At 36.8% G+C, this 72,089-nt stretch overlaps 1 long non-coding RNA gene across 1 annotated transcript; it reads right to left on the bottom strand.

Moving 5' to 3' along the window:
- Positions 1–24,061: 24,061 nt before the first annotated feature.
- LOC108487829 (uncharacterized) lies at positions 24,062–49,380 on the bottom strand. Its single transcript, XR_008271630.1, has 3 exons — positions 49,152–49,380; positions 48,888–48,959; positions 24,062–24,112 (listed from the first exon to the last, which is right to left on the bottom strand). It is a non-coding gene; the product is annotated as an uncharacterized LOC108487829 (long non-coding RNA).
- Between the last annotated feature and the right edge of the window lie 22,709 nt (positions 49,381–72,089).

A 72,089-nucleotide genomic window follows, 5' to 3' on the forward strand; every position in this document is an offset into this window, starting at 1 on the left:
TTTTGAGATTGATTCACAAATTTTGTAAGTAAAATTGAAAATTTTATCTCTTAGACTTCTTTTGAATAATCATTAATCAATTTTCTTTAATTTTAAATTTTATTCAAAACCCTTTAAGTTGTTATATCAAAATATATTTTCAAATAAAGCTTGGTCCAACAATCTCCCCTTTTTGACATGACAAAACATTTGACAAATTTGTTTTTGAATATATTGCTCCTCCATAATAAAATTTATTTTCAATTTAAGCTCAAAATAAAATTGACATATAGTATCAAAATTTGACATTAATTTTTACTTTAAGAAAAATGGTCACATAATTTGCATATGGTGAGCATAATATCGATCAATTTATCTTTTTTCTCCTATTTTTGTTATATAAAAATAAAAATAAAGCTTGAGGAGAAAAATGTGGTTAGTTCAAAAATATATGAATGTAAAGAGATAGAAAACTAACATAAAAATAACCAAAGTATCTTATAATACTTAATAAAAAAATAAGATGCAAAAAGAAGCCACAGACATATGAAATTAATAAAAAGTAATAGTGCAAATGTGATGAATAATTATATGAAAAGGAAAACTTAAAAATCTACTCTAAGCGTTATCATGGGGAGGAAAGGGAGGACTCTAGGGAACATAAGCGATGAGAGATAGCATTTGCATCTCTAAGGTCGATAGCCTAAAATTAACCATATCCCTATGAGATCGAACCTTATTTCTAAGTCCTTAATCAACATTACTCAAAGAATGCACAACATCAAGGATAGCACCATTAATCTCGGGTGAAGGTTTAGCAGCTAAAGAGGACGAAGCCGGAGGAGGAGCATGCTTGAGTGAAGGAACATGCTCGGGTGCGATAATGTCTTCAAAAGTGCCTTCCACATCTTCATCTTCATTTTCCATTAAGTGATCACTCTTAACCCATGTACTGGAGGTGGCATCAAAATGATATCCTGCATTATAAAAGTTTCCCATAACTAATAGGTTGGTTAGAAGTAACGAGGGTGTCTCCATGAGTGCTAATGCCTAACATCTCAAAGAGATATAACAAATAAGTTCCATGAGGAAGGCTGATATTTGTACTCATCCTCCTCCGGGTAACTTTAGTTATGTCACTAAACATGATCAGGGCTAGGTCGGGACACCTATTGGTATGGGAAGAATTGAGCCACCAATAATAAGTGTTCTAAAGCTTAACATGCTTCTTAATGGGGTGTAGTTTCCAAGTTATGTTCAAATGGAGAACACGATCATGAAGGTTAAGTTTGGATGCCAATGCAGATTGAATAAAAATAGTGGGCTTGAAAGGTTTTTCATAAGTTACCTTCGAAAGGCAAATGAAGATAATCTCCAAGCTCTTCTAAGGTAAGACGTATAGGAGTGTTCGTTAAAAATGAAGTGTTGGCTATGACTGTGTCATTGGACTTATCGTGTTCGAGTTTGGCATTAGAGAAAAATGCTTGAAAAAGATTATAGTATGTTAGTGATGAAATTTTAAGAAAATCCATCCAACCCCAATTTTGCAAAATAGAAATATAGAAAAAAATAATACCCTCTAACATGGCAATATCAACTTTTCGAGACTCCCAAACTCTTTTAGATGCAAAGTTTTTATCAAAACGTTCATGAAAAGCATCAGTACGAAAGCATTCGTTAAAGGATGAGCTAGGACCACTAGGTTGATAAGACGATGATGCACTAGTTCTTGGTATTTCCTTAGGAGCCATAATTAAAGAATTAAACACTAAAGTTTGACTAAAACACAAAAAGGAAATCGTTTGAGAATTTTGTCAAACACTTGGTGTGTAAGAGTTTTCGATAAAAATTTAAGAAAATGTCTAGGAATAGGAAACCCTTTGCAACAAAATAAAAAAAGTATATAATACAAATCAACCCAATAGTTCATCAAAAATCAATATTTCAACCTACATTGCATAAAATCAAAAGTTTGAAAATTTTATGTTTTACCTTAAAAGTTTTGAAATAATGAAAGGCTCCCAACAATGTTAAACAAATCTTGAGAAAATAGTGTTTGAGAGTGTCGCAAAGATCAGATTTGATGAAAAAATCAAGAAATTTGAAGAAAATTTGGATAAGGTATTAAGGATGTTCGGATAAGAGAAGAGAAAATGAGGTCTTTAGAAAAAACTAATTTTGAAATCACAGTGCAGGAGCCCTTAAACACCTAAGGGTATCAATAACTTTTCTCGAATATCGATATTCTTATAAAAGTATCGATATTTTTTAATTGGTATCGATACCAAATTGTAGTTATATTTTCCAAGTGCAGTAAAATTGTAAAAACGAAATTTTTAGGTCCTAAGGGCTTCTAAGGATCTTGTAATGCCTGTAATATCATTCTTAAAGGTTTCATATGCATGAAAATGCACAATGTAAACATGATACATATGATTCATGAAAGCTAAATTCAAAAAAAAATGACTAAGTCAACAAGATTTAGTACATTCTAGCAAGTTCAAGAGCATTAAAAGAGTAAGTCATGCTAGACAAGTAAGTTTAAAATAGATCAAATATCCATATGAAAAATCCCCTAAATGTTTTCATACAAGGGCCATATAAATCATGCATATATACTTTTGCAATCAATTTTAAGTCATAAAATAGTTTTAAAACAAGAAAGTGCTAATATTCATTTGAACACAAAATTAAGTGCTAATTGATTTATGGTGTCTACATATTCTAGAAATATTTCTCCTTTTTGGACATGATCTGTAATGAAATGATTTCTAATTTAGCATGTTGGATGAGATTTTTAGTGAGACAAGTAGCATTAGTATTGTAACACTTCATAAGAATGGTATCTACATCAATTCCATAGACCATTACTTTTTGTTTCATCCATAAAACTTGAGCACAATAACTACCGGTAGAAATATATTCCACTTCGATGATGGAAAAAGCAATCACTGTTTTGTTTTTTGAAAACCATGATATAATCAAGTTGCCTAGGAATTGACAAGTACTAGAGGTACTTTCTAATCTTATTCATAACCTCTAAAATCTGCATTCGATAATGCATGCAAGCTAAAGGATGAATCTCTAGGATAGCAAAGGGCTAAATTAGGAGTGTTTCTAAGGTACCTAAAGATTCTCTTAAGGGTTTATAAATTTAGGACAAGATTGATATCTAGCACAATAGCATACACTAAACATAATGTTGCTTGTGGTTTGAGAATGTCCATCCTAAACTTCTTGAGCATTTCCCTTGTATACTTAGCTTGATTGATGAAGATGTCATCTTTCATTTGCTTAATTTGGAGTCCCAAGAAGAAGTTTAGTTCTCCTATCATGCTCATCTTAAATTCACCTTGCATTAACTTAGAAAATTCTTGACAAAGAAGATCCTTAGTAGAACAAAAAGTAATATAATCAACATAAATTTGAACTACTAATAAATCTTTGTTTTTTTCTTTTAATAAAAAATGTTGTATTAACCTTCCCTTTACTAAAACCTTTTTTCATAAGAAAATTTGGTAACCTTTCATACCAAGCTCTAAGAGATTTATTCAAACCATATAAAGCTTTTGAAAGTTTGAAAACATGGTTTGGAAATTTTGGATCTTCAAAATAGGGTAGTTGTTCAACATACACTTCTTCATTTATAGAACCATTTAGAAGAATAATTTTTACATCCATTTGATAAACTTAAAAGCATTATAATGGCTTCCATTCTAGCTATAGGAGCATATGCTTTATCATAGTTTATTCCTTTCTCTTGAGTGTAACTTTGAGCAACTAGTCTAGCCATGCTCCTCACTATTTTATCACTCTTATCTAGCTTATTCCTAAAAACCCATTTAGCACTTATAGTATATTTTTCACTAGATTTTTCAACTAAAGTTTATACTCTACTTCTTCCAAATTGATTTAACTCTTCTTGTATATCCAACATCCAATATTCATCATTTAATGCTTCTTTGATATTTTTAGGCTCAATGCATAAGATAAGTGCAACATAATTACAAGTATTTTTAAGAGAAGATCTAGTAGTTACCCCTTTGGATGGATCTCCCAAGATTTTACCATCCTTCACATAGTTGAATTCTCTTGGATAAGTGACTTCCCTTTCCTCTATTGTAAGCTCCTTCAGAGCATATTGTGTTTGTTATTGTACATTGTCATTTAATGAAGGATCAACTTTATCATCATTCTGAAAACTTTCTGCATCATTATCAATACAAGAATCATTTCTAGGAGGAAAGTTAAAATCATAAAAAACAACATGCATATACTCTTCTACTACTAAAGTTCTTTTGTTAAATATTCTAAAAGCTTTAGAATTTAAAGAATAGCCAAAAAAATTCCTTCATCACTTTTTGCATCAAATTTACCAATATTATCTTTGACATTATTTAAAATAAAACACTTGCATCCAAGAGGATAAAAATAACTAATGTTAGTCTTTTTATTTTTGAAGAGTACATATCTAGCTTTAAAGTAAGCTCTTTTATGTTTACCCTTAACACATGCATCATAAACTTTATCTAATTCAAAATAAATTTTAGGCAATCCTTTTAGTAAGTCATTTTTAGCTAGTTTATGAAATATACTCATACTAGCATGTCTTAGTTTTCTATGTCATAATAAAGAATTATTTTCAATTTTAACAGTAAGGCATATGAGTGAATCATGCAACTAATATAAATGTACCATATATATATATATTTCCTATCCTATGTCCTACAAGCATAATCTTATTGGACACAATATCAACTATTTTTGTAACACCTCTTACTCGTGTCCTACGCTGACATAGGGTACGAGGCATTACCGGACTTAAATTGTAACACCCCAAACTCGACCCAAACGTTATGACTGGATCCAGTGTGTCACATTAAAGTGTTTTATTGAAAACCTTGTTTCTGTTGAAAGCCTTTCCTTCGAATGTAAAACCCTAATTACTTTGTAAAGTCTCTTTTCAGTTGCGAAAGCTTTATTTCAAACATATGATTTATGGAAACTTGTCATTTAAAAATTTAGTTGCGGAAACGTAGTATTTCAAAAACCCTAATTTGAATAATAACCAGAGGGACGGCCTTGTTACAATCCAGTCTGAAAAAACTTAATAAACTAGAAACTATATGTTTTTTTTTCAAAACAAAAATCAAGTCCAAGTCGTCTTGCTAGCTGGCCACCAGGGAGTCCCTCCAACCGTTGATCCTCCTACTGAGCAGCACCTGATAAAAATAAAAGAGGGGGTGAGTTTTCAAAAACTCAGTGTGTACAACCCTCAAAGAGTCCTAAGCAAACATCAATCACCAAAATGTCATACATGCAATGCGGTGCAACCAACCCCAATATTCCAACTGCTATACACTAACTCTGTCGCCCGGTACACATCATGTAGGGATATAAATATCAACCCACCCATCTGATACACATCAATGGTAGCCCGGTTGCGGTATTATCTTCATTGCAGCAAGCTACTGATCACATATTAGGCTTAATAGCCGTCGGTGGATCCACGGTTGTCAAGCAACCATGCGATCCTAATATAGTTCCTCCGTTCCATAATTCCCAACCCATATGCAATCTAAACAGAATATCATATGAATGCAACAGACATACATGTAACATTCATAAATCTTACCTTCAATACATAGAGGTATTTTGGTCATTTTTTGCCCTTAGGGGCATTTCGGTAATTTCTCTTTATTATGGGTTTATTTTTTACCTTGGCCCGTTAACAAGTCTCTGTTGGCTAAAGTGAACAGATACTATGCACCAGATAGGATTCTAGAGAAGAGGAGGTGAGTCATTAAGACCGCTTAAGTACCAAGCTCTCCCTAGATCCAATCCTAGACATGCATATACCTATTGCCACACCTTAACCTTAAGACTCGTCCATGGTCACAATAAATTAATTAAGTTTTATGTCTGTTTAAGCAGTTTTAGATACTAAGCCCAAACAAGTCTACATACATGTATATGGCCTACTAGGAAATCTCATTCATATAGCCCATTAGGCCCAAATCACATTCGTATGGCCCATTAGGCCCAAATCACATTCATAGTCTTGCTTTCATACAATTTCTCATCACTTAGTATCAAGTTGCCAATTTTTCCTATTATGGGCCCTACAGCCCATCGACCAATTTAGCCCATTTAGCCCACTCTAGCCCGATTGGCCAATACACGGCCCAAGTCCATGGTATCGCCCATGGGGCCTCTGATAACCTATCGGTTTCCCCTTACGAGTGTTCGCGCACTCGCAAGACTATTGTAGCCAAAATTTTGGCTTTTCGATATTTCGACTTTTAAGCATTTCAGGATTTGCCGATCTGCTGTGTGTGTGCAGTGTATGTACACACCTGGTAATAAAGCATGCTGCGATCTCCCTACCCACGAACCTACAATTGATCTCACTCAATGATTAATCACACATACATATTGAATACTTTTACCAAAAGATGAAATCTCACCTTAACCTTACCCGAAATGCCAAGCCTTAATAGCTTTTCTTTGATCACTAATCACGAGTACTTCATAGGTCTGCATTCACCTTTATTGTTAAAAAAACATAAGGGGTGACTTGTATCCAACATAAGTCACCCTTCCCTACCAAGACCCACTCGGCCAATCCTTACCAAAGTGAAGAACACTTACCAAAGTCCCAACACCCAATGAGCAAATCGGCAGAGATCCAAAAGACTGAGATTTGATACTAATTCCCTACCAAAACTGATTTAGCAAGAGTAAGGGACAGGAGTAATCAATGCTAACAAAAATTGATTGAAAGAGGAAGTACTTACATAAGAATCGAATGAAGTAGAGGGAGTAGTGGCAGCAAAGAAGGTGTTCGACTTTTGAGATTTGTATGGTGAAAAAGGTTATTCTGCACAAAGAACAAGAGAAGAAGGAATCGGCAAAACCAAATGTGAGTTAAAAGAGAATTGAGAAGAGAAAGGCAAGCAAAGAGCAAGGAATTCGGCTTCTGAGCACTTAGACTGAAAAGTGTTTTTACAACACAAAATGAAGAATTTGGCTAAACGAGAGGAAATAGTTTCGGCACCTACATATATAACAGCTGCATTTTCTATCCCTAACTTCCCAATTCGGCTCCACCTCTCATCACATCTCTCATCCCCTAATTTTTCTCCTTGAAAACTCCTTAATCCCTTCCTTAAATTTATCCTCTTATAACTCCCTATAGAGTTCATATCCAACGCCACTACTGACCATCTTTAGAGCAAAAATAAATCCTCCTTTAGAGCAAGGAGGAATTCGAACCCCAAACCTCCTTGTCATGCATGTGAAACCTCATGCCATTCCAACACAAGGCTTTTTGTGTCCAAATCCTCCTTCATTTATTTAAAAACCAAGCCACTAGCCAACAAGGTTCTTTTGGTTAATAAACTATAATTTCCTTCACCCCTAAGTTTGAACCCCAAAACTAACCCAAGCCTAGTAACACATGATTAGCACTTAAATAGGAATATTAAGCACACATTTTATTAAAATCGAAATAATAAGAAAGTTCAGGATTTTGGGGCATTACAACTCTACCCCCCTAAAAGAAAATTTCATCATCGAAATTACTTGATCCAAACAGTTGAGGGTATTGATCTAGCATTGCTTCCTTAAGTTCCCAAGTAGCCTCCTCAGACTTGTGATTATGCCAAAGCACTTTGACTAAAGGAATGGACTTCCTTCTCAGTACCTTAACGTCACGTCCAATTATTTGTATGGGTTCTTGCTCGAAAGTTAGGTCTGGCATAACCTCCATTTCCTTAACCGCTACAACATGTGAAGGATCCGAGTGATACCATCTTAGCATGGAAACAATGAATTCGGCTTAGTTTAGAAGGTAATTCCAGCTGATAAGCGACTAGCCCAATCTGCCTCACAATTCGATATGGTCTAATGAACCTTGGGCTTAGCTTTCCCTTCCGTTCAAACCTTAACACCTTCTTCCACGGAGAGACCTTAAGGAAAACTAAGTCCCCCACTGTATACTCTATCTCTCGACGCTTAAGGTCAGCATACGACTTCTGCCTTAGATCATCGTCCTTTGGTATACACATTCTCCCACGGAAACACAACACTCATTCACTATTTATCCCAAAGTCTGACGTCTCCCTATTCTCCACTTGTTCAAAACGACCACCTAAAGTCTCATCCACTAATGGCTTACAACTTATCTAGTCAACCCACACCGGCTTTACTTGAATCTTAGCTAACAAGCTACCATCATCCAACAAACTTAAACGGGTGAGCATAGCCCTCAAGTCTGACTTAACCTTACGACTAAATGCGTCAGCTACCACATTTACTTTACCAGGGTGGTATTCAATCGTACAATCATAATCCTTCAATAATTCCACCCACCTGCGCTGCCTAAGGTTTAGTTCATTCTGGGTGATGAGGTACTTCAAACTCTTATGGTCCAAATAAATTATGCACCTCTCTCCATATAAATAATGCCTTCATATTTTTAGCGCGAAGACCACCACGGTTAGTTCCAAGTCATGGGTTGGGTAATTCACCTCATGAGTCTTAAGTTGTCGTGATGCATACGCAACCACCTTTCCTTCTTGCATCAATACATAGCCCAAGCCCACATGCGACGCATCACTAAAAACCATAAACTCCTTCCCAGGCTCTGGCTGAATCAACACAGGGGCCTCAGTTAAGACCTTCTTAAGCTTTCGAAAACTCTCTTGCTTCTTGTTCGTTCATTCAAACGGTACCCCACTATATACTATATCTCTCGATGCTTAAGGTCAGCATACGACTTCTGCCTATCCGAGGCCTTTTTCAATCGATCCCGAATGAATTTTACCTTATCATCAGTATCTGCTACAAGCTTAGGGGCCAAAACTCTTCGTTCGCCCAATTCCGTCCAACATGTTGGAGTTCGACACCTTCGTCCATACAGTGCTTCATACGGAGCCATCCCAATACTCGCTTGATAACTATTATTGTTTGCAAATTCAGCTAACGGCAAATAGTCTTCCCAGCTACCTCGGAACTCAATTACACACCCTCTCAACATATCTTCCAAAACTTGGATCACCCTCTCCGATTGTCCATCAGTTTGAGGGTGGAATGCTGTACTGAAGTTCAACCTAGTACCCAACGCCTCATGCACCTTCTTCCAAAATCGCAAAGTCAAACGTGGGTCCCTATAAGATATTATGGAAACTGGCACTCCATGCAATCTTACAATCTCTGCCACAAACAACCTAGCTAGCTTTTGTAACGAGTAATTGGTGCGGACTGGTACAAAATGGGAGACTTGGTTAACCGATATCGAGTCTTTCTTAGTAGGCGCCAAGGGTAGCCCACTAACAAAGTCCATAGTAATCCTTTCCCACTTCCAGAGTGGAATCTTTAATGGCTGAAGCAATCTTAAAGGCAACTGATGCTCCACCTTCACCTTTTGACAAACCAAGCATTTAGTTACGAACTCCATAACCTCGCGCTTAAGTCTAGGTCACCAATAAAGCTCACGCAAATTCTGATACATCTTGTTTCCACTAGGATGCATAGCATAGAGACTGCTATGTGCTTCTCGTAGAATAGACTGCCTTAGATCATCGTCCTTTGGTATACACATTCTCCCACGGAAACACAACACTCATTCACTATTTATCCCAAATTCTGACGTCTCCCTATTCTCCACTTGTTCAAAACGACCACCTAAAGTCTCATCCACTAATGGCTTACAACTTATCTAGTCAACCCACATCGGCTTTACTTGAATCTTAGCTAACAAGCTACCATCATCCAACAAACTTAAACGGGTGAGCATAGCCCTCAAGTCCGACTTAACCTTACGACTAAATGCGTCAGCTACCACATTTACTTTACCAGGGTGGTATTCAATCGTACAATCACAATCCTTCAATAATTCCACCCACCTGCGCTGCCTAAGGTTTAGTTCATTCTGGGTGATGAGGTACTTCAAACTCTTATGGTCCAAATAAATTATGCACCTCTCTCCATATAAATAATGCCTTCATATTTTTAGCGCGAAGACCACCACGGTTAGTTCCAAGTCATGGGTTGGGTAATTCACCTCATGAGTCTTAAGTTGCCGTGATGCATACGCAACCACCTTTCCTTCTTGCAACAATACATAGCCCAAGCCCACATGCGACGCATCACTAAAAACCATAAACTTCTTCCTAGGCTCTGGCTGAATCAACACAGGGGCCTCAGTTAAGACCTTCTTAAGCTTTCAAAAACTCTCTTGCTTCTTGTTCGTTCATTCAAACGGTACCCCCTTCCTCAACAACTTAGTTAACGGTGCGGCAATTAATGAAAAGCTCTCAACAAACCGCTTATAGTACCCTACCAAGCCCAGAAAACTTTAGATTTCTAACACTGACTTGGGTGTTTTCCAGTCAACACTGCTTTAATTTTCCGGGGATCCACCTTAATCCCCTCAACTGACAACACATGCCCTAAAAAAGTAACCTCATTTAGCCAAAATTCACACTTACTGAATTTGGCATACACCTGCTTCTCCCTTAAAGTCTGCAACACAATCCTTAAGTGAGAATCATGCTCATCCTCATCTCTTGAATACACTAAAATATCATCTAGAAAAACTACCACGAACCGATCCAGGTAAGGTTGAAAGACCCGATTCATGAGATCCATAAAAGCAGCAGGTGCCTTCGTCAACCCAAATGGCATCACCAAGAATTCGTAGTGCCCATAACGAGTTCTGAAAGTCATCTTATAAACATCCCCCTCCTTAGCCCTCAATTGGTGATACCCTGAACGCAGATCAATCTTTAAGAAAATAGAAGCTCCCCTAAATTGATAAAAAAGGTCATCGATTCTCGACAGAGGGTATTTGTTTTTAATAGTTAACTTGTTCAACTGCCGGTAGTCGATGCACATTCGCAACGTCCTATCTTTCTTCTTTACGAATAACACTGGTGCTCCTCATGGAGACGCACTTGGTCGGATGAATCCTCGATCCAAAAATTCCTGAATCTGTGCCTTAAGTTCTAGCAACTCCTTTGGTGCCATCCGGTAAGGGGCGATGGACACCGGAGCCATGCCAGTTAATAACTCGATTCCAAATTCTACTTCTTTACTGGGTGGCAACCCTGGCAGCTTCTTGGGAAAATCATCAGGAAATTCCTTAACTGTCCTCAACTCCTTAATAGTAAGGCTCTCAACCTCCGTATCGCTAATATAAACCAAATGGGCTTCGCATCCCTTTTGTACTAACTTCTCAGCTCTTAATGTTGAAATCAAATTCAACAGATAATTTCAGCGTTCCCCAATCACCATCGCCTCCTTATCCTCCATCGTTCTTAACACCATTCGCTTTACAGTGCAATCTAAGGTGGCTCGGTGTTTCACCAGCCAATCCATACCCAAGATTAAATTAAACTCACTAAACAGAAGTTCCATCAAAGCCGCTAAAAAGGTAACCCCTTGGACTACTAAGGGTACCTCCCTAAACAACTTATTCATTCCCACTGACTAACCTAACGGAATTATCATAGTAATCTGATTCGCAGTAATTTCAAACATATCACCCAAAGGTTCGGTCATATTGCATGCAACATATGAATACATCGATCCAATATTAATCAATGAAATGTAAGGCAACTCACGTATAAAGAACATACCCATTATCACATCTAGGGCATCCCCATCTTCTTGATGACGAGCAGCATAAACCAAAGCTGGCTATCTCGCCTCAGCATGGCCTACATTTTTGACTGGTGCTCCACATCCACATCCATTACCGTTACCGCCCTCGGCCCCTTAGCGGTAGCTGACCACCCCTTGGTGGCTAAACACCACCTCGGCCCATGGCTGCCACCTGAACTGGCATTCTAAGGCAGTTCTTAATCCTATGCTCCATAGATCCACAAGCTAGACAAGCTCCTGTCCTCTTCCAACACTCACCTACATGACCTTTCCCAGAATCAGCAAAGGTGGCACCTCTAGATTAACAGCAGGGGGCCCGCTCTCACTGGCCCATTAACTCTGGCCATAGCCCTAGGCCTCTGTCCCACACCAGGAGTCTCAGCTTCCCTTTTATTCTTACCCCTTTCTTTTTCCTCATTTAAGCGCTCAGTCCGCTTCACCTCTTCCGTTATCTTTGCTTTATCGACCAACTCGGACAAAACTCACTCCCTTTGTGGAGCTATCAATACTCTAAGGCTATCCCTAAGACCATCCTCAAACCTAATGCAATGCTCATAGTCCGTTGCCACCATAGCTCTTGCATACCTATTAAGGCATAGAAATTCCGCCTCATACTCTGCCATAGATTTGTTTCCCTGGGTCAGGTTCAGGAACTCCTTCCTTTTAGCATCCACATAACTCGCACCCACATACTTTCCTTGAAACGCTTAAGTGACCTGCTCATGTTGGGTGCCCACTTTCACCGTCAGCCACCACTGGTAAGCTTCTTCCTTAAGTAGTGGCACTGCCCCTTTCAACTTTTGTTCAGGCGAATAGTCCAAGTCTTCCATTATCCTTTCAGTGGCCTCTAACCAGTATTTAGCCACGTTAGGAGCCATACCAGCCACGCCCTTAAAGATCTCAGCCTCATTTGATTGAAGTGGCTTCGGAATGGACCCCCAATTTCCCGTGCCATTATTGGGCCCTACAACCCTTTCCAAAATCCTTAGCATTGCCTGCGACAATGCAGCTTCCCCAGCAGCTGGATCATATGGTCCATTCTTAGCCACAGATGAGGCCGGAGCCTCTTCTACTCCAACATTGGGCATATGGCCCGATGTTGATGATCCGGTCCTAACACTTTCACGGCCTCGGCCATAGCCTCTTGCACCTCTTCTATCAATTATCGTTGATTCGCGTATTGTCTGGATTAGAGATTTTATGAAGTTTTAATTAGTTTCAATAATTAAACTGATGTTTTATCAAAGTATAAAAAGAAGGTTTTTTTCATAAATCTTTTACAATTTCAAGGTCTTACGGGCTTCAGTTTCAATCTAAAATCCTTAGTATAATCATTTAAAGTAGCCCACTAACTATCTACAGTATATCAAATTAAACAAGCTTAATAGTAAACGAACTTACTTGGCTCGACGTCAGAGGCTCGGTGTGCCGCACAGTAAGATTTTCCTTCTAAAACATTGTGATCATTATTTTTAAAGAAAAAAAAATCCAAATAATAAGGCCTACTTCACAGCCCGAGTTTTGCAACTTGGCTCTAATACTACTAAATGTAACACCCCAAACCCGGCCCGAACGTTATGACAGGATCCAACGTGTCACATTAAAGCGTTTTATCGAAAACCTTATTTTCATTGAAAACCCTTCCTTAGAATGTAAAACTCTAATTACTTTGTAAAGTCTCTTTTCAGTTGCGAAAGCTTTATTTAAAACATATGATTTATGGAAACTTGTCATTTAAAAATTTAGTTGTGAAAATGTAGTATTTCAAAAACCCTAATTTGAATAATAACCAGAGGGGAGCCTTATTACAATCCAGTCTGAAACAACTTAACAAACTAGAAACTATATGTTTTTTCCAAAAAAAAAATCAAGTCCAAGTCATCTTGCTAGCTGGCCACCACGAAGTCCCTCCAACCGTCAATCCTCCTACTGAGCATCACCTAAGAAAAATAAAAGAGCGGGAGAGTTTTCAAAAACTCAGTGTGTTCAACCCTTAAAGAGTCCTAAGCAAACAACAATCACCATAATGTCATACATCCAATGTTGTGCAACCCACCCCAACATTCCAACCATTATACACCAACTCTGTCCCCCGGTACACATCATGTAGGGATATAAATATCAACCCACCCATCTGATACACATCAATGATATCCCGATTGCGGTACTACCTTCATTGCAGCAAGTTGCTAATCACATATTGGGCTTAATAGTCATCGGTAGATCCACGGTTGTCAAGCAACCATGCGATCTTCATATACTTCCTTCGTTTCATAATTCCCAACCCATTTGCAACCTAAACAGAATATCATATGAATGTAGCAGAATACAGGTAACATTCGTAAATCTTACCTTCAACACATAAGGGTATTTTGATTTTTTTTTGCCCTTAGGGGCATTTTGGTAATTTCTCTTTATTATGGGTTTATTACTTACCTTGGCCCATTAACAAGTCCTTATTGGCTAAAGTGAACAGATACAATACACCAGGTAGGATTCTAGAGAAGAGGAGATGAGTCATTAAGACCGCTTAAGTACCAAGCTCTCCCTAGATCCAATCCTAAACATGCATACACCCATTGCCACACCTTCACCTTATGACTCATCCACGATCGAAAGAAATTAATTAAGTTTTATGTCTGTTTAAGCAGTTTTAGATACTAAGCCCAAAACACTTAGAAAGCCCAAACAAGTCTACATACATTCATATGGCCCACTAGGGCCAATCTCATTCATATGGCCCATTAGGCCCAAATCACATTTCTATGGCCCATTAGGCCCAAATCACATTCATAGTCTTGCTTTCATACAATTTCTCATCACGTAGTATCAAGTTGCCAATTTTACCTCTTGTGGGCCCTACAGCCCATTGGCCCATTCTGGCTCAGTTGGCCAATACACAGCCCAAGTCCATGGGATCGCCCATGGGGCCTCTGATACCCTATCGATTTCCCTTTACGAGTTTTCGCATACTTGCAAGACTATTGTAGCCAAAATTTCAACTTTTCGCATTTTGGCTTTTCAGAATTTCGGGATTTGCTGATCTACTATGTGTGTGCAGTGTATGTACACACTTGATAATAAAGCGTGCTGCGATCTCCCTAGTCACGAACCTACAATCGATGTCACTCAATGATTAATCACACATAATTATCAAATACTTTTACCAAAACCCGAAATCTCACCTTAACCTTACCGGAAACGCCAAGCCTTAATAGCTTTTCTTTTATCACTAATCACGAGTACTTCCCAGATCTGCATTCACCTTTATCGTTAAAAAAACATAATGGGTGACGTGTATCCAACATAAGTCACCCTTCCCTACCAAGGCCCACTCAGCCAATCTTTACCAAAGTGAAGAACACTTACCAAAGTCCCAACACCGAAGCAGAAAATCGACAGAGATCCAAAAGACTGAGATTTGATACTAATCCCCTTCCAAAACCGATTTAGCAAGAGTAAGGGACAGGAGTAATAGATGCTAGCAAAAACAGACTGAAAGAGCAAGTACTTACACGAGAATCGACCGAAGTATAGGGAGTAATGGCAGCACAGAAGGTATTTGGCTTTTGAGATTTGTATGGTGACAAAGGTTATTCTGCACAAAGAACAAGAAAAGAAGGAATCAGCTAAACCAAAGGTGAGTCAAAAGAGAATTGAGAAGAGAAAGGCAAGCAAAGAGCAAAGAATTCAGCTTCTGAGCACTTAGACTGAAATGTGTTTCGGCAACACAAAATGAAGAATTCAGCTAAAGTAGGGGAAATAGTTTTGGCACCTACATATATAATAGCCGAATTTCCCATCCCCAACTTCCCAAGTCGGCTCCACCTCTCTTTACATCTCTCATCCCCTAATTTTTCTCCCTGATAACTCCTTAATCCCTTCCTTAGATTTCTCCTTTTATCACTCTCTACAGAGTTCATATCCAACGCCACTACTGACCATCTATAGAGCAAAAAAAAATCCTCCTTTTGAGCAAGAAGGGATTCAAACCCCAAACCTCCTTGTCATGCATGTGACGCCACTTCCCACTCCAACACAAGGCTTTTTGTGTCCAAATCCTCCTTCATTTATTTAAAAACCAACCCACTAGCCAATAAGGTTCTTTTGGTTAATAAACTATAATTTCTTTCACCCTTAAGTTCGAACCCCAAAACTAACCCAGGCCTAGTAACACATAATTCGCACTTAACTAGGAATATTAAGCACACATTTTATCAAAATTGAAATAATAAGAAAGTTCAGGATTTTGGGGCATTACATGTAACACCCCAAACCCGGCCCAGACGTTATGGCCGTATTCGACGTGCTACATTGAAGTGTTTTAGCGAAAACCGTCTTTTCATTGAAATCCCTTCTTAAACAAAAGAAACCTTAATCAACTTAAAAATAAACATACCTTTCAGTTGCGAAAGCCTTGTTTAAAAACATTTGATTTAAGAAAACTTTATCATTTAAAAATAAAGTTGCGGAAACATAGAAAACATACTATAATTTAGGAATCTCGTGTTCAACTTCTCGTAATTACAATGAAAATAATTATAATCCAAATAATAATAAGAATGAAGCCTTATTACATTCCGGTCCAAAAAATAATTAATAAAATAAAGAACTTATATGCTTTTAAAAGAGAAACAAGTCCAAGTTGTCTTGCTAGCTGGCCACCCAGAGTCCCTCTAAACATCGAACCTTCTACTGAGCATCACCTGAAAATAAAATAAAATAGGGGGGGTGAGTTTTTACAAACTCTGTGTGTACAGCCCTTGGTAAAAATAAGCATTAAAAAAAAACATCATTCATCAATCATGCAATGCAATCCATCCAAATTATCCATCTGCTACACACTAGCTCCGTACCCTGTCACACCATGTGGGGATATGAATATCGACCCACCTAGCCCTCATACCATGGTTGCCCGATTGCAGAACTACCTTCATTTACATATTGGGCTTTAAAAGCCGTCAGTGAATCCACGATTGTTAAGCAACTATGTGATCCTCATATACTTCCTTCGTTCCATAATTCCCACTCACATGCACCCCAAGCAGAATATCATATGTATGCATGTCACATCCATAAAACTTACATTCTACACCTAGGGGTATTTTGGTCATTTTTTCCTTTAGGGGCATTTCGGTAATTTTCCCATAATTACGGTTTTCACTTACCTTGGCCCGTTAACGAGTCCCGTGAGCTAAGATGAATGAACACTATGTCCTAGGTAGGATTCCAGAGAAGAGGAGGTGAGTCATTAAGACCGCTTAAGTACCAAACTCTCCCTAGATCCAATCCTAGACATGCATTTACCCGTTGCCACACCTTAACCCTTTGACTTGTCCACGATCGCAATATATTAATTAATTCTTATGGGGATATCATATACTAGGCCCAAAACCCCTTACAAAGCGCAAACAATTTCACATACCTATATCTAGCCCATTAAGCCCAATCATATTCATATGGCCCATTAGACCCAAATCACCTGTATATGGCCCATTAGGCCCAAATCACATTTATATGGCCCGTTAGGTAGTCACATTATAATCATGCTCACATACAAGTTCCTATCATGTAGCATCAACATTCAATTTTTGCCTATTATGGGCCCAACAACCCATCGGGCCCATTTAGCCTATTCCGGCCTATATGGCCAAATCACAACCCAAGCCCACAAAATTACCCGTGGGCCTCAGGCAACCTATCGGTCTCCCCCTTACGAGTGTTTGCGCACTCACAAGACTACCGTAGCCAAACTTTTGGCTTTTCGGCATTTCAGCTTTTCAACATTTCAGCTTTTACCCATACATAATGTGTGTGCAGTGTATGTACACACCTTGTAAACAAGCATGATGCGATCTCTTTAGCCCAAACCTACAATTGATATCACTCAAAGATTAATCTTACATGCTTATCGAATACTTTACCAAAAGCCAGAATCTCACCTTAACCTTACCTTGCGCGATAAGTATAACAACCCCTTCACTAACCATGATCAACTCCTAGATCTGCACCAATTGTAACTATTAAAACCAGAATAATAGATGACTCGTATCCAACACAAGTCCCCATACCTTACTATGGCTATTCGGCCAACCTTAGCCAATGGATGAGGAATACTTACCAAAACCGCAACACCTAATGAGCAATTCAAAAATGAGCTAAGATTCGAGATCCGATATTGATTCCCTCCGACAATTGATTAGAAAGAGTGAGGGACATTATTGATACTTAGCAAAGAAACTTGATTGGAAGAGCAACACTTACACTAGATTCGGTCAAAGAGTATTCGGCCCTTGAGGAAATAAGCTTCTTGGCTTTCAAACTTAGTATGGTGAATAAAATTTATTTGGTATAAATTAAAGAAGAAGAGTAAAAGAAGAAATTGGAAAAAACAATTGTGTTGAGAAGAATAGAAATCGACAAGAAGAAAAGAAGAAAACAAAAAGGTTTTCGGCTTTTTTTGGATCTTGATAAGAAAAGGGTTTTAGGCTTTTGGAGAAAAGGGTTTCTGGCAACAACGTGATGAAGAATTTTGGCAGTAGCCTGTCAACCCTGTATTCGGCCCCTATTTATAGCCCTTATAGCTGAATTTTCCATGCTCAATTCCCAATTCGGCTCCATCACTTCTCCCTTCTCATCTCCTCATTTTTCTCCCTGATAACCCCTTGATCTGTTCCTTAATTTTCTCTTCTGAACACTCCTCTTGGAGTCCATCTTTACGCCACTTCCATCTTTCTAGAAGGAAAAATTAAACTTCTAAAAATACTAAGCTACGATTTGAACCTTTGATATTCTTGCTAGCTGCTAACGCCACCTCCCTACTCCCTAAGTGGTGTCACTTAGCCACTCCTCCACAAGGCTTTTTTATGCTATTTTCCCCTATTTTTATTTAAAAGCCCAACTACTTGCCAACCCTAATTCTTTTAATAATTAAACAATAATTTCATTTCTTCCTAGGTTCGAACTCAAACCTTAATTAAGGCCTACTATAATTGTCACATGGCTAAGAACATAAAACACAATTTTTATCAAAAGAAAAAAAAAACAAAGAAAGTTCAAGATTTCAGAATTTTTGGATTTTTGGGGCGTTACATTACATAAATACTGTCAATCATGTAAAAATCGGCCATAAAATTTTGTTCTATTTAAAAAACATACATTCAGGGTGCTTCGTGACCAAATCTAAACATATAAAACTTTTACAACACTTAGAAAATTTTCACACTTTGGAGAGTCACACGTTCGTGTGGGTTGGCCATGTGGGTTTCACACGCCCGTGTGGCTTGGACATGTCTGTGTCTTCAGCCCATGTAACTCTCTGCTTATGATGTTAGAAAACATTTAGAGTCACACGGCCAAGTCACACACTCGTGTGCTAAGGCCATGTCCCCCATACGGTTGAGACACACGGTCATGTCTCTGCCCGTGTGGTTAACAATTAGGCTATTTTCCAAGCCTTTATGTTACCCTTAATCCTGGATAAGGAAACATATCATGACATCATCTTAATGATTTAGCATCTCATATTAAGACACATTCATAGCATTAATACCAACCATATATGGACAACAAGCATGATCACACCACCTCATCACAAGCATTAGAACATAGCATAGATAGATATGTTCACAAACCATAATCAAAATAAGACACACCTCTTGGCGATATACAAATAACTCAATATAAGCCAACACATTTGGCTAATCATAATAGCACATAACATAAAGATAAGTCCCTATACATGCCACTCACTTAAAAATGTTTTAACATATATCAATATTACAAAGATGATGGCTTGATAGTGTGATGTTGCCTCCGATGATCACCAATCCTGAGCTAACCTGAAAACACTAAAGAAAAGGAAAGGAAGGGAGTAAGCTTCATAGCTTAGTAAGGCTGCATGAAAAATAATAAGCAATTATCAACTTGCTCCTCAAGGTAATACAACCATATTTGCACTTAGACTTATGCTTAGGTCAAGTTGTTTTCTCGAGTCATAGTCACTAAATTATTTATATCTAGAGCTAAAAAACTCCAAATTAAGATCCTTTAACTTTCCCTAAAACTAGACTCACATATATTCTTACCATAACATTTTCAGAATTTTTGGTTCAGCCAATTAGTACAGTTTGTTCTTTAAAGTTACCCCTTTTTTGCTGTTTGACAGTTCTGACTACTCTTTACTAAAAAAATAATTATCTTCTCATACAGGATTTGAATGAAGTTCCTGTTTGTTTCTTTTCAAAATAAACTCATTAAAGAATCTAATCATATAAATTATAACCCATAATTATTTTTGTATAATTTTTAATGATTTTCTCAAATCAGAACAAGGGATTTTCGAAATTGACCTGGCTCTGTTTCAAACAAATTCAAATATCTCATAATATACAATTCTTTTGCTTACCCCGTTTCCTTTACGAGAAAATAGACTCGATTAGCTTTAATTTACATATTTTATTTAATCTCTAACCCTCTTTATACTATTTTTGGTGTATTTTCCAAGTTGGACTACTGCAGCTGTACAAAAATTGTTTAGTGTAAAATAATGGTAACTAAGCTTATAACACCTTTACAAACCATTTTAAACATCATGCTGAAAATACATATTGGTACATCAAAAGCAGAGAACCATAATCACAAGTTCATCAATATTTCATTCTCATAAGCGAAACTTACTTATTTTTACCCTTACCAAAGTTTCATCATTTCATGATCGTAATAGCATTTGAGCTTCGAGTACATACCTCTTCCTTTTCGACATCCTCACAACATTTCATAGTTTGTTCATAATACATAAATGGACATAAGCACAACTTACACATCACTATCAAATACAATTCATACATCATATATCGAGCTCACATCTCATACATTTCAAGTAGGTACCTGTACCACTTACAACACGGTCAGAACCTTTCTCATTTAGCTTAAACGGTAAATCTCTCCGTTGAACCGTTAAGAATACTAAAGGATATTCGATAAGCCCCAAACATAGGGTAGGATGTCGATGCCATGTCCCGAACATGGTCTTACACTGGCTCATACATCAAGTCGAAGCCATGTCCCAGACATGGTCTTACATTGACCATCGCGATTAAGGCTGACGCCATGTCCCAGACATGGTCTTACACTGGCTCTTACATATCCGTGTCGATGCCATGTCCCAAACATGGTCTTACACTGACACATCTCATGGTTGATGCCATGACCAAACATGGTCTTACACTGGCTTACATCTCGAGGCCAATGCATGTCCCATACATGTCTTACACTAGCTCTTGTCTCAATGTCGATGCCATGTCCCAGACATGGTCCTACACTGGCTCTCATAATGTGGCCGATGCATGTCCCAGACATGTCTTACACTAGCACACAAATGACCCAAATGTCATGGTATGAATATCCTACTTATTCCTAAGGTTCAACCTAGAGTTTCTACTACATCAACTCTATTCATACATACTTATATTCACTGTAACAGTCCAGTTTTGACCCTAGTTGGAATAGTGGTTTTGAGACCACAAATCTGAGTTAGAAAAATATTTTAATATTATTTTTCATGCCTATTATGAGTGAATTGACATGTGTGAAAGTCTCGTGTGAAAATTTAACTGTTTGTATGCTTAATTTGCAAAAAGGATCTAATCGTGTAAAATGTAAAAGTTGTGTGCTAGATGTTAAAAGTGCCTATTTGACTTGGCTTTATAATTGTGACGTCCGTATATGGTTTTTTGACTATTGGAAGTTTGAATGGTCATAAAAGGGCATGTGTTAGGTGAATGAATAATTTTATAACAAAGGGCAAAATGATCATTTAGTTAATACGTTAATATTAATAAACTAAAAACAAGAAAACATGTTAATTTATGTGTTCATCCATTGAAATTGAAAAGAAAATAAAAAAAAAAGATTACCTAGCGTTCAGCCTTGGTTTCTTTTGATTTAGGTATGTATTTTAATCAGTTTTCAATAATTTCTATGTTTTTGTAATTGTTACTTCGTATACTATCAAGCCCATATCTGAATTTCTAATTTTTTTTGATGATTTTGAAATGTACCATGGATGAATTCATGAGCTTGGTGATGTTATATGTTGAAATATGAAAGCTTGATGTTGGGTTTACATGTTTTGTCTTTGAATTTTTTATGAATTTGAGAAATTTGGGCTAAATTGTAAAAATGTTATTTTGAGGGACTAAAATATGAAAGAAATGAAATTTATGGACTTGTATAGGAGATATGAAAATTTTGCTAAGCTTGTGTACAAGTAAAGTATGTGTATTTTGTGTACGCTCCTATCCTCAGCCCGTGTAACTCTCTGTTTATGACATCGTCATCAAATTCAGGGCACACGGCCAAAGCACATGGCCATGTCCCAAGGCCATGTCCCTCACATGACCAAGACACATGACTGTGTCTCAGCCTGTGTCACCAATTTGAAGTTAAAGTACAAGATGTAGGGGACACACAGTTGGACTACACATCTATAGGGGCAGGCTGTGTGTCACACACGGCTTAGACACATGCCGGTGTGTCTACCCGTGTGGACAAATACAAGGCTATTTTCCAAGCCATTTCCCACCCATAGTTGTACACATACACTTATACATCTCTATAGCAATTAACATACTTAATTGAGCAATTATACATCCAAAACCAAGGCTCAAGCATGACATCCTCACAACAACACATGCATGCACATGACATTTCTATTATTCAAGTCCAAACTTACCAAAACACATATAATACATATAATTGGTTTACCTCCAATTAATCCATTTATATCATGATTATCAACATGCCAACAAATATAATTTAAATTTTCAAGCATTCATGCCTTACAACAAAATCCATGTCTTCAAAGCATTGCCACATACATGTATACAAAATTTGATTTACGGCCATTTAAGTCATATAAGCAAATTTGTATGGCTACCCACAACTTCAATCTATTAACTATTACAAGCCAATATATTTGGCTAAATTATAAAGATGTATTTATAAAGTGACTTAGTCCCTATACATGCCATAAACTTAAGAGGGTTGCATTCATTTTTACCCAACGTGATAACTTGATAGTGTGATGACATCTCCGGCAATCTTTAACTTGAGCTAGCAAAAATTAACCTATAAGAGATGGGAAAGGGAGGGGAGTAAGCTATATAGCTTAGTAAGTTCATATGAAAATAATAAGAAATTTTATTAATATGCTTTTACGAAATTCTTACAACATGCACTCAAGGTATCACAATTATAATTGCATATTAATCCATTATTTGATCAAATTCCAGTCAAGTTGTCTTATGACACTAAATTATTTATATCTAGAGCTATGTAGCTCAAATTTAACATCCATTAATTTTTCCTAAAACTAGACTCATATCTTCCCACCATAAAATTTTTAGAATTTTCGGTTTAGGCAATTAGTACATTTTATTCTTCAAAGTTACCCCTTTTTTTGTTGTTTGAGTTCTAACCCCTCTTCGCTAAAAATTATTTATCCTCTCATACAGGATTCTAATGATATTCCCATTTATTTCTTTTGAAAATATAGTCATATAAACTATAACCCATAATTATTTTTGTACAATTTTTGATGATTTTCCCAAATCAAAACAGGGGATGCCAAAAATATTCTAACTCTATCCCATGAAAATTCAAATATCTCATAATATGATATTCTTTTTCTTATACCGTTTCTCTATATGAAACTAGGCTCAATAAGCTTTAATTCCATATTTTATTCAACCTCTAACTCACTTTATATTATTTTTGGTGTATTTTCAAAGTCGGACTGCTGCTGCTGTCCAAAACTATTTTAGTATAAAATAATGATAACTATGTCAATAGCACTTTTACCGATTATTCCAACCATCATGGTATAAATACATATCTTACTCATTCGTATCCTTACCAATAATGCATCATAAACCAAATTCACTTCATATGAGTTATGTGTACATACCTGTACCACTCGTAATACAGTCACATACCTTCTCGTTTTGAACGTACCTGTTGGATCATTTAGAATACCAAGGGTTATTTGGAAATCTCATACATATATTACCGTTTCAATGCCATATCCCCAATATGGTCTTACATGAAATATCATATCAACACCATGTTTCTAACATGGTCTTATACGAAATCACATACCGAGGCCATGTCCCGAATATGGTCTTATACGAAATCTTAATAACCTTATTGTTTTGACATTTGTACCCTATTCATCTTTAAGATTCATTTGGGATTTCTCATTCATTGAAAGTTCGTCATAATCATCATTGATAAATTTCATGGAAACAAATGTAAAATTCATGCAATATCAAAATATAAAATACATAATATAAGGTAGTATCATTTACACATGAACTTACCTCGAGACCAAGGTTATCAAAAAAGGACCTAACCATCGATTCCTTGTTTTTCCCCCGTTTTAGGTTCGAACCTCAATTTCCTCGATCTATAATGTCACATTTAGTCTAATTATTAGTCACATTATTCAATGTGGTCCAAATATCATATTTTAGAAAAAAATATGTTTTTTCCCCTAAACTTTGTCATAATTACACTTTTGCCCCTAGGCTCGTAAAATGAAATGCACTCAATTTCTTTGTTACACAAGCCTATCCGAACCATTTTTATAACTATAGCATCTCAAAATTTTCATTAAAACACACTATTACTATACATTTTATAACTTTCTCAAAACAGTCATTTTTAGACATTTTCACCGAAAAATACTTAACAAAAGATGTTTATCTAACACCCAACATTCATTTTCTATCATTAGACATCAAAATACATGTATGTCATTTATGGGTAAATTTTTAGACATGAGCCCTAGCTTAAAATAGTGGTAGAAATAGGTAAATCGAGTTACGGGAACTTCAAAAATGTAAAGAACTTTGAAAACGGGACTAGGGATCACTTACTATTGAGCTTGGAAGTTTGAACAAATCCCTAGCCATGGCTTCCATGGGGGTTTCAGCTGGAGCAAGAAGATGGACCCAATTTCGGCTGTTTTGGGCTTTTAATTCATTTATTTACTAGGTTACCTAAATGTCCCTAACTTAAAAATTGTTCATTTCACCTATCTCATGCCCATTTTTGTCCAACAAATGTCCAATGGTCCAATTACTATATAAAGACCTCTAATTTAAAGTCCATAGCAATTTGACACATTTAACATCTAGAACTCACATTTTGTACTTTTTACGATTTAGTCTTTTTGACCAAATTAAGTTGCCCAAACGTCAAAATTTTTAAACTAAAATTTCACGAATTCATTCCGTGAAATTGTGGACCATAAAAATACAATAAAAATAAATTTTCTTATGTCAGATTTGTGGTCCCGAAACCATTGTTCCAACTAGGCCCAAAAATCGGGATGTTACACTAATTGATTTTCAACCGCTGGGATTGTTATGGTAGTTAATAGAGTTGTTGGGGATGTGAAAACCAAAACATTTAATACACCTACAATAACTAGTATCGATACCAAATAAAAAAGCATCAATATTCTTTAATAAATGCTAAATTCAGTGATCGTTGGAGCTAAAATATCGAAATCAAGAAAATTTTATCAATACTACATAAAATGTATCGATATCGAATCAATACTTAGATGAATTTGTGAAAGTCAAAAATGTTAATTTGGCATCGCTTGTTTCAAGAGGTATCGATATTTTGAAAATATCAGTACTTGGCCAAAAAGGTATTGATACTTTTTGGCTTGGAGCAATTCTGACTTGTTTAAAAAACAGTTTGCCTAGTTGAAAAAGTCCATACTTAGTTAAAATCATTTTAACTTGATTTTGAGATTAATTCACAAATTTTCTAAGTAAGCATTGAAAATTGATCTCTTAGACTTTTTTTGAAAAATCATTTATCAGTTTTGTTTAATTTTAACTTTTATTGAAAAAACCTTTAATTTCTTATATCAAAATATATTTTCAAACAAAGCTTGGTTTAACACATAGGAAAAAGGAAAAAGATTAGGTTACATTCGTAATAGGGTGTGACACCTAATATTCGGGTCCAATTTATCAAATCAAGTAGAGGGCATTATAGTACAAGTAATATCTCCATATCTTAAGAGGAAACACTAAAACTGCCAATTCCAAATCATGAGTTGGATATTTGCACTCACGCAGCTTAAGCAGCCTTGAAGCATAGGCTACCACCTTGCTATCTTGCATCAATACACAACCGAGACCAATGTGAGATGCATCATTGTATAGAACATAGTTCTTCCAATATTTCAGCTAATAGAAAACTAGAGCTTGAGTCATCATGAATTTCAGCTTCTCATAGTTGGCCAGCTGATTACCTTGCTTGTAACACCTCAAAATAGGGCATAGGAGTTCTAGAGGTATTTTAGGAATTTTGGCCTAAATGAGCTCAGAATTTCATAAGGTTAGTACTCGATAGTGTTTTCGACTATGGCATCTTAACTGTCAATTCAGTTTTTCAAAAAGTGTTCTAAAATCCTTAATTTTAGATAAACGAATGATTTGCAACATAGTCAAAATAGTGAGCATTTACATGGGACTTCAACCAATTTTTAATATTGAACCTAAAAGCCACACCTACCCCTACCTACAGTTTTTACGTTTTCTTTATCCCCTTCAAGCTTGTGCCGCCCCTTGCCCTTTTCCTCACTATTCCATTGATTTTTTATTTCCAAACCACAATACCTTGATTTTCTATCATTCCTAAGTCATTTTCCATCATAAATCTTTAAGGAAAACACCGTAAACTCCATTGATTTCATCATCTTCTTCAGACGTAAGGTTCTCAAATTTTCGTGAAAACTCATTCATTCGTTCAAAAAAGGTATACATTCATGTATCAATTGGTTTTTAATGATATTTAGACTTGAACTAAATTATTAGACTTCGAAACACATGTTTTAAATAAAAGCCGAAAGTCAAACCATTAATGGTGGATTTCAGGATTTTGAGTCAAAACTTTGTTTCAAATTTTTTTTCAACTTTTTTTTAGCATGCTTAGAAGGTTTCTAAACTCATCTTGAAGTTTTGTTAATGATTTCTCATGTTTTAATAAATTTTGTGAAAATTACCTAAAAGATGTCAAAAAATATTGATACCATGAATTGAGTAGATTTGTCTAGTTTGAAGGTTTCAAATTAGGAATAGATGATTAAGTAGATGAACAGAACTAATTTTAAGAAAAAATGTTGAGTATAGATCGAGATATTGGTATATAAAGTTTGTTATGTTAATAGTTTAAGTTACATGGGAGCTTAGCTTGAGCTTGAGCTTGCTTTTTAGTTGGTTTGAGTGGATTCTTGGTTGATATTTGACAATGGTTATTGTATGATTTATGGGTGTAAAGCTTCAGATTCGTTAGAGCTATCTATGAGCTAAGGAAGCGTTAGTTGAGCTTTCCATTTTTCTACATTCCAAGTGTAAGTTTTCTTGAACTGTACTAGTCTTATGTTTATTTGGTTATATAAAATGAATGATATGTGTTATGTGGATATGGTGCTTATTGTGTAAAGTGCAATTATATACTTGCAATAAATGTGTAATATATATGTTGTATGACTATGCTAGTATTTTGCAAAAGATGCTAATATGTAGTGTCAGCACACGGTTAATCGGTAAGTAATATGTGATGCTTTTTAGATATTTTGACTTTGTGATCTTGGAACCATTGGATATAGTTAGCATGCCATAGGATTGTGAATACTCACTTATATTTATAGAGGTTTTAGGGGTTAAGGCCTTGGGACATGTTTGAAGGGATAAAGGAATGTCAGTTAAGCTCTATTCAACGGGACATGTGAGGGGAAATAAAGAAAGTGTTAGTCATTCGCTTCACTTTTGGGACATGTTTGACTTTACGAGTCTATGTGGTATAAGGAGATCCGTGTATCCGATGTGTGATGATAGAGCTCACTACATGTTTCATAATCCAAGTTTCATCTTATCCTATTTTACATAATTGTGTGGAATATGTCCTATGCTTGAATGATTATGTGTCATGAAAATGACCTTGTAGATGATGCATGATTTAGTACTATGTGATGTTAAACTTAAGAATGTGGTACTTGTGAGTAAATGTTTTGTTGTGTTGCATGATGATATATTTATGTTGTGGAAATTCTTACATTCACTAAGCTTGTTAAAGCTCACTCCTTCATTACAAAACTCCTTGTTCAATGGTACCAATAATTTTTGACAGAGGGTTTTTTAATTGAGAAACAGAATGCTGATTTGATATCATTTTTCCAAGCGGTATCGATGTGACAACCCGAATTAGGGCCTAATCGGAATAGTGGTTTCGTGACCACAAATCCGAGATAGAAATAATTGTTTTATAAATATTTTGGGGTTTATGATATGATTGCATGATTGTGTGAAAATTTCGTGATGAAATTCTATGCCTAAAGTGTTTAAATTGAAAGTAGGGACTAAATCGAATAAGTTGCAAAATTTGCATACTAGAAATTTTAGTATGAAATTGTTTTGAAATATTTATTAGGAGGTCTTAAATAGCAATTCTACCAATTTTAAGTTCATGGACAAATTTAGGACATGGAAGGAATTTTGGAAAGTTTAGTAGTAAGGGTATTTTGGTCATTTTGATATTAAATGAAATAAAATGGGAAAAATAACACAAAATAGTCATCTTCCCATTTAGTTGCTGCGAAACTTCACTCTCTCCATAGCTAGGGATTCTTCAACTTTCAAGCTCCATAGTAAGTGATTCTAAGCCCGTTTTAATGTTCTTTACGTTTTGGAATCCGGAAGCTCGATTAAGCTTATGCTAGTAATAATTTAACCTAGGGTTCATATTTGGAAAAATACCCATAGGTGAAATTTGTGTATTTTGATGTTTTATGATAGAATATGAGGTTTTAAATTGTGTTAAATAATTTGTGCTACTCGGTTTTAAGTGAAAGCGAGTAAAAGCAGCATAATCGGTAAAAATACCTAATGTTCATAACTATATGATAGAGTGGGAATTTGATGTTGTTGTAGAAGAGAAAATGTTCAGCATATCATAAAACATAAGAATAAGGGCTGAAATTAAATTCCGAGCCTAGGGCAAAATTGTAATTTTGTAAAAGTTAGGGGCAAAATGTAATTTTTCTACAATATGATTTTTGGATTGAAATAAATAGTATGAGTATTAAATGAGCTAATGTGTTATTATAGATCAAGAAAGGCGCAGAACCGACCTCGAGCGGGGAAAGAAAATGTTTTGGACTAAATTGCAAAATTTCCATATTTTGCACCAAGGTAAGTTGTATGTAAATATTACAATAATTTCATGTACATTCTTATATTTCAGCCTATTATATAAATATACTAGCTGATGTTAAAATATAAATTGACTATTGGAAGAATGGAAATAAATACAGAGAGAGAGATCCGGTTGAACATTGGAGATCGAATGAAATAGAGGGCGTAGCTAGGTCACATGTATGATCTTGAGTGCACATCATGTGTACAAGAAAGCTACGAGACACCTGTAGTAGCTAGGTCACATGCGTGATACGAGATGTATCCCATGTAGACAAGAGAGCTACGTGAAAGATAAATGTAGCTAGGTCGCATGCGTGATTCCAAGTGAAGGACACCATGTAGACAAGAGAGCTACGTGAAAGATAAATGTAGCTAGGTCGCATGCGTGATTCCAAGTGAAGGACACCATGTAGACAAGAGAGCTACTGAGACAAATCGGCTAGGTCGCATGAGTGGTACTAAGTGTTCCCCATGTGTACAAGAGAGCCGAACTAAATGAAGTATGATGGTGGGGTTGTGTCTTTGAAACCGTTAAATATCGAGGATTGATCCGAATTGTTCAACGGGATGGTTTTGTGGTGACATTGTGGTTTGGACCTACACTTATAGTGAATGAAATGTGGTGAAAATGAATTGTGGCATATACATATATACGATAAAATGAGGTTAGCATAAAGAATGTGTGAAAGAGTGAAATTAGTATTAAAACTGTTTTTAGATGGCAGCGTGACGTGATTTTGAAAAATCACCAAAATAGGAGGAATATAATTAGAGGTTGAATGAGATGTGAAATTAAAGCTTAATGAGTCTACTTTCATATAAAAAAGCAGGGCAAGCAAAGGAATTCTATATTTTGAGATATTTACAATTGTAACTGACTTGCTCAGGATGAATACGTGATCCCCTGTTTCCACTTTGAAAAATCATTAAAAATTGTACAAAGCAAACTAAGAAATATAGTTTACATGCCTAAATTCCTTATTGAGACTAGTTTTAAATACAACAGACTTCAGGGTTGTTTGAGTTATGTACTGAGAGAAATCAATTCGTAGTGGACAGAGGTCGGCCGGTCGAGCTGTGTAACAGGGAAACTTTAACTAATAAACTGTACTAATCTGCTGAACCAAAAATTATAAAAAAATTTAGCAAGAAGCTTTATGAGTCTAGATTCAGGAAATTTTACGGATATGAATTTTGAGTTTTGTAACTCGAGTTATGATTTATTTAGTGAATATGACACAGCAGAGACAAACTTAATCGAAGTGGAATAAGTAGTGAAGTTAAAGTAGACATACTTGAATTGTTGTGTAAACATGTTAGATTCTTAAATTAGTATTTACATACTACTTACTAAGCTATAAGCTTACTTCGTTTTCTCTCTTTTGTCTTATAGTGTTCTCCGACTTGCTCAGAGTCAAGGATCGTGAAGATCTACCCGCACTATCATACTTTGGGGTATTTGAACTAAATGTTTTGAATTATGGCATGTATAGTAGGCAAAAATTATTTTGTTATGTGTCATATTTGTCTAGGTTTAAAATATTAGTTCTGATTTCGACCGATTACTTTGTACAAGCCATAAAAGTTGGCTAATATTGTTCAAGATATATGTTATACGATGCATTATCAAATGGGATGACATATTTCTATCTTGGTATATGTTATGTTCGGTAATACCTTGTATCTGTTCCTAATGACGGTAATGGGTAAGGGTGTTACATTTAGTGGTATCGAGCTATGGTTTAGTCGGTTCTCGGACTAATAAAGTGTGTGTAAAAGTCTAGCTATACATGCCATAAAAATATTGTGATAGTGTGGTGACTCTGATTATTCTAAAGCGTGTTTTGTTTTAATATAGTAATGGATCTGAAGGAACTGCGGTGATGATCTTTGCTAGTAATCTGCCGGCTCCGCACAAGGGACCGCTACTGTGGAAAGTAGACTGAGACATTGGGACAAGGAGATGAGGCTCGGGCGCCTTTCTCCAAATGATGAACAATTGGTATCTTGAATTTATTCGAGCAAATCCAAATGCTCAACCTCCTCCACCCCTCCTATACCTCGACGATTCACTGTAGTCGCTCAAGGTATAAATTTGGTAAGAATAAACAAGCCTCCGGTTGACAAGATTCGAAAACAAGGGGCAAGAGTTTAGAGCAAAGGTTGATGATGATCCCGAGAAAGCGGAATTCGGCTTGAAAATTCTACCCGTGTATTTGATGAGCTCTCATGTACACCGAGGAATGCTTAAAGTGTCTTTGTATCACTTTTGAGAGATTGACCTACCACCGGTGGAAGACTTTGTTTGCAGTGGTGCCAAAAGAAAAAGTTACTTGGGATTTCTTCCAGAAGAATTTAGAAAGAAATACATAAGTCGGCGATTTATTGATCAAAAACGGAAGGAGTTCCTTGAATTGAAGCAAGGAAAAATGTCATCGCAGAGTATGAGCGCGAATTTGTAAGACTCAGCAAGTATGCCCAGGAATGTGTGTCCACCGAGGCCATTATGTGTAGAAGATTTGAAGATGGGCTGAATGAGGACATTAAAGTGTTTGTAGGGATTTTGGAGTTGAAAGAATTTGTAGTATTGGTTGATCGAGCTCTTAAAGCCGAAGAATTGAACAAAGAAAGAAGAAAAGTCGCTATTGAGGCTCGAGATGTCGAAAAAGACAGATAAGTAAGCCATTTCAATCTCAACCAAAGAGGTCCAAAGAGACAAACCCTCGAATGACAGTTTCAATTGGGGATTTACAGAGATCGTGGTAGAGCATATTCGGGTCTAAAGCTCAAGCTACTTGGTGGCAAGTGTGGGTAATGTGCGACCTAGAAAGCCCGAGTGTCGACAATGTGGCGAGCAACATTATGGTGAGTGTTGGGGACCGAGCGAGCTTGTTTCAGTCTCGGTTCTCATGAGCATTTTATTAGAGACTGTCCGGAGAAGGTTAAAGAAGAAAGATTTGAGTGTTAGATGAATACCACCGCTAGTAGAGGTAGACCACCGAGAAATCTGGAGGTGGGACTAGTAGTAGAACTGTGATGAAAGATTTAACGGCAAGATCGAAGCTAGAGCACCTGCTAGAGCTTATGCTATACGTGCTCGAGAAGATGCATCATCTCCGATGTCATTCTTGGTACATTTTCTCTTTATGATACTATTGTTATTGCATTGATTGATCCGGGTCCACCCATTCCTATATTTGCATGAATTTAGTATCCAATAAAAAGTTGCTGTTGAATTTATTGAGTTTACGATTAAAGTGTCGAACCCTTAGGCCAATATGTGCTAGTTGACAAGGTTTGCAAGAATTGCCCATTAATGATTCAAGGTCACTTGTTTTCCGCCAACTTGATATTGTTACCATTTGGTGAGTTTGACGTTATCTTGGGAATGGACTGGTTAATATTGTATGATGCTAAGGTAGATTGTAAACAAAAGACACTAGAGTTAAAATGTGAAAATGGAGAAATTACGTGGGTTGAAACAGACGAATCAAATAAATTGCCTATGGTGATTTCGCACATGTCTCGCAAAATACATGAGAAAAGGGTGTGAAGCTTATCCGGCTTATGTAATGAATGTTGAGATGTCTCAACTGAAATTTGAATCGATACCTATAGTCTGTGAGTTTCGGATGTATTTCGGAGGAATTGCAGGTTGCCTCCAAGCAGAGAGATAGATTTTGCCATTGATTTGTTGCTTGCATCTTGCACCGATCTCGATTGCTCCATATAGAATGGCTCATGAATTAAAAGAATTGAAGGCTCGATTGCGGGAGTTAACGAGACAAGGGATTTGTGAGACCGAGTTTCTCTCCACAGGGTGCTCTGTATTATTCGTAAAGAAGAAGGATGGTTCAATGAGACTTTGCATTGATTACCGTCGACAATAAGGTGACTATAAAGAACAAGTACCCATTCTTTGAGGATTGATGATTTATTCGATCGGTTAAAGGGGCCACAGTGTTTTCAAAGATTGATTTGAGGTCCGGTTACTACCGGTGAGAGTTAAGGAGTCGGATGTCGAAAACCGCCTTTAGGACAAGGTATGGACATTATGAGTTTCGGTGATGCCTTTTGGCTTAACAAATGCTCCACCATATTTATGGACTTAATGAATCGGATTTTTCGCCATATTTGGATAAGTTTGTAGTAGTGTTTATAGATGACATTTTAATTTATTCTCGAGATGAGTTTGAACATGCCGAACACTTGAGAACTATATTGCAGATCTTGAGAGAAAAGAAACTGCTTGCCAAGTTTAGTAAAAGTGAGTTCGGCTTCGTGAAGTCGGATTTTTGGGGCATATAGTCTCGGTGATGGTATTCGGTGGATCCAAGCAAGATTTCTGCGATCGTTGATTGGAAACCGCCAAGAATGTATCTGAGGTTAGAAGCTTTTAGGCTTGGCCGGGTATTATAGGCGTTTTGTTGAAGGATTTTCGATAATTGCCTCTCCTATGACTAAATTGTTGCGAAAGAATGTTAAGTTTGAATGGACTGATAAATGTCAACGAGTTTTGAAAAGTTGAAAGCACGATTGATGAAGCACCAATTTTAGTACAGACCGAGTCGGAAAGGAGTTCGTAATTTATAGTGATGCATCATTGATGGGCCTTGGATGTGTGTTGATGCAAGAGGGCAAAGTAGTAGCTTATGCTTGAGGCGCTTAAAACCGCATGAGAAGAACTATCCTACACATGATTTGGGCCGGCATTGTTGTTTTTGCCTTGAAGATTTGGCGACATTATTTATCACGGTGAAAATGCCGAATTTTCTTGATCACAAAAGTTTGAAGTACTTGATGTATCAAAAGGACCTAAATTTGCGACAATGAAGATGGCTTGAATTATTAAAGGATTATGATCTAGTGATTGATTATCATCCGGAAAAGCAAATGTAATTCTTGGCGCCTTGAGCGAAAATTTCTTTTCACTTTGAGAGCCATGAACACGGGTTAGCATTGTCGATGACGGTCAATTTTAGCAGAGATGAGAGCTAAACCGTTATTTCTCCAGTTGATTTGTGATGCTCAAAAGAATGATAGTGAGTTGCGGATCAAGAGAACTCAATGCGAATCGAGTTATGACTCAGATTTTCGAGTTGGACCAGGATGACTGCTTGATGTTTCGAGACGAATATGTGTCTTAAAAATGATAAATTGATTGAAAATATTACATGAGGCGCACAATGGCATTTATCGATTCACCACAGTAGCACAAAATGTATAATGATTTAAAGAAGTCAGTATTGGTGGCGGTATGAAAAGGACATTTCAATTTGTAACTAAGTGTTTGATCATCAACAAGTAAAAGTTGAACATCAAGTACCTTGAGATTACTTCAACCGGTAATGGTGCACGAGTGGAAATGGGACAAGATTACCATGGATTTTGTAACCGGTTTGCCTTTAACTCCTAAAAAGAAGGATCTTTGTTTGGGTAGTGGTTGATAGATTAACAAAGTCAGCCCACTTTATACCAAGACGTCTGATTACTCACTTGATAAATTAGCGAATTATATATTGCTGAAATTGTGAAGTTGCACGAGTACCTATGTCTATAATATCGATAGAGATCCAAGATTTACCTCGAGATTTTGGAAAAAGTTACAAGAAGCTTTGGGTACAAAATTGAACTTTAGTACCGCATTTCATCCACAAACAGATGGTCAAGCGGAAAGAGTAATCCGGTACTCGAAGATATGCTTAGATCTTGTGTTTTAGAATTTGGAGGTAGTTGGGAGAAATATCTATCTTTGATTGAGTTTGCCTACAATAACAGTTATCAATCAAGTATACAAATGGCACCGTCTGAAGCATTATATGGTCGTAAGTGTCGGACTCCTTTATATTGGACCGAGCTTAGTGAGAAGCAGATTCATGGAGTTGATCTAGTTAAAGAAACCGAAGAGAAAATAAAAGTAATTCGGGATTGCTTGAAAGTCGCTTCAGATCGACAAAAGTCATATCTGATTTAAAAGAAAAGAGATTGAATTTCAAGTGGGTGATAAAGTGTTCTTGAAGGTGTCACCATGGAAAAAGATTCGAGATTTAGTCGAAAAGGCAAGTTGAGTCCGCGTTTTATTGGGTCGTCACGAGATTCTTGAGAGAATTGGACCGATGGCATATCGGTTGGCCTTACCGCGAGAGTTAGAAAAGATTCATAACGTGTTTCATGTATCAATGTTGCGACGTTATCGTTCGATCCTTCACATGTGATTTCCCAACGAAATTGAGATTCGATCGGATATGACCTATGAGGAGGAACCAATAAAGATTTTGGCTCGAGAAGTTAAGCAGTTAAGAAACAAAAGTATAGCCTTAGTGAAAGTATTGTGGCACGACATGGGATAGAAGAGGCTACGTGGGAACTGAGGAAGCTATGAGGAAGCAGTACCCAAACCTCTTTCTGGGTAAGATTTTCGGGACGAAAATCTCTAAAGGGGGGAGAATTGTGACAACCCGAATTAGGGCCTAATCGGAATAGTGGTTTCGTGACCACAAATCCGAGATAGAAATAATTGTTTTATAAATATTTTGGGGTTTATGATATGATTGCATGATTGTGTGAAAATTTCGTGATGAAATTCTATGCCTAAAGTGTTTAAATTGAAAGTAGGGACTAAATCGAATAAGTTGCAAAATTTGCATACTAGAAATTTTAGTATGAAATTGTTTTGAAATATTTATTAGGAGGTCTTAAATAGCAATTCTACCAATTTTAAGTTCATGGACAAATTTAGGACATGGAAGGAATTTTGGAAAGTTTAGTAGTAAGGGTATTTTGGTCATTTTGATATTAAATGAAATAAAATGGGAAAAATAACACAAAATAGTCATCTTCCCCATTTAGTTGCTTCCAAACTTCACTCTCTCCATAGCTAGGGATTCTTCAACTTTCAAGCTCCATAGTAAGTGATTCTAAGCCCGTTTTAATGTTCTTTACGTTTTTGGAATCCGGAAGCTCGATTAAGCTTATGCTAGTAATAATTTAACCTAGGGTTCATATTTGGAAAAATACCCATAGGTGAAATTTGTGTATTTTGATGTTTTATGATAGAATATGAGGTTTTAAATTGTGTTAAATAATTTTTGCTACTCGGTTTTAAGTGAAAACGAGTAAAAGCAGCATAATCGGTAAAAATACCTAATGTTCATAACTATATGATAGAGTGGGAATTTGATGTTGTTGTAGAAGAGAAAATGTTCAGCATATCATAAAACATAAGAATAAGGGCTGAAATTAAATTCCGAGCCTAGGGGCAAAATTGTAATTTTGTAAAAGTTAGGGGCAAAATGTAATTTTTCTACAATGTGATTTTTGGATTGAAATAAATAGTATGAGTATTAAATGAGCTAAATGTGTTATTATAGATCAAGAAAGGCGCTGAACCCGACCTCGAGCGGGGAAAGAAAAAGTTTTGGACTAAATTGCAAAATTTCCATATTTTGCACCAAGGTAAGTTGTATGTAAATATTACAATAATTTCATGTACATTCTTATATTTCAGCCTATTATATAAATATACTAGCTGATGTTAAAATATAAATTGACTATTGGAAGAATGGAAATAAATACAGAGAGAGATCCGGTTGAACATTCTGAGAGATCGAATGAAATAGAGGGCGTAGCTAGGTCACATGTATGATCTTGAGTGCACATCATGTGTACAAGAAAGCTACTGAGACACCACAGTAGTAGCTAGGTCACATGCGTGATACGAGATGTATCCCATGTAGACAAGAGAGCTACGTGAAAGATAAATGTAGCTAGGTCGCATGCGTGATTCCAAGTGAAGGACACCATGTAGACAAGAGAGCTACGAGACAAATCGGCTAGGTCGCATGAGTGGTACTAAGTGTTCCCCATGTGTACAAGAGAGCCGAACTAAATGAAGTATGATGGTGGGGTGTGTCTTTGAAACCGTTAAATATCGAGGATTGATCCGAATTGTTCAACGGGATGGTTTTGTGGTGACATTGTGGTTTGGACCTACACTTATAGTGAATGAAATGTGGTGAAAATGAATTGTGGCATATACATATATACGATAAAATGAGGTTAGCATAAAGAATGTGTGAAAGAGTGAAATTAGTATTAAAACTGTTTTTAGATGGCAAGATGGCGTGATTTTGAAAAATCACCAAAAATAGGAGGAATATAATTAGAGGTTGAATGAGATGTGAAATTAAAGCTTAATGAGTCTACTTTCATATAAAAAAAGCAGGGCAAGCAAAGGAATTCTATATTTTGAGATATTTACAATTGTAACTGACTTGCTCAGGATGAATACGTGATCCCCTGTTTCTACTTTGAAAAATCATTAAAAATTGTACAAAGCAAACTAAGAAATATAGTTTACATGCCGAAATTCCTTATGGAGACTAGTTTAATCGAAGTGGAATAAGTAGTGAAGTTAAAGTAGACATACTTGAATTGTTGTGTAAACATGTTAGATTCTTAAATTAGTATTTACATACTACTTACTAAGCTATAAGCTTACTTCGTTTTCTCTCTTTTGTCTTATAGTGTTCTCCAGCTTGCTCAGGAGTCAAGGATCGTGAAGATCTACCCGCACTATCATACTTTGGGGTATTTGAACTAAATGTTTTGAATTATGGCATGTATAGTAGGCAAAAATTATTTTGTTATGTGTCATATTTGTCTAGGTTTAAAATATTAGTTACTGATTTCGACCGATTACTTTGTACAAGCCATAAAAGTTGGCTAATATTGTTCAAGATATATGTTATACGATGCATTATCAAATGGGATGACATATTTCTATCTTGGTATATGTTATGTTCTGGTAATACCTTGTATCCTGTTCCGGCGACGGTAACGGGTAAGGGGTGTTACAATCGATACCGCTTTAGGAAATAATTGATGCCTAGAAGTCAGTATCGATACCTACGGACATTTTTATGAAATTTTGCTAAATAACCTTTATGCATGATTCTAGTTGTATGTATGATCAAAAAACGAATGAATTGCATGTAACATTGTTAAACTATTAGGACATAATAAAACTTGTTCGACTTAATCAAAGATGATCGATTTGCTTGAATCTAACTTCCAATTTTATGAAAATGAGACGAGACAGTGGTGTGGCATCCTATATTTGGGCCTAGCGACTAGGCCGGGTATAGGGTGTTACATTTGGTTGTATTAGAGCCTAAGTTCAATAACTCTCGGACTTAGGTGATTATTGTGTGTTTAGAGTTTCAAAACTCACGAGTCTAAATCTCTCTATTTTCTTGAGATTAGTGATCTAACTCTAACTGAGTGGCATGGAACTATTTGAAATGTTTTGATTGAATTGCATGTGGGGTAGGAACGGGAACACATTACCTTTAAACCTAAAGTTTATTTGTAGGAACGAGACTTGGATCATTCCCGCTACTCACATTGTTTTTTTTTTGTGTATGCTAGATTAATTAGATATGTCTCCTAAACGTGTTAACATGAGAGCTAGTGCTCAAGAGGATGGTACATCGTCTGCACCTCATGTGCCGCCACATAGAGTGAAAATACTTGATGAAGTTGTAGTCCTTCTGATGGAACCTATGATAAGAGCGTTTCAGTAGATTGCCGGTGCTAACCTTGCACATGCACCTGCCAATCATGCATCGATTAATCGAGATTTGCCGCTTGAATTTTATCGGGCTTTGGGTGCTAAAGAGTTTTTTGAAGTGAAAGGTATTGATCCAACCTTAGCCAAGTAATGGTTGGAGAGAGTTGAAAGGATCTGTGAGCAAATGTCCTGTTCTGACAAGGAGAAGTTAGGTTGTGTTGTGTCCTTACTTGACGACGAGGCTCATCGTTGGTGGAATACAATCAAGAAAGGTATAGTTACTGATAGATTGAATTGGGGATAGTTTCTCGAGGCTTTTAAGAGGAAGTATATGTATGAGCAATGTATGGAGGCCCGAAAGCGTGAATTTTTAGACCTAATTCAAGATGATTCATTCGTGGCTGATTATGAGGCTGAGTTTGTGCGACTTAGTCAATATGCTACTAAGATGGTTCCTTTTGAGAGGGACCATTGTAAGAGGTATTGTTTTGGGTTAAACCGCGAGATTCAGGTTTATTTGGTAGCTCAGCCTATAAAGATGTTTGATGAGTTGGTTGAAAGGGCTAAAGTTGTGGAGGAAACCTTAGCTAAGTCAGATTGTTGCTCATACTGTTTCTACATGGGTTGAGTCTGGAGGCCCAGCTCGAGTTTATGCTGTTAGGGAGCAAGAGGATCAAGATCTGATTGATGTTATCATAGGTACTTTTACTTTGCAATCTATTCTGTTGTTTAGTTTAATTGATTCTGTAACAGCTCGTTTTAAGGTCAAATCAGAATAGTAGTTTTCAGACCACAAATCTGAAGTAGAAATATTTATTTTTATTATTTCTTTAAGGTTTACAGTATGATTGAATGATTGTGTGAAAATTTTGTTAAGAAATTTTATCGATAGAGTGTTCAATTTGATTAATAGGACTAAATTGCAGTAGGTGCAAAATATGTGTTCTAGAAGCTAGAGGTGTCTAATTGCTATGAAATTTTAAATTGGAGGTCCTTAAATGGTAATTATACCATTATACTTTAAGTTGGACAAAAATGGACATGGCTAGGTAAAATTTCAAAGTTTGGCCTTAAGGGCATTTTAGTCATTTGGTTAATAAAGACAAAATTAAACAAATAAAAGATGTCATCTTTTCTAATTTCATCCCCTAATGTCGAAATTCACAAGGGGAAGAAATAGCTAGGGCTTGACCAACTTCCAAGCTCGATTGTAAGTTTGTCTTTGTCCCGATTTTAATGATTTTTATATTTTTGTGAATGTTGTAACTTGATTTAGCTATTATAAGGACTAATTTGTACGAAAGATGAAGTCTAAAATTTTACTGATGTTAATAGTTGTGCATGATGTCTTATGGTAGAAAATGTATGTTTGGTGTTAGATAAACAACATTTACCAAGTGATTTTTTCCATAAGGTATTTTTGGGATTAAATTGAGTAATTTGATGATTGAATGAGCTAAATATGGTATCATAGATCAACAAAGATGAGGTTCTGACCTAGACCAGGGAAAGAACAAAGTTGTGGACTAAATTGAACTATTAGCCATTTTGTACCGAGGTAAGTTCGTATGTTAAAAATAAACTTTAGAATAATTGTATTTAAATGCTTTAATATTGCATGGGCTGTATGTTTGATTATGTGAATGAGTATAACACTATGAAGGAGTTCGACGACGAATCAACAAACAAGAAATCCTGTTTGAACCTTAGGAATCGGGTAGGATATAAGTGACAGATCACTAGGGTCATTATGTGTTATGTAATTATGTGATCCGTGTGTTGGTCTTGTATGTCCTACCGGTGGCTGAGTATACTGGTATATGTTACAGACACTTGACAGCTTCTGTGAGCAGCACCGCGTAGCTATGTCTTGACTGACAGCTTTTGTGAGTAGGCCCGTTGATAGCTTGAGAGTGAGCAACTATGTGATATGAGACTTGGGTAGCTTCAGCTAAATATGTGGCACTTAGTGTGCAAATTTCCTGAGTATTCGACATTTTTATTCTGAGTGGTTCACGGGTATGTCAAATATGAGAATATGTGTAAGTTCATTTCGAGATAGTTCATGTATGTACGTAAAGCTCATGTTTATTAAATGCTTGAAATGATGGAAATGTGGTAAGTTTTATGATGGAAGGAATTATGATAATGAGACTATGGTAAAATTTATATTTAATTATGTTATATCATTTGAATGTTATATGCATGGTAATGTTGCTTATTTCTTGCATCTGAGCTTACTAACCTATATAACTTACTTTGTTTATTTTCCATGTTTTTATAGTGTCGCCAAACTAGCTCGGATCGGAGATCGTCAAAGATTCGAATCACACTATCAAACTTTCATTTTGGGTATTGCTGATCTTAGTATTTTGAAAGTATAGCATGTATAGGGACTTGGTCATTTTGTTATATGTGTCATTATGATTTTAGCCAATGTATTGGCTTTTAATTTTTCAAAGGCTTGATTTGATATTTGGCCATGTAAGTTGGCTTATTTTGGCTAACATGGTTGTAAGCTTAAATATATTCACATATGTGCCAATGTCTTTGGTGATATGGTCATGGTATGCTTAGTGATTGATGGAATGTGATTCATTGCATGAATGTGTTATGTTGGAAATGTAATTTATTGGTGAAATGATTATCTTATGCACAAATAAGCATCTTGAAAGTAGTTTAATGATACTTAGTATATGTAAAATTTGCATGATTGAATTAGGCATAATAAATGTGGTGATTATGATAGATTTTGCTATTGTATTGGCATGTTTTGGTAATATTTGTAGATGTTTTGGTTGCCTAAGTATATTATGTTTTGTGCCATTGAATTGGTGTATGTGTATGTGTGAACAAGGGTGGCAAATATCTTGGTAAATAACCTTTATTTTGTCCACACTGGTAGACATACAGGCGTGTGTCTACCCTGTGTATGACACACAGTCTGCCCCATGGGCATGTGTTCTAGTCGTGTGTCCCCTGTACCTAAATTTTTGAGAAATAGAATGCTCAGAATTGAGCACACGTGCAGAGACACGGGCGTGTGTCTGGGGATGACCATACTTGTATAAATAGAAGCCTAGTCTTTTACTAGTAGAAGTCCCTACTACTATTCATTTTTGGCTACTACATTACTTACTTGTATCGATACATCTAACCACTTGTATCATTAGAAGTTTTTTAGGACCCAAAAATTACGCTTAACACACCTAATTTTGCCTAAAAAATAGCATATCTTATCAAAACATTATAAGACATATTTATCAAGTTCTAAACACCTGTAAAAGCATGTTAAAAACCTTAAATTTCCTATTCACAGGTATGGTCACAACCTTACTAACATCAAGCATCAAATTCACTTTTTTGGCAAACAAGAAATGTCACAAGCATAGCGTAAACATGGTAGATTATACATGCATCACAACATATCCATAGTATATGCACACCAAACATATATAGACCATGTTCATATTATAAGCAATTAAAATATTAAGCAACAAAGTAGAAAAATAAACCCAAAGACTAATATATAACACTAGGTACATGCCAACTTGTTTACAAAACTTATCAAAAGCTATACAAAATTTGTTGAGTCGAGAATTGAGTCCTGGATGATGTCGTACTTCTTGAGTCCTTGAGATCTAATGTTACTTGTGCATGGAAATAAACAAAATTGTATGTTGAGCAATAGGTTTTAGTGCTGCTAACATGATTTGAAAACAAATTGAATCAAAACATAATTAAGTTAAACATATTCATTCAAACATGTAAGTCATAATTAATTAAACCATTTCAACCATTTTGGTTCCATGTCTTTATAATTATGCTTTCATGCTTGTTGTACTAATCAGTTATTAATAATTGAATTCATCTATCCTACATTTATCATACCTTTTCAATCACATGTACCACATGACATTTCATAATAATATATTCATTTTCCAACTTTATAACCAAATCCATTGATTCGTTTTATATCCATATCGACTCTCAAGGCTAGTAATAACTAAATCACATGGTCTTTCACATGCTATATTTCATTGTTTAACATTCATATACAGTTTCACAGTTCAGTTTTAACATACAATATCCAAGGTTAATAAGAAGATTACATATTTCATAATCCCTATTAACTGGTCACGGACTTAAGATGGATACAAGAATCATCCAACAATCACACCAATATATACAACACTCTATGCCTCATCAGTATAAACCAAAGTAATATATGAATGTGCCTAGCACCTGATCGGTACATTCGAAGTAAAATGTGTGCCCCGTGCCTCATTGATATAAACTAAAGTAAATTTTATCATCGGTACTAGACCGAAGTAAACCTAGTATACTAATCTTACACGATCTGAGACCGTAATAAGGTATTCAATGTTTCAAGCATATATAGATAGATAAATAGAGAGAGAGAGAGAATACACATAACATAAATCATTTTATAGTAACTCAATTCATTCTCAATTCATTTGCATACCATCTCATATCATCATATGCCATTAGCATGCTCTTTTATGCTAATTATCGTACTCTTTCCACATTTCCTTTCTTATACCAATCATAATTTCAAGATATTATATATATAAATAACATCATCACATATTTCACCATTTATAAATCATATTACACTTACCAATTTATGAGACAAGTAAGGCCATTACCTTAAATAAGATATTTGTAACAATTTATTTTTATGTATAGATGCATATATTGAATTCAAAACATGAAAGCACAAACTGAAATAGGCTACTAATCTACGGACTTTTCCTTTCCTTTATCTCGAAATGGCTCGACATTGTCTTTAGCTACGTAAGATAAACTTGATAGAAAAAGTAGTATTGGTTTCACACAAACACATGGAAACATATCAATTATACATAATTTTCACTTTATTCATTTTAGTCCCTTTAAACACTAACATCTGAAATGCTCAAATCTTTTGATCTAGTATATTGAATATAAAATTACTTTCAGATTTACTCACTAGGGACATCTAGCTTTAAAAACATGACATAAATTTACAACAACTTTCATTTTATTAAATTTAGTCCTTAATGTCATAAAAATTACTATAGTGTTTTATTGAATTTCTAATGAAAGCCAACACTTTTCACTACTTTCTATCTTAGTCCTAACATAATCTAATCTTATAATTAGCAATCTCACCAAAATCAAGCTTAAAGCTCACTAAATCCTTTAATGGCAACTTGAATATAACTCATTAACTTAAAAATCTAAAGCATGGGTATGTAAAATCAAGTTTAGATGATCAAATATTTGTAAATATCACAAAGAAAAAGCTTAATCACCTTACCTAATTTGATGGTTGAATGTTTGTAGAAACTTAGCAATTTTTCTTTCTTTTTCTTAAGCAAGGGACAAAAATACACTAATGAGAAACATGACCATCCATCCTCTCTCCCACTAACTTGGTTTTATACTTATATTAAAGATAAATTTTAAGGTTAATTAATATTAATTTAACCAATTTAGTTAAGGTTATTTTATATATTATAAACGATGATGATGATGGTGGATTTACTCATAACATGCCACTAACCTAGTTTACTAATGGTTAAATAACCATTAGGTCTCAAGCAAAATTTCTACATTCACCGCATGCATTTTCTAAATTAAAACTCAATAGTGATTGCACTTTTACGCTTTAGTCCTTGTATTTTAATTAATGATTTTCTTGATTTAGTAACTTGATTGCCCACTAATAAATTTTCGTACTAAATGCGTAAATCCTTCGTTTCATAATTTCACTGACTCATTTTACAAAATTCAAATTTAAAATCACCTTTTTCGACACAAACTAAAATTGGGTCCTTATTTGGGATATGTTCATATTCAATATGAGGGTGCTAAAACTCTAAAGAAAAAAAAGAAGTCACTATGTGCAACTCAAAACACTAAAATATACACACTTTTTCATGCCCTTTTCAACTCAAATTCATGTAGTTTCGATAAATTCTTTACAAAAAAATATAATATTTATAATATAATTAAATTGTACTTAAATTATTAAAATGTTGAATTTTAATTTATTTTATAATAAATTTCAATTAATTTTGATAATTTTCAACAAATTTGCACAAAGGGCAAAAATTGGCTCGGCCGATGCTACTAAAAGCACAAAATTGAGAAACGATTTTTGAAGCATCGAGGCGAATTAATTTTTCAGCCTAAGACAGTCCAAATTATGAATATTAATTCATAATATAATTAATTTTAATTTTAATCCAATTTATTTTTGGTTAAATAATAATTATTAATTAATTATGAAAAGAGATTCAGTTGAGCTGAACCTAGAAAATCGATCCAACCGAGCATTGAGCTACCCAAAACTATCCCACATGCTGACTGAATAAGATTTTTTGGCTTGCAAACCAGCCCTTGATGACTCCTTAAATTTGCATTCAAACCCCTCTATTTATCATGTCTTCCTAGATTTGCCGCTACCTTAAAATAGCAAGTTTGTAACCTTCAAACTTGCAACATGTGTGGCCGACCATGGGGGGAGTCTATGGATGCTGATTTTTTTCTATTTTTATCAACCATATCAACCTATAAATACCCCCTTGGCTGTTCATTTCAAACACACCTCAAAACCTCTCATCCTTTCACTTCTCTCTCACTTTCTCTCTTCAAAACCCTTCCTTTGTTTTTCATTTTCCTTCCCATTTCCTTGCCTATTTCACCTCTTGGAAATGACACAGCATTCAAGTGTTCGTGTAAGTCTCAGTTTAATAAGACCAAGCGGAGGAGGAGGAGCGGAGCTAGTCAAGCCTTAGAGAAACACCAGATTTGATTCTTGTTTCTTATCCTTTTTAATTCTATTGTTGTTTTTATGAACATATCTATGAATACTTGTGATTTTGATATGTTTAATTTAATTAATATGGCTTAAATTTATTTCGTGTTACGTTGATTGCATTCCGTCCATTTAATTAATTAAAATTGTGTTTGTGTTGTTATAGGCCTTGGTAAGTTGTTTGATTAAGTAAAACCATGACTAAGTTATTCTTGCATTAAAATTCTAAGGTAACTAATGAATTAATTATTTAAACGGGTTGAAATTGTAATTAATTGACACAATACTTAATCAGTGCATATTTAATCTTCTAAGGTAGTTAAAGGTTAAATTAGCGACGGTATTAGACAATACATTAGCCTTGCATAACTAGCAAAATTATTGTGATTAAACTGTTTTTATGTAGGAATACATTGTTACCTCACTTGATCTTTTATGTGCTTATAAAGACTGATTAATTGTTTGAATTGACATTGAAAAATGTTCAAGAGATTAGTTAATTTAATAAGTACATATGAGCAGTAGTTAACAAATTATCAAGTTGCCTTAAATTTATTCGTAACAACATGAACATGAGTTTAGTAATTCTAAGTTATGAAATATAATTAATCAAACACAATTATGTCATCTTGATTAAAATCATCTTTTAAAACCGTGCATTGGAACTTTTATTTTTATTTTATTTTACTTAGGTAAATTTAGTTTTTAATCACTTCCTGAAAATCAAAATATTTTTCTTCACCAAAGTGTTTCACATTTCCATTGTTCCAGTAACTTGGAGTGATGAGGATTCATCTAGTGAATTTGATTCAGAAGAAGATCATAATTTTATTGCTTTTTTCCCCTAATACTGTTAAAGGAGATGATGAAGATTTTGATGAATATTCTAATATTGGATTGAATGAAGAATTTGTGAAAACTTACAAGGAAATGTTAAGAAAATAGAGACAAATTTTTGAAATTAACCCTTAATTACACAGGAGATTAAAGAAGTTGAAGGATAAAAATGCTATATTAGTTAAACAGGTAAAAGCAAAAGAGTCTCCTCTAGTAGCTTGCTAAAACTAAACTCGTGCTTGAGAAATTCTCATTTAATAGCAACAAACTTAATGAAATCTTACTAGCTAGAAGGAGATATCTAGGCAAGGGAGGTCTTATATATATTGATTAGGGTAACACTATCATGTAAAGTCCCACAACCTTTTTGAAAGCTTCAGGGTTTGATGAATTAGGTGAGTTTTAAAAACTAATGATAATCTAAACTACCAAGAAAACTATTGTTCCTCACAAGGTGAGTTGTCATTATTGTGGATCCCTTGGACATATAAGGCCCAGGTGTTTTAAGATGCTACATGATTTGAGGTAGAGATTTGTGGTGCCTAAAGAACTGCCCACTCCCCATAACACATTAGTTGTGAGACAATAAAAACAAGTTTGGGTGAAGGAGACAAGGTGTATGTTAGTTGCATATCGATCACTAAAGACCAACATTAGTGGAGTACGATATTTTGATAGTGGGTGCTCTTGGCATATGATAGGTAATCATCCTAATCTAACTGGTTTTGAAAACTCTCCTGTTGGAAGGGTGACTTTCGATGATGGAAAGAAAAGAAAAATACCTGATAAAGGAACTTTAAATGTTCTTGTCATGCCCCAGTTGAAAAATGTATTGTTGGTAAATGATCTTAAAGCCTATATTGTAAGCATTAGTCAACTGTGTGATGAGGGCATGCTTGTTAATTTCACTAAAGACAAGTGTATAGTTACTATTAAATCTTTTCACTAAAGAAAAGTGTATAGTTACTAGTAAATCTGATGGAATGATCATGGAGGGTGCCTATACTTTTGATAATTGCTACAAGGTGATGCTAGCTATCAATTGAAACAGTGTTTCTACCTCAAAGTTAGATTTATGCAAATAGAGGCTTGGCCATATCCACTTTGAGGGTTACAAAGACTAGTTAGATATGAGGCACTTCGAGGAATCCCAAAACTTTCAAAAACTTTTAGGAACCATTGCTAAGGTATGTAGAAGTTGTATGAAAGGAAAACAAAATCAAGAGAAGCAGCGAAAGATGGCTCATATCTAGAGTTTTTGAACATTGATCCATTTAGCCCTATACAAACGGAAAGCCTAGGAGGGAAGAGAAATGTATTTGTTTATGTAAACAACTTCTCAAGGTACACATAGGTTAAATTTCTTAGATATAAGCTAGATTCTTTTGATAAGTTTAACAGATTGTTTAGAGGCTGATGTATAACGTTCCAAAAATTTTGACTAGACACATGGCACTATCCCAACATTTAAAACAAGGAATTTTCAAGAAAATTTGGAAAAAGAAATCGAATAAATGAATTCTTATGAGAATAAATTTCTTTTAGATGTGGGAAGTTGTGAAAAGAATTTTAGAAGTGAGAATATGGCAAAAGGACAAAAAAAAATTTTAAAAAATTTTAAGGACTAAAGTGCAAAGTTGACCAAAATGGTAAAAATGAATTACAATTGATTGTTTTGCCTAGCAACGTATTGGTTTATATACAAGCTACCCGAACCTCCGCAAAGCCAAACTTGATTCTATTAAATATATATACATGTCCCTCCGAAGAGTGGAGTTTATAACTTGATCAATTGTGGTCAATAATGATCCAAACCGAGTAACCTTGAACATATCAATTGGTCCAATAATGATCCAACAAAGATTGAGACCGCTTTCTAAAATGCAATTCAACAACAGTTTACAACTAAAATCAGACGGCATGTCCACGAAACCGGATGACATATTCTAATTCAGACACAAGTTAAACCAAATTCGGCAACAACTACTCATCAATTGTATAGGGCATTTAATTTGTAAAATCATACTTAATATATATACTGTTTCAGACAGTGTGAAATCATCAACAATGCAAGTCACTAAATCAGCATAACAGCATCACATTCGGACAGTGTTATTAGCCCAAAACGGACAGCTTAATTAACACCAATTGGCAGCATAACAACATCTAAATTTGACAATGAAATCAACAGATTCGGACAGCTACATTTCAATAGTGGATAAATGATAGTGCTTTGAACAGTGAATCTAACACATTCGGACAGCTTAGTTTTAAGCTCACTATCAGTTAATTAGCGTGTGAATAGCATATACAAATGTCGCATTTACAGCATGTTTTAATCAGCTTAAAGCAGAGGAATTAAATGCTGAAATTTCCAGCATTCGGACCGCAAATATCTCTTTCGGACAGAGACAAGGTTAACATTTAACAACTAAAATTTTTCCTTATTTACAACAGCTGCGAACCAATTACACTAGAATTTACTGCACGTTCAATACAACAATTACATGCTGAAGCAATAAACATTTATGCGGCAGATTTCAACAGCAACTTATGCATTTATTCATCAAAAAATTTCTTCACTTCTAATAGCAGTATTTTGGTAAAAATATCATGTATTTTAAGCTACTAAATTGTGCTTTACAGTCCTTATAGTCAGACATTACTTGCATGTAATAAATATATTTTAAATTTTTTTTTACAAAGTTTCCTTTGAAGAACTTACTGAACAGCAGTCGAGCCTAACCTTGAGCAATATCCTTCCCCTTCCTGCTGCCACCTTCAGCCACTTTTTTAGCTAAAACACATAAACCATCCCATTATTTCAAGAGGAAGCAAGTTCAAAACATAATGGTTTCAAGTAAAAGCATTGCATGGCTATTTTACACATATAAACATCTTAATACTCGGCTGGGAGGGGACTTTTCCCTTCTCCAAGCTTTCCATTTCCACAAGACATCTAGAACTAAGGAAAGCTTCAAGTGTTTACCGAATCTCTTAAGAAACCAGCTCCTAAATGAGCTAAAATTTAACATGCAGCAGCTCTCTTCTTCTCTCTCTATTCGAACAGCAAAGAGTGTGAGTAGGAATAAAGAAATTTTCCTAAGTCTTTTCCTCTTTCTCCCTTCTCTTTTTCTTACTGTGAAAGCACTCCAAATAAAATTTTAAGTCCCAAAATAAAATGAAGTTTTCCCCCTCTTCACTGGTCCTCCCCTCTCACGGTCAAGGGAATAATAATAATAATAATAAATTTAAAATAATCTATTCTACTCCCCACTCAACCGGCCACCAATAACATTACATGCATACACCCACTTCCTAATTGTTTAAGCAACATCATTACATGACATCATCCTATCATTTACTATTAACTATTTAGTTCATTTTCAACTAGCTTACACTAAGCCTTGGCCGGCCATGCTAAAATAATGAGGCCAAATTCCATTCTCAATTTATCATACTTAGTATAATTTAAAATGCTACCAAATTGCATGCAATGGCCGGTCATGAAATTGTACTAAAGGGTCTACAACTTGCATTCTTTTTTTGAATTTATGATGCTTAGCCAAAACAAATTAAATGCAATAGCATAAAATATAATAAATTTAGAGGCTTAGGTAGGAATACACCTAATAATCTACTTCCAAAAAGGTTCAATTTTGATATAAGAAAAGCCCAGAGTACTAAATCGAACATAAACTAGGATCAAATTATAAATTTTTAAACATTTTGGTGATAAGTCTCGATATCTTTGAAAAGGTACCTATACTTATTCAAGTACCGATACCTAAGTATGATTTTGTTTCTCTTTGCAAAACTAAACAAAATTCAAGGTATCGGTACCTTAGGTAAAGTATTGGTACCTTGGATAGAGTATCGATACTTTAAAAAAGTGTCAATAATGTTTTGGCATTTTGTTTATTGAAAACCTATTTGAAAAGTGCCAAGTATCGATAACTTCATCTAGGGTATCGATACCTTGAAGCCAAAAATATAAAAAAAAACTCTCCTTTTGGTCCCTTTTCATGCCTAAACCACAAACTTGCAAAAAAGACCTTTTAAATCTTGGACTATCATTCGTCTCATTCAACCTAAAGTCAACCAAACCAATATCCCACAATTTGGCACCATTCAAGACAAAACATACCAAATTTGCTAACATGATTATAAGTTATTCAATGCCAACAATTCCATATCATCTCATACTTATGCAATAATTGTAACACCCTATACCCATAACCTACGCCGGGACTGAGTAGGAGGCGTTACCTAACTTAAACTCGTGCTTACCACCAATTCCGAGTCTCCAAGACTTGGACAAATTTAAAATTTTCTCAAGCTTATAAACACATCCTTAATATGGGCCTACGAGGCCCAAAACACACATCGAAAATCATTCGAAACCAACTCGAGTTCTTTAGTCAACTTGAGAAAAATGACACTTGACACAGGGGCACACGCCCATGTGGGAGGGGCAACACGCTCGTGTGACCAATTTGACATGGTAATGCTATTGGCCCATATGGCTCACACGGCCTAGGCAATATAGGGACACGCTCGTGTCTGACACCCGTATGGAATTAATTTTAAAATTCATACCTACAGGGGTTTTCACACGGCCTGGCACAAGCCCGTGTCCCTGGCCCGTATCCTTCACACGGCCATGACACGCCCATGCCCTAGCTCGTGTGCAAAAACCTAAACATTCTATGTAACACCCCAAACCCGGGCCAGACGTTACGGCCGAATTTGACGTGCCACGTTGGAGTTGAAAACCCACGTTCCATTTTAGTGTTTTAAAAACCATATATTTTGTTGAGTTAACAAAGTGTATGGAAGCCGGGCACCGTAGGTATCCGAGAGAGGAGGTGAGCCATGAAGGTCGCTTAAGTACCAAGCTCTTTGATTGGATCCAATCTTAGACATGCCCACAACCATAGCCACAGTTTGTTATATCGAGTTTAAATTTGTTTAAGTGGACGTCTTTGAAAAATCGATTAATCGTGGTGTTGAGATATTTTGAAAACAAGTATCGCTTTGAAAACACGTCCTAAGTCTAGCCCATTTGAACAATTATCAACCAGGTTTGAAGTTATTAAAAATAAAATAATCCCGAGAAGAAATAAAAGAAAAGTTAAAAATGGCCTTATTACAACCCAAAAATAAATAATAATTAAAGGAAATTAAATGAAAACCAACGCTTATTTAAAGGTCCAAAAGCGATCACCGTGGCCACTCTGAATCCCCTCCGGCCCAAGTCCCCACATCAAGGCTCACCTGCAAGGTTAAGGAAAGGGGGTGAGTTTGGAAACTCAGTGTGCAACAAGCCCCTTTCAGAGCCCAAAACAATAACAGCCTGTTGGGTCTAAGCCCAAATCCAATCTCAAACATGTACTGGCTATAGCCCTTTTCATATTCCATATTTCATAACACTGGGCCGAAGCCTTTTCAAATTTCATATTACTGGGCCGAAGCCTTTACTGTAAACGGTATGGCCCATAGGCCCATTTCAATAACACATATAATGTCAATGAAAGAATGCAAGCCCAATTGGGGAGACTACTCAACCCACCAACCGCTACTCTCCACCCGTACCAACCAGCACACTATGTGGGGATTAACTCGACCCACCCCGCCATAACTCTCCACTAGCAGCATAGCCGCTTTATCATATATCTAGAGGCCTAGCCTCTTTTAATAATCGGGCAAAAGCCCTTTAATAATCAGGGCATAAGCCCTTTAATAATCGGGCATAAGCCCTTTAATAATCGGGCACAAGCCCTTTAATAAGCGGGGCATAAGCCCTTTTTCACTTCCTCCATTCATATAAAAACCCAACCCAATGCATTTATGATTACATCACGTGCATATCATACATATCATGTGCATATCATACATGTCATGTGCATATCATACATACCATGTTTATCAAAATCCCATGTATTAAATTCATACATAAACCCTAGGGGTATAATAGTCATTTTTACCTAGGGGCAAAACGGTCATTTTCATGTTATAAGGGTAATCTTGTAATTTTACCAAAAATTAGGGTTTCCATGTTCATTAATGGTTACTAACAATTCATAGGTGCAAACAGTGATTCTGGCCCATTTTTTAGCGAAATCGAGTTATTGGGCCTAAAACCCCTAATGGGCCCTACTTAGCCGATTTTGTCATCTAGGCCCATTTAGCCTATATCCATAACAGTATTAACAGTCTTAACATGCAATTTAACAGATTTTCGTTTTCTACCAATTTTACCCAAATGGGCCCGAAAGCCTATTGGGCCCTATTGCAGCCCCTCGAGGTCCAACTTACCGTAAATGCCAAAAATCACGTTCTTACTGTTTCCAATGTTCCTGATCATCATCTCAACAAATCTAACTAACTAATGAGCGTTCGCTTGCTCACGAGTCCTCGAAATGCCAGAATTTCGGCATTTCGGCTTTTCGGCATTTATCGCTTTAAGCTTATGAAAAAGGTTCGTTACACACCTGTTTGGAGATATTCCTCGACGATATCTCCTACACGATTTCTCCTATAATCCATCGTTAATAATCAGCTTCCCATAATTGAACTAAACCAAAAATCATCTAATATTAATACTTACACATTCGGCCACTATCCATAATGGCCTTAGGAATCTTACCTTTGTCGCGATTGATGACTAGGTCTAGCCACTCTGGAGATCCAAGCTACTCCAAGTCGACACTACACCTTGCTGTTCCTCCACTAAATAAACCACAAAAATATTAAAAGAAGACCCCATAAGGCCTATACCCATATTCAGCCACCTCCTTAAACTAGAGGGGTTTCAGCTTTTGGCCAAAAGTTACTCTAGGAATTGTTTAGAGTTCGAGTACTTACCACAGTCTTACTCCTCTTGAATTCAGATGCCTAAAAGGTAAAGGAATTGAACGCCAACAATTGAAAAGGAAGAAAAGGTTGCTGGTCACAAAGAATCAGCACCCCCTATCTTCATTGATTTCGGCTTTTGCGGCATTTTGGCAGAAGTAGAGATTAAGGAAAGAAATAATAAATGAGTAGAGGAAAGTAATGGGCTGGTTTTTGAATAAGAAAAGGGAGAAAAGATGAGAGGAAAGATGGTAGATTCGGCTAGGGAAGAAGAAAGAAGAGAAAAACTAAAACAAAAGAGAAAACGGCACAGCTAAGACCCTAATGCCGAAATTGCTAACCTAATACCCCTCTCTAATCCCTTCAAATCGCCTAGGCTCTATCCCTTTCTCAAATCCATAAAATCTCTCCCCTTATCCCTCCTTAATCCATGCATCTTGACTATTTTAAACTCTCTCCCATAGAGTTCCATCCAGCTTTAAACTCTAGCATGCACAAGCATAAAAATAACATTATCTTTGCCATTCCAGGGAATCGAACCCAGGTCTTCCTTTATGCTCTACACGCCACTTTTTTTGGAGCTTAGTGGCGTCACCCTTGCCACTTTACAAAGGCTCTTTTTGTGATACACTTTACCTACAACTTTATATAAGGGCACCTCGCCAGAACCCCTAACTCCTAAGTCCAAAATTTGAAAAAATTCTACCGGGTTTAGGCCAACTCATGGGCCTTCCATAAGCCCATTTACATACCCAAATTATGAATTCCATAATCACATACCAAATTTTAGAAACTTACTTAAAATATCAAGAATTGCGACAAACCCGAAAATCAGGATGTTACATTCTATTTCTGACGTCAGCATTTCTTAAGGGTCACATGGCCAAGGCACATGCCCGTGTGCTAGGCCGTGCCCTTCAGACGGCCGTGCCTATGCCCGTGTGTTTACTATCATGCATACTAACTTACAAAATTTATGTGCAAGGGACACACAACCGGACAACACGCCCATGGGGCTGGCCTTGTGTCACACATGGCCTAGACACATGCCCGTGTAGCTACCGGTGTTGACAATATAAGGCTATTTACCAAGCCTCTTTGCCACCCTTATATACACAACCTACACACAAGCAATAGAAACCAATACAAGGTTATCTCATGCAACCAAATCAACCACAATAAACCACATTCCATTAATGCCTTTTTCTCATCCATGAAAATAACATCTTTTCTATATAAATCAAAATGAATGTTAGCCATCATTCAAGGCTTAATACAAAATGAGGGATTTATCCCAACCCAACACATTTGGCCAACTTATAAAGACCCAAAACATAAGTCTAGTTCCTTATACATGCCATATTTAAAAATATAAATCAAACTATATCGAAAGCTTCGATTGATAGTGTGATCAATATCTCTGACTTCTGTTGATCCTTGAGCTAGATAGGTGGCACTATAAGAAAATGGAAAATGAGAGGGAGTAAGCATAAAGCTTAGTAAGTTGCATATAAATAAATATACAACATAACTTTACCATCCATCAACAAGCATCATAATACACAAGTGGCATAAGAAAAACTTACTCATCAATATTCAATACACCTTATATAGCATATATTGAGTTCACATTTCATGCATATCATATAGGTACCTGTACCACTCACAACACGATTATACTTTCCTTGTTAACTTGGAATCATACTTTTACTGTTGAACCATTTAGAACATTATTGGATACTCATTTAGCCTGGAACATAGGTGCAGGTGTTGATGCCACGTCCCAGACATGGTCTTACATAAGCTCTAGCATATCTGTGTTGATGCTATGTCCCAAACATGGTCTTACACTGACACCTCTAGTAGCCAATGCATGTCCCAAACATGTCTTACACTGGCTTACGTCTCGAGGCCAATGCATGTCCCAAACATGTCTTACACTAGCACTCATCTCAATGCTGATGCCATGTCCCAGACATGGTCTTATACTCGCCCTCATAATGTGGCCGATGCATGTGCCAGACATGTCTTACACTAGCTCACAATAACCCATATGTTATGACATGAATATCCGATTTATTTCCTAGGTTCAAACGGGAACTCTACTATCTCTATTACCATCATACTTTCTCAATTCCACAATCAAGCAATTCATGCTATATGTAACACCCCTTATCCGTATCCGAGGCTGGGCTAAGGTACGAGGCGTTACCAGACAAACATACAAACATTAAACTAAAATACGAGCCATAAAATTTTATTCATATTTCAAAGCGTTCATTCTCTTACACATAGTCCCTTATTTGCGTCTCACGAGCCCAAAACATACTTTAGAAAGGGTTTGGGACTAAACCGAGAACTTATGAAAATCTTGGAAATTTCATGCTTTAAGGCTCCACACACCGTGTCCCAAAGTCAGAAATGTTCCATACAATTTGAGACACATGGTCGTGTCTCTGCACATGGAATATACCTAGGCTATTTTCCAAGCTTTGGTCAACCTTGATCTCTTACACACTTATAAAAATCAAAAGCATATAACATGGTATTCATTTAATGATTAAACATCCTCAATTAAACCACAAACATAGCATTTGTATGTCATCATACATGTGTCTCTCATACTCATTTTACCTTGTTTATTATAATACCACTTATACATTTATACCAAGATTATCATCTTACCAAATATCTTCAGCTTAATCATCAAGCATTCATATTTAAAGCTAGATCATATCTTTATAAAATACCATGATTTAGATGCGCAGAATAACATGTTTGCCTGAAAAATTTCAATTCAATTCCATACCCAACAAGCATTACATTGAGACTAGTCATATATATATATATATATACATGTCATGATACATAACATTCTCTTTTTGTTTTCTTATAAACACATATCATTTATTTCATTATATCAATATTTCATATACCATAGTTTCCATGTATTCCACATATATTTATTTTCCTCCTCCTCCTCTCCATTCCACATCCTTAATGTATATAGCATTCTTGTAACTTGTAAGTACGATTTCACAATTTACTAATAAATGTTCACATCAAACTGTCCACACGAGTCATAGTCACTTAATTATTTATAATTTGAGCTACAGAGCTCCAAATTAAGATCTGTAAATTTTTCCTAAAACTAGACTCACATATCGTTCCACCATAAAATTTTCATAATTTTTAGTTTAGCCAATTAGTACAGTTTAGTCATTAAAATTTCCCCTGTTTCACTTTCTAACAGTTCTGACCTCTCTTCACTAAAAAATAATTATCTCATAGTACAGAACTCGGATAATGTTCTTGTTGATTTATCTTGAAAATAGACTCATTATGGATTTTAAAAATATAATTTTTCGCCTCTAATTATTTTTATCCAAATTTTTGTGATTTTCCAAATTTAGAACAGGGGATCACGTAATCATTCTGAATCAGTCTCACGAAAACATAAATATCTCAAAATATAGAACTCCTTTGCCTCTATGTTTCTTTTATATGAAAATAGACTCATTAAGATTTAATTTGATATCTCATTCAATCTCTGATTCAATTTATACTATTTTTGGTGATTTTTCAAAATCACGTCACTGCTACTGTCCAAAACAGTTTTATTGCTAATTCACTCTTTCACACTTTCTTTGTATTAACCTCATTTTAACATACATATCACAAATCATTTTCACCACATTTCATACATCACAAGTATAGGCCCATGATCACAAGGTCACATAAAATCATCCTCATGTATAACTTACTTGTTTATAACCTTACCACATCCTGGTCACTTAATGAACACATCATTCACATAACCAAGTTCCTGCACATATTCATCACAAAACTCACAAAGCAATACATAGAGAGTCTCCGTTGAACACTTGGATCAATCCTCGATACTTGGTGGTTTCAGCACATAGCTCCACCCATCATATAGTTCGGCTCTCTTGTACACATGGTGAACAATTAGTACCACCCATGTGACCTAGCCAGTTATCTCGTAGCTCTCTTGTCTACATGGTGTCCTTCACTTGGAACCACGCATGCGACCTAGCTACATATATCCAGTAGCTCTCTTGTCTACATGGTGTACACATAGTATCACCCATGCGACCTAGCTACATCATAATGTCTTGTAGCTTTCTTGTACACATGATGTGCACTCAAAGACTATACATGTGACCTAGCTACATACCATCTCAGATCATCCAATCTTCCAAAGGTTCAATCGGATTTCTCTCTTTTCCAACAATTTCACCAATCAAGTAATTATCTACAAACATATTTCCAATATTTTTATAAAATATCATAATACAAGTAATAGTGATGTATTACTTACATCTCATTTAATATCAACGCAATAACATTAAATTACACATTGTCTTATTAAAAATCATATGAACTTACAATTTCCCATAATATCCATAATCATAGAAATCACATTTATGTATGATAATTCAATGCACTTCATGTACCATAGACATATTTTTAAATCAATTCATAAACTTGGCACCATAATCATTTAATTTAACATAATTCAATTAATTCACTAAATTTAACTTTCAAATATAAATTACAACATTATTGTTGTATTATTATCATACCAACTTACATACTTTCAACACCTCGGAGATCATAGTAAATATATCAATTTTACATTGAAACATGCATAAATTAATGCTTATTATACATATGAACTTACCTTGATATTAAAACTACCATTTAACCAACTTTCCCAATTTTCGATTTTCTCTCATTATAGGTTCAAATCTCGTTTTTCGGGATCTAAAACATCATATTTTACTTATTTAATTAATGTACTATCCAAAACAGTCCTTAACTCAAACTTTGGAAAAATTACAATTTTGCCCTAAACTTTTGCATATTTACACTTTTGCCCCTAGGCTCGTGAATTAAACTTCATCCCTTATTCTTATATTTTATGACATGATGATCACTTTTCCCTTCTATGGCAACATCAAATACTCACTCTAACATATACTTATGACTATTAGGTATTTTTACCGATTAAGCCCTTTTGCTCGTTTTCACTTAAAACCGAGTAGCACAAGTTGTCTAACATAATTTAAAACCTCATATTGTATCATAAAACACCAGAATACACATATTTTACCTATGGGTATTTTTTCAAATATGAACCGTAGGTTGAATTATTGCTAGCATAAGCTAAATCAAGTTACCGGGACTCCAAAAACGTAAATAACTTGAAAAGCAGGTTAGAACGGACTTACAATTGAGCTTGGGAAGCTTGAAAACCCTAGCCATGGAGTCTCCCTTGGTATACACGTCCATGGTGAAGAAGATGAGCAAAATTGGCTTTTAATTTTGTATTTTAATTCATTTTACCCCTAAATGACCAAAATACCCTTACTACTAAACTTTCCAAAAATTCCATCCATGTCCAATTTTTGTCTATAACTTAGAAATTGGTCAAATTTCTATTTAAGACCTCCTAATTAATATTTCAAATCAATTTCATACTAGAAACTTCTAGAATGCAAGTTTTGCAACTTCTTCAATTTAGTCCCTAACTTCGAATTAAGCACTTTATGCATAGAATTTCTTCACGAAATTTTCACACAATCATGCAATCATATCATAGACCTAAAAATAATCATAAACTAATTATTTATATCTCAGATTTTGTGGTCCTGAAACCTCTGTTCCAACTAGACCCAATTTTGGGCTATTACACTATATTAATCTCAAGTACAATTTAACACATACATTAACATTGTAGTTGTATTATTTACATGCAACTTCCCTCGGATTACAAAATGTGGCGACTAGTCGATTTAGTCGATTTTCTTAACTTTCCTCCGGTCTAGGTTCGGATTCGATATTTCTTGATCTATACTAACAAAATTTCACAAATTTGATCACTTTATCAATCTAGGTACTCAATAATCTATATTTGGGCAAAATGACCATTTTGTCCCTAGACTTTTACAAAATGACCATTTTACCCCTAGGTTCGAAAATTAATTTTTATCGAATTTCTTCATATCTTAAGCCTAGCCGAACCGCCTTTACTCTTATAGCAACTCCAAATTCCCACTATTTCACATACTTAACATCTATTTTACAACTTATGCAAAATAGTCCTTTTAGGTGTTTTCACTCTAACAGCTTTCACAAAAGTTGGTTATAATACACCCAAGACTCATTTTCGTCCATAAAAACTCAGCAAATATTACAAATCCTTTCATGACAAAGCCTTAAACTCTTAATCATTTTGCAAAATAGTACCCTCATTTGAATGCTTATGCTTGAAGTGTCTCAAAAGTACAAAAATATTCAAGAAAAGCCATAAAAATCACTTACTTCTAGAGATGATAAGTTGTTGAAATTTTGAAGCTCAAAATCCCCAAAAATGGCTAATTTTTTGGTGGAGAGAAAGAGTGAAAAATGATGATATCATTTTCTTTTCTTTTATTTCATTTTGGTTAAAGTAAATCACCAAACTTCACCTAGTGCTTGACTATTTTAAATTTCTTGTCCTATGGCCGACCATCACCTATTTAATGGCCTAATTTCACTTTAAAGACCCCAAATTTATGATACATGACAAATTTGACACCCTTAGCTATCAATTTAACACTTTTGTACTTTATGCGATTTAGTCTTTTTTCGCAATTGGGCTTACAAACGTCAAAATTAACTCACCAAAATTTTTATGCACTAATATAAACATGCTATAATATCTAAATAATTATAAAATAATTTATTCGACTTTGGATTTGTGGTCTCTAGACCATTATTTTGACTAGGCCCTATATAGGGCTGTTACATTTCTCCCCCTTAGGGATTTTCGTCCCCAAAAATCTTAGCGGTGAATAAGTTCGGGTACTGATCTCTCAGAGCCTCCTCGGGTTCCCATGTGGCTTCCTCGACTCCATGTCTATACCACAAAACCTTCACGAGTGCAATACTCTTATTTCTTAACTATTGACTTCCCGAGCCAATATCTTGAATGGCTTTTTGCCATAAGTTATGTCCGGATGAATCTCAACCTTTGTTGGCGCAATCACATGCGAAGGGTCTGATCTATATTGGCGTAGCATGGACACATGAAACACGCCGTGAATCTTTTCCAATTCTGGTGTAACATCCTGATTTTCGGGTTTATTCGCGATTTTCAATATTTTGTAAAGATTTTTAAAATTTTGTATTTGGATGTGGAATTAGTATTTTGAGTAGGTAAATGGGCTTATAGAAGGCCCATGAGTTGGCCAAAACCCAGTTGAGTTTTTGGAATTTTAGACTTAGGAGTTAGGGGTTCTAGCTAAGTGGCCTTAAGTGGAGTGATGGGTAATTTGCATCACAAAAAGAGCCTTGGCTAAGTGGCATGGGTGACGCCACTAGGCTCCTAGAAAAGTGGCGTGTGGAGCTTTGGGAAGGCAAGGATCGATTCCTGTGTTGGCAAATAGATGCATTTATTTTTAAGTGCGGAGGGGTAAGTGTTGGAGTTCGTGGATTACGCTAGAGGAGAGTGGGATCGGTTTAAATGCTTGGATTAAGGAGTGATAAGGGAGAGATTTAAGGGATTGGGATGAGGCTAGGAGTTAGCCGAATGGGGGAATTGAAGAGGAAAATCGGCGGGGGATTATGAGGGTAGTATTTGCACTTAGGGTATTATTGGTGCCGTTTTCTTACGCTTTTACACCTTAGGATTGTTCTTTTCTCTCTTTTCCTCTCTAGCGAAACTACCACCTCCCTATTCTTCTTCTTCTATTTTTCTTCTTCAAACTATTCATCATACCTACTATTCATCAACACTTTTGCCGAATCTATAAAAGCGAAAACACCTAATCACCGCTTGTGCCGATTTCTTCAAAGCCGTGTTCTTTTATGTTCTTTTGTTTTTCTTAATTTACAATTATCTTTTCTTAATCCTAGATTCCTGATCGCAATTCTACTTCAAGGTTGTAGCCCCACACTATCATCTTCTTCATCACACAAAAGCCGAAAAACCACAGATTTGGGGGCTTGCAGCCGAAACTACAAGACTTTGGGGAATCGAGTTCTACCGTCATTTGATAGATAAATCTACACTAGATTCCATCGAAATCAAGTGGGAGTAAGGGGTAAGTACGTATCATCTCAGATCTGTTCTTATTTTGCAAAGTTAAGGAAAGCCGAAGTCCCTAAAATTAGGGAGGCTGTCGATTTGGGCATGTGGCTCTAAGGGTTGTTAACGGTTGTTTTCTTTCATTGGTTAGTGCCTTCTTAAGTGTGGGATTGAAAGCGTGAATCACTGGAGCAATCGGATTCGGAGCTAGCTGTCGATTTTGGCGACAAAGGTAAGGTACCCAAGGGCTATTGTGGATGGTGGTCGAATGTGTAAGTGATGATAATAGGTAGTTTCGATTTGGTTTAATACAACATGGTCTAATATATAAGTGGTTGATTATAGGGGAAAGCGCATAGGAGATCTCGTCAAGGAATATCGCAAATCAGGTGTGTACCGAACACCCTTCTTTAGTTCAATTCGGCAAAAGCCGAAATACCGAAATTCCGACATTTCATGGTCATGTGGGTATGCGAATGCTCTCAAGTCATAGAGTAATTGTTAGATCTGGCACCGCAAGGTGGTAAGCACGTTCGCGTGACGTTTTAGCGTATTTCGGAAAAAGGGGCTCGATGGGCCAAAACTGGGCCCAATGGGCTTACGGACCAATTTGGGTAAGAGATGGGCAAATTAGCTCATTAGGTAGATGGTGGAATCAAATTGCATAAAACCGATAAAAATTACTGAATTAGCTTGCGATGGCGTAGATCACGAAATTACCCCTAAAGAGCAAAATTACCGAAATTACCCCTAAAGAGCAAAATTACCGATATACCCCTAGGGTTTTAAATTGGCTGAACTGCTTGATTGATTACTACTGTATTTTGCATGATATGCATTTATTAATATCTGTTGCATGGGATTGGGGTATTAATGGAGGAAGTACTGAAAGTGGTTCATCCACGTACTGGAGGCTTTGCCTCAATCGATCGAAATTTGAGTGCCGTTGTTTGCAACTGTGGTGTGTGGGTGGGTGGGTTGAGATATTCCCCACATGGCGTGTAGGGTTGGTGCAGGCGGTGTAGCGGTTGGTGGGTTGAGTAGTCTCCCGGATGGGCTTGCATTCATTATTACCGTTGTTACTCATATTCTTGATGGGCCTATGGGCCACACGTTATGTAAAAAGGGCTAAGGCCTTGCTCTCAGATTCGAAAAGGGCTTGACCTCTCTGTATCTTGTTATCTGAATAGGGCTTAGGCCCAATGGGCTCGAGCTGATTTGGGCTTTGGATGGGTTTCAGATACACCGAGTTTTCCCAAACTCACCCCTTCCTCTTTCATCCTTGCGGTGAGCCCTAGAATTGGTGGACTTGAAGTGGGCGGGATTCAGAGTGGCCATGAAGATTGATTGCCAATTTTAAATAAGTTTAATATTTATTTTGGATTATTTTATTATGCTTAAAGTTGTAATAAGGTCGCTCTTTTTAATTACTTATATTTTGGGGATTATTAAACTGCTAGCACTAGGGTTCGCTTTATAAAATCTACTTGTTTTTAAAAGATCACGATGACGCGCAAAGTTTCCACAAAGTAAATGTTTTCCCAAGAAAAATAAATATTTTAAGCAAACGATTTGCAACCTTAATCATTTTCTTAAGTCGGTCATAATCAAACGGTTTTCTCAAAATTATACGAGATGTTAGAGTGTGGCAATGGCGGTGTGCATGTCTAGGATTGGATCCAAAGAGAGCTTGGTACTTAAGCGGTCACGGACTCACCTCCTCTTCTTCCTTGTTTCCTACAGTGCGCAGCTTCCATTCACTTTAACCTACTTTTAAAAGTGTCTTTTACAACACCAACTCAGCTTTTCCAAACTAAGTAATACGGAATGTTTTAAACGCATCAATGTGGCGATCGATCCGGTCATAACGTCCGTGTGGGTTTGGGGTGTTACATTTAGTGGTATCGAGCCTAGGTTGCAACAACTCGGTACATGGATCGGTCCAAAATCTTTTCAAAAACTTGGGCCTAAGAAGGGTATTTTTGGAAATGGTAAGATTTTCGAAGATGTTCAAGTTTTTCTATTTGTTAAACGGGGTTAAATCAATAGTTTTAAAATAAAAGTGTTTCCAAATGAAATCTTTTTATTTTCGGTAAACAAAAACATGGTTTTTAATTTTTACATGGACTGATAAGGAAGTGGCACACTGAATCCCCGGCACCAAGTCTGTAAGTGATCTTTTTCTACTTTAAGTATTTATATGGAACTGTACTGTAAATAATACTGCAGATAGTACTGAGCCTTAGAGATAGAACTATTGATGATGTAGTATTAGGACTACAAGACTGAAACCGTAGCTAAATTATGATTGCGCGAAATAACTCTGAAACTCTATCTGTTCATAAGATATTCTATAATAAACAGTGAAACCAGTAAACTAATGTCATAAAATTCGTAATCAGATAAATCGTTATGAGTACAAGGGCTACTCGAGGAAGAGGCCGTGGTCGAGGCCGAGGTAGCACTCAAACTGGATCTGCGTCATTTGAACACATGCCAGCTGGCGGGGTACGTCCACTACCGATTAATGAAAATGGACCGTATGACCGGGCTGCAGGGGATGACGCTTTGTCTCGAGCCATGTTGAGGGTTTTGGAAAGGGTGGCGGAGCTAACGTCGGGCCCATGAATAGGGGTCCATTTCGAACGACTTCGCCAACGGAGCTGAGATTTTTAGAGGCGATGTCTGAGTGGCCCCAAATGTGGTGAAGTCTTGGTTGGAAGCCACAGAGCGGATCATGGATTTACTCGGACCGCCAGAGAGCGAAGTTGAAAGGGCGATGTCGTTCTTTGCGGGATGAAGCGTGTCGGTGGTGGATTATTGTGAGAGAAGGTACCCACCGAGAGGGTAACATGGGAGCTGTTCAAATGCACCTTTAAGGCAAAATATGTTGGAGCTAGCTATGTAGATGCACGCAGAAAGGAGTTCTGAATCGACTCGGAAATAAGACCATTCTTGAATATGAGGCGGAGTTTCTACGATTGAGTCGGTATGTTAATGGCATCATTTCCACTGAATACGAGCACAACATACGTTTTGAGGATGGCCTTAGAGATGAGTTAAGGGTGCTCATAGCTCCGCAGAGAGAGCGAGATTTCGCTGCACTGGTAGAGAAGGCTAAGATAGCCGAGGAAGTAAAGCAAACCGAACGGAGGAATCGTGATAAGGATTGGAATCGGTTCAGGAGGGATGCTGGACCAGCGGGTGCTGTAAATCGAAATGTTAAGAGAGCTAGGATGGAGGAACCGGTTCAAGCGATTCCGGTGAATACAGTAGACCGCAAGCTTGTGGAGATTGCGGCGTAATGCATCAAGGAGAGTCTTTGAAGCGTTCGGGCTTGTTTTCGTTGTGGGTCTAAGGAGCATAGGATTAAGGATTGTCCTAGGAGGGCCACTCGGGCTCGGTGGCGAACAAGGGGTCAGGCGACCGCTCAACTCAGTGAGGATGGACCGCCGCGCCAAGAGGTCGTAGACAAGGTCGCGGTGGTAATAGCCGTGGACGTGGGGCACCCGGCAGGGGTATTGGTAACGTGGATGCTCGTCAGCCAGCTTTGGTGTATGCTTTGCTCGTCATGCGAGGAGGGTGACGCACCTGATGTCATAATCGATCGTTTTTATCTATGGTGTACCTTATACTACTCTGATTGATGTGGGATCAACCCATTCGTATGTGGCATATAACATTTCTGGGGCACTGAGCGTGCACTTCGAGGAGACTGTATGTGGGGTGTCTGTGATAAGTACTTTAGGTCAGTCGGTTAAGGTAGAGAAACTCTTCAAGGAGGTGCCTTTGGAGATTCAAGGCAGGGTTTTCTGTGGGGATTTGATGGAGTTACCGTTTGAAGAATTCGATTTGATACTAGGGATGGATTGGTTGACCAAGCATAAGGCAACTTTAGATTGTGCAGCTAAGAGGATGGTGTTAAGGACTGTCAATGATGAAGAGGTAATGATTATTGGAGAACGAAGGGATTACTTATCCAATGTAGTATCAGCGTTGAGGGCTGAGAAACTGATGCGCAAGGGATGCGAGGCATATCTGGCTTTGGTAAGTCAAGCTGAAACTGAGGATCTGACTGTGGAGACCATCGAATCTGTTAGGGAATTCGGGATGTTTTTCCTAAGAGCTTCTGGATTACCTCCCAATCGGAAGTTGAGTTTGGAATCGATTTATTCTGGAACGACTCCAGATCTATTGCACCCTATAGGATGGCACCAAGGAGTTGGTGGAATCAAGGCTCAAATTCAAGAGCTATTAGATAGAGGCTTCATTAGGCCTAGTGTGTCTCCTTGGGGAGCACCGGTCCTGTTTGTGAAGAAGAAGGACGAAACGATGCGCATGTGATCGATTATCGCCATTGAACAAACCGACGATTAAGAATAAGTATCCACTACCAAGGATTGATGACCTGCTCGATCAACTTAGGGAGCTTCGGTATTCTCCAAAATCGATCTTCGCTTCGGATACCATCACTAAGGGTAAAGAAGGGATATTCATAAGACAAAGATTTGAACTCGATATGGACATTATGAGTTTGTGGTCATGCCGTTTGGGGATTTAACGCACTGCAGCTTTTATGGATCGATGAATCGAGTATTCCAACCTTACTTGGATCGGTTTGTAGTCGTCTTTATCGATTTATATCTTGGTATACTTTGAAACGGAGGCGAAGCATGATGAGCATCTCCGACAGTCTTTAAAGTGTTAAGGGAAAAGGAGCTCTATGCGAAATTTAGCAAGTGTGAATTCGGTTGAGGAGGTAACTTTCCTAGGGCATGTGGTCTCTGCCGAGGGGATTAAGGTGGATCCTCGTAAAATTGAAGCGATTTTGGAATGGAAGCCACCTAGGTCAGTATCAGAAATTCGGAGTTTCCTAGGGTTGGCAGGTTACTACAGAAGGTTTGTGGAGGGTTTCTCGATGATGGCGGCGCCTTTGACAAAGCTCGTAAGGAAAGGAGTACCATTTGTCTGGACCGAGAAACAGCAAAAAGCTTTTGATCGGTTGAAAAAGGTATTGACTAAAGCGCCAGTGTTGATTCAACCGGTGTCTGGGAAGGACTTCACCGTATATAGCGATGCGTCGCATGTGGGGTTAGGTTGCGTACTGATGCAAGAGGGCAAGGTAGTCGCTTATGCATCACGACAGCTTAAGGCTCATGAGGTGAATTACCCTACGCATGATTTGGAGCTAGCAGCGGTGATTTTTGCGTTAAAAATTTGGAGACATTATTTATATGGGGAGAAGTGCATCATATACACCGATCATAAGAGCTTAAAGTATTTGTTGACTCAGAAGGAGTTGAACCTTAGGCAACGAAGGTGGGTGGAGTTGCTTAAAGACTATGACTGTTCGATAGAGTACCACCCAGGAAAGGCTAATGTGGTGGCGGATGCATTGAGTCGAAGGGTTGTTACGGATTTGAGAGCCTTGTTCGCACGATTAAGTCTATACGATGATGGAAGCTTGTTGGCGAATCGCAAATAAGGCCTACTTGGACCGAAAGATTAAGGAAAAACAGTTGAAGGACGATTCATTAGCTCTTGGTTCCAAAGAAATTAAGAGTGGTGAGAACAAGGATTTTGGGTTGAACAGTGAAGGAGTTCGTGTTTTCGTGGAAGGGTTTGTATTCCAAAGGACCCCGAATTGAGGCGATTAATTCTAAAAGAGGCTCATGGTGGACTCTGTGCCATGCATCTGGAGGGAATAAGTTATACCGAGACTTGCGAAAGGTGTCTTGGTGGCCTTGATTAAGCGAGAGGTGACTGAATTTGTGGGAAATGTCGACGTGCCCGCCAGTTAAGGCCGAGTACCAACCGCCGTCGGGATTATTGCAACCAAGGAAAATTCCACTATGGAAGTGGGAAAGAGTAACAATGGACTTTGTGAGTGGGTTACCTTTGACACCCACCAAGAAAGATGCGTGTGGGTAGTTGTGGATAGGTTAACAAAATATGCTCATTTCATACCTGTTCGTACCGACTACTCACTGCAAAAGTTGGCCAAGTTATACGTGGCGGAGGTAGTGCGACTGCATGGTGTGCCAGTGTCAATAATTTCTGATCGAGACCCTAGGTTCACGTCTAGGTTTTGGCGGAAGTTGCAAGAAGCGTTAGGAACACGATTGGATTTTAGCACCGCTTTTCACCCACGCAGATGGACAATCGAAAAGGGTTATTCAGGTTCTGAAAGATATGTTGAGAGGTTGTATCATCGATTTTCGTGGAAGTTGGGAGGACTACTTACCATTGGCGGAGTTTGCGTACAATAACAATGACTATCAAGCAAGTATTCAGATGGCACCATATGAAGCGCTTTATGGCGAAGATGTCGTACACCGACGTGTTGGACGAGTTGGGTGAACGACGAGTGCTTGGACCGAATTGGTGGCGGATACATCAAAGCAAGGTTAAGCTGATAAGGGGTCGGTTAAAGGAGGCATCCGATAGACAGAAGTCGTATGCGGATTTGAAGCGCAAAGAGATTGAGTTTGCTGTGGGGGATATGGTTTTCTTGAAGGTTTCCCCTTGGAAGAAAATTTTGAGATTTGGTAAGAAGGGTAAGTTGAGCCCACGGTTTATTGGGCCTTACCGGATTGTTATGCGGGTTGGACCATGGCTTATCACCTAGAGTTACCACCGTAATCGCATCGTATCCACGACTTTTTCCATGTATCCATCTTGAGGCGGTATCGATCGACCCAACTCATATCATACCGATTCTTTGAAATCGAGGTACGGTCAGTTTAACTTTCGAGGAGGAACGGTGCAAATACTTGATCGTGACGTCAAGATGTTGAGAAGGAAATCAGTTCCACTAGTGAAAGTACTTTGGAGAAACCATGGCAAGGAAGAAGCTACTTGGGAGATTGAGGAGGCGATCGTCAACAAGACCCTCAACTGTTTCGATAAGGTAAAATTTCGAGGTCGAAATTTCTTTAAGGAGGGTAGAGTTGTAACATCCGATTTTGGGTTTATTCGCAATTTTCAATATTTTGTAAAGATTTTTAAAATTTTGTATTTGGATGTGGAATTAGTATTTTGAGTAGGTAAATGGGCTTATAGAAGGCCCATGAGTTGGCTAAAACCAGTTGAGTTTTTGGAATTTTAGACTTAGGAGTTAGGGGTTACGCTAAGTGGCCTTAAGTGGAGTGATGGGTAATTTGCATCACAAAAGAGCCTTGGCTAAGTGGCAAGGGTGACGCCACTAGGCTCCTAGAAAAGTGGCGTGTGGAGCTTTGGGAAGGCAAGGATCGATTCCTGTGTTGGCAAATAGATGCATTTATTTTTTAAGTGCGGGAGGGTAAGTGTTGGAGTTCGTGGATTCGCTGAGGAGAGTGGGATCGGTTTAAATGCTTGGATTAAGGAGTGATAAGGGAGAGATTTAAGGGATTGGGATGAGGCTAGGAGTTAGCCGAATGGGGAATTGAAGAGGAAAATCGGCGGGGATTATGAGGGTAGTATTTCGGCACTTAGGGTATTGTTGGTGCCGTTTTCTTCTTTTTTACACCTTAGGATTGTTCTTTTCTCTTTTTCCTCTCTAGCCAAAACTACCACCTCCCTATTCTTCTTCTTCTATTTTTCTTCTTCAAACTATTCATCATACCTACTATTCATCAACACTTTTGCGAATCCATAAAAGCCAAAACCCGTGATCACTTGCTTGTGCCGATTTCTTCAAAGCCGTGTTCTTTTATGTTCTTTTGTTTTCTTAATTTACAATTATCTTTTCTTAATCCTAGATTCTGACCGCAATTCGCTTCAAGGTTGTAGCCCCACACTATCATCTTCTTCATCACACAAAAGCCGAAAACCATAGATTTAGGGGCTTGTAGCGAAACTACAAGACTTTGGGGAATCGAGTTCTACCGTCATTTGATAGATAAATCTACACTAGATTGCGTCGAAATCAAGTGGGAGTAAGGGTAAGTACGTATCATCTCGGATCTGTTCTTATTTTGCAAAGTTAAGAAAAGCGAAGTCCCTAAAATTAGGGAGGCATCGATTTGGGCATGTGGCTCTAAGGGTTGTTAACGGTTGTTTTCTTTCATTGGTTAGTGCCTTCTTAAGTGTGGGATTGAAAGCGTGAATCACTTTGAGCAATCAGATTCGAGCTAGTATCGATTTTGGCGACAAAGGTAAGGTACCCAAGGGCCATTGTGGATGGTGGCCGAATGTGTAAGTGATGATAATAGGTAGTTTCGATTTGGTTTAATACAACATGGTCTAATATATAAGTGGCTGATTATAGGGGAAAGCGCATAGGAGATCTCGTCAAGGAATATCGCAAATCAGGTGTGTACCGAACACCCTTCTTTAGTTCAATTCGGCAAAAGCCAAAATGCCGAAATTCCGGCATTTCATGGTCATGTGGGTATGCGAATGCTCTCAAGTCATAGAGTAATTGTTAGATCTGGCACCGCAAGGTGGTAAGCACGTTCGCGTGACGTTTTAGCGTATTTCGGAGAAAGGGGCTCGATGGGCCAAAACTGGGCCCAATGGGCTTACGGACCAATTTGGGTAAGAGATGGGCAAATTAGCCTGTTAGGTAGATGGTGGAAACCAATTGGATAAAATTGATAAAAATTACTGAATTAGCTTGTGCAAGAGCGTAGATCACGAAATTACCCTAAAGAGCAAAATTACCAAATTACCCTAAAGAGCAAAATTACCGATATACCCTAGGGTTTTAAATTGGTGAATCGCTTGATTGATTACTCTTGTATTTTGCATGATATGCATTTATTAATATCTGTTGCATGGGATTGGGGTATTAATGGAGGAAGTATCTTGAAAGTGGTTTATCCACGTCTTGGAGGCTTTGCCTCAATCGACTGAATTTGAGGCGTTCTTTTAAGCAACTGTGTGTGTAAATTTGGGTGGGTTGAGATATTCCCACATGGTGTGTAGGGTTGGTGCAGGCGGTGTAACGGTTGGTGGGTTGAGTAGTCTCCCAGATGGGCTTGTATTCATTATTACCGTTGTTACTCATATTCTCGAACGGGCCTATGGGCCACATTGTTATGTAAAAGGGCTAAGGCCTTGCTCTGTGATTCGAAAAGGGCTTGACCTCTTGTGTCTTGTTATCTGAATAGGGCTTAGGCCCAATGGGCTTCTAGCTGATTTGGGCTTTGGATGGGTTTCTGATACACCGAGTTTTCCCAAACTCACCCCTTCCTCTTTCATCCTTGCGGTGAGCCCTAGAATTGGTGGACTTGGAGTCAAGGGATTCAGAGTGGCCATGAAGATTGATTGCCGATTTTAAATAAGTTTAATATTTATTTTGGATTTTTTATTATGCTTAAAGTTGTAATAAGGTCGCTCTTTTAATTACTTATATTTTGGGGATTATTAAACTGGCTAGCACTAGGGTTCGTTTTATAAAATCTACTTATTTTTAAAAGATCACGATGACGCAAAGTTTCATAAAGTAAATGTTTTCCCAAGAAAAATAAATATTTTAAGCAAACGATTTGCAACCTTAATCATTTTCTTAAGTGGTCATAATCAAACGGTTTTCTCAAAATTATACGAAATGTTAGAGTGTGCCAATGGCGGTGTGCATGTCTAGGATTGGATCCAAGAGAGAGCTTGGTACTTAAGCGGTCCGACGGACTCACCTCCTCTTCTTCCCGGTTTCCTACCCAGTGCAGCTTCCATTCACTTTAACCTACTTTTAAAATGTCTTTTACAACACCAACTCATTTTTCCAAACTAAATAATCTGGAATGTTTTGAACGCATCAATGTGGCGCATCAGATCCGGTCATAACGTCCAGGCCGGGTTTGGGGTGTTACATCTGGTGGCAAGGCTAATCGATAGGCAACTAGCCCTATTCTCTCGGTAACCTCATAAGATCCTATGAAACGAGGACTCAACTTGCCTCTTCTACCAAATCTTAGAACTTTTCTCCATGGGGAATACTTTCAAAAACACTCAATCACCAACTTGAAATTCAATCTCTTTCCATTTCAAATCTGCGTAGGATATTTGCCTATCCGATGCAGCCTTTAAACAAATTATGAATCACTTTAACTTTCTCTTCAGTCTCATTGACTAAATCGACCCCATGAATCTGACTCTCTCTGAGCTCATTCCAATATAAGGGCGTTCGAGACTTTCGCCCATATAAAGCCTCATAAGACGCCATCTTCATGCTTAACTGATAACTATTGTTGTAGGCGAATTCAACCAATGGTAAGTACCTTTCCAAACTACCTTGAAACTCGAGGACACAGCACTGGAACATGTCTTCTAAAATCTGAATCACTCATTCTGACTGGCCGTCTGTTTGCAGGTGAAATGCCGTGCTAAAACTCAACTTTGCACCCAAAGCTTCTTGCAACTTCTTCCAAAACCTCGAGGTAAACCTCGGATCTCTATTTGAAATAATCGATAAGGGTACCCCGTGAAGTCTCACTATCTCCGAAACATACAAATCAACTAATTTCTCAAGGGAGTAGTCAGTACACAGCGGTATAAAATGTACCAACTTGGTGAGTCTATCAACCAAAATCTACACGGTATCTTTCTTCTTTGGGGTTACTGGCAAACCTGTCACAAAGTCTATAGTAATCCGGTCCCACTTTCACTCAGGAACCATGATAGGCTGAAGTAAACCCGAAGGTACTTGGCGTTCTGCCTTTACTTGTTGACAAACTAGACATTAGAAACGAACTAAAACATGTCTCTTTTCATCCCCGACCACCAGTACATTTTCTTCAAGTCGTTATACATCTTTACACTAATCAGATGGATAGATAAGAAACCATTGTGCGCCTCTCGTAAAATTATCTGAATAAGCTCATTATCCTTGGGTACACAAACTCTATCTTGGAACATCAAGCATCCGTCAGTTCTAATCCGAAAATTTGATTCAACACCTAACTCACACTAAGTTCTCTTAGCTTGCAAGTCACTGTTGTTATTTTGAGCTTCATAAATCTCTTGTAGGAACAATGGCCTAGCTCTCAACTCTGC

The sequence above is a fragment of the Gossypium arboreum genome, chromosome 10 (genome assembly GCF_025698485.1).
Source record: "Gossypium arboreum isolate Shixiya-1 chromosome 10, ASM2569848v2, whole genome shotgun sequence".
NCBI classification, from domain to species: Eukaryota; Viridiplantae; Streptophyta; class Magnoliopsida; order Malvales; family Malvaceae; genus Gossypium; species Gossypium arboreum.